The sequence below is a fragment of the Alosa alosa genome, chromosome 14, assembly GCF_017589495.1.
Source record: "Alosa alosa isolate M-15738 ecotype Scorff River chromosome 14, AALO_Geno_1.1, whole genome shotgun sequence".
Classification (NCBI taxonomy): Eukaryota; Metazoa; Chordata; class Actinopteri; order Clupeiformes; family Clupeidae; genus Alosa; species Alosa alosa.
The window spans coordinates 2,353,651-2,425,739 of NC_063202.1; the positions used below are offsets into that span (position 1 = coordinate 2,353,651).

General features: G+C 41.4%; 1 protein-coding gene across 3 annotated transcripts; it reads left to right on the top strand.

The window, feature by feature from the left end:
• Positions 1-7,552: 7,552 nt before the first annotated feature.
• LOC125307550 (carbohydrate sulfotransferase 8-like) lies at positions 7,553-58,946 on the top strand. Of its 3 annotated transcripts, none has more exons than XM_048263583.1 (5): positions 7,553-7,586; positions 8,161-8,320; positions 14,722-14,916; positions 33,643-33,680; positions 57,182-58,946. In XM_048263583.1, exons 3-5 carry the CDS (start codon positions 14,757-14,759, stop codon positions 58,250-58,252), a joined length of 1,269 nt encoding a protein of 422 aa, XP_048119540.1. In that variant the 5' UTR covers positions 7,553-7,586; positions 8,161-8,320; positions 14,722-14,756; the 3' UTR covers positions 58,253-58,946. The 3 variants fall into 3 exon arrangements, with proteins under 3 accessions (XP_048119540.1, XP_048119541.1, XP_048119542.1); XM_048263584.1 differs by lacking the exon at positions 7,553-7,586 and adding an exon at positions 7,594-8,011; XM_048263585.1 differs by lacking the exons at positions 7,553-7,586; positions 8,161-8,320; positions 14,722-14,916; positions 33,643-33,680 and adding an exon at positions 36,911-36,986.
• The last annotated feature ends 13,143 nt before the right edge of the window (positions 58,947-72,089 follow it).

Below are 72,089 nucleotides of genomic sequence, written 5' to 3' on the forward strand. Positions count from 1 at the left end.
ACTGAAATTACTTGATCAAATTCGGTTAGCATGAATCAATTTTGTAAACCTAGACATTTCATTAATGTGCAACCGATGTACATGATAAAATCAAGTAATTTCACAGTGATTCTTTTTTTTTCAGTGAGGGTAGAGGTAAAAATCTTTTCCTACAAGCTATTTCCAGCAAACTTCAGAAACATGTTTTCTGGAACTCATAGACCTATTTGAACTTGTTGAAGAATAGTAATAATATGGGCACTTTAAACTCCTCCCTCTCTCCCACCTTATCTTACCTTAGCATACTCCACTTGACGGGACTTACTGTAGTCAGTTGATCACCTGTGATCGACAGGGTGTGGAAAAAAGTGAGCAGAAAGAAAACAACTCAAAGGTAAGCCTGTATTTCCCTCTCATTTACTTATGTGGACGTGAGAATTCAAGGCAAGGCAGCTTTATTTATATTGCACTTTTTCCCGCCGGCGCACAGTTGCAAGGGTGTTTTTTCCGCTCACAGGCGCTGCAGGGGAGCGAGACGGCCACCATTCAACCCGGAAAAATCATATAACCATTTCAATGAGTCTGAAGCTGTTAAATTAAGGTAAATTAAGCTAAAAAAACTTGCACATTAAGCTAAAAAAACTGCATAGTGTGCCTTTAAAACGGTGATTTTCTCCTCTTCTGGCATATTGTGACGGAAGAACCATGCCAACTTTGGATGCGGTTCTTAGTGATACGTTTTGCAATACCCTTGATATACATATCGTTGGAAACCTTAGTTTATGGCCGTTCATGTGAGCACAATAAGTTAATTTTGTACATTTTACCACAGCGACTGGTTTCGCCTGGCAGGGTCACGTATTTCATCAGCACATTGCTTTTTGAGCATTGCACATAACCTGTAGAATTTCCATCAGAATCCAGCACCACTCCAAACACTTTCCAGACCTCTGATTTTTCCACTCCTGTAGTAGCGACGGTGAATTCACCCCCGCCCTCTCCATGATGCACGTTGCATGCAGCAGCCAGGCTCGGACTGGTAATCTGTACAACAAATATTTTAATATATAAATAGAATAAATATGAATAAATAGCAAGAAGCTGAGTTTACATGATTATATGTATTTCTTTTTTGGTCTGCTTGAAAGTGCAGGTATTCCAAAATACTTGTATTGTGGTATAGTCATCTCCTAGGTGACGGGTTTGTTTTTTCACTCTCGAGACTCCACTTGAATGAAATTGATTAAACGTTTCTGATAATCCTCTTAAGAAAATGAATACTAACTTTATCTAAATCTATTGATCGTATTGAATCATCTTACCTTTCCTTATACCTATTTTTCTACTGATTGTTGAAGACCTGTGTTGTTTGAACCTCGAACTCCGGTGAGTTAAAATACTTTGCTAGCATTCTGCTAGCGAGTGATTAGCACCGTTAGCTGATAGTGCATTCAAGTCAATAGGATGATTAGCATGCTAGAAAACTGAGCTAACTAATTAAAAACCAATCGGAGATGCTTTTACTTTATTGTTCTTTTAAGTGCTGCTATTGTAATAAAATTGTCTTTAAGTATGTTTTTGAGTAATAGAGAAGTTGTTAATGAATATATTGAATTACATGATTTTAAATATATGATCGTTGGTAGTGTAATAAATCTGCTGCGTAGGAAAAGGTCCCCCTCTAGCGACCCCCTTTGTCCCTTCCCCCAGGTAGACAACTCGGAGAATGTGTAGACCCCACACCACCACGGACGGTACAAAAGTAGCTTTATTTATTTCCACAAGCACAGCCAGGCAGCTCCGGACATTATAATTAATCAACTGACATGATTTGGGGGATCCTCACTCCCAATCCATGCAAAACAGCAATCCAAAACACAGCAATTCATAAACACCACAAAGAGGAAAACATCTCCATTCGGGTATCACAGCACACCATTCCAGTGTTCTCAATAAAAGGTTCCCCGCAACCCTGTCACTAATAAATTATGTTGCACAAAAGCTACCCGACTTTCAATTATAAAAACAGACACAGATACATATTAGTCAAATGAGAGTTATTAAAAGGGAGACTTCCCTGCTCCCTGAGACCCTCCCCTGGGGGCCTGATGGCAAGGGACAGCGAATCGAACTTTCAGGTGGCCAGCGAGGTTCCAGTATGTAAATTCCCGTGTGTAAGTTCCAGTATGTAGTTCCAGTGTGAAAGTTCTAGTCTGTAATTCCAGTATGAAAGTTCTGAGGAGTTCGTGCAGGGGCTCACGAGTCCAGTAGTCCAACTCGCCCGCCCGCCAGTCTAGCAAAGGCCTATACTAAGGTTTCCTCTCCCCCTACAGCTATCTTCACTGGCGGCGATCCTACTGACCGCGACCAGCACAATTCGTACCCGGTTTTGACCAACGCTCCCCCAGCGTGTCACCTAGACGCTCCAGATCAACCTCGGACTCTCTCTCCCGCACGTTGCTCCTCTGCATGCTCATATTGTCTCCTACCCAGGTGAGTCCAATTAGGGCAATTAGGCATCAAACGCTCCCTCATTATCTCCAGGCATTGCCCCCTCAGTTCACCACACTTCTCCCTCCCTAATGAAAAGAGACTCGTCCCCGAGTCAGTCTGATCCTAGCTGAAAATCATTAGTCCAGGCAGGTCGCCGCCTATCCCGACGTGGACGTGCTGGTGCCGTGAGGGGGATGGGCCCCATCACCCATCCCCACCTCACTGGCTCCCTCTGGGTCCTGCCCGCTGGTTTCAGAACCTGGCTCGGTAGGCCAGCCTCCATTCCCCTCCTGTGCTTGCTGCTCTGAAACAGCTACAGCTGCTGCCGCCTCCAGCAACGTTCCAGCCACGGGAGACGTACTTGATGGCACATCCCTCTCAGCATCATCCCCATCAGGCTGCATTCCTCCTGTGGCCTGACTGGCCTGGGATGCTGATGAGGGAGGTCGAGTCATTGGGTACTGTGTTGTCCCTTGGGGTTTCCGATGGCTCCCCTGAAGCAACAGACAGGCAGACAAAAAAGGTTTCAGTCGGTTAAAATGTACTATCATTTCAGGACCCCTTCAGGCAAAACCAACTTATAGAGCACATTTGAAATGGATCCCAACACTTTATATGGGCCTTTATAACGCCTCTGCAATTTTGGACAACGACCCTCTTCCTGGCTTTTTATTTTGGACCCACACCAACTCCCGATAGTGTAGTACTGATGGTTGACTTTGAAATCAAATGCAGCCTTCTGCTGCACTGAAGCCCTGTCTTGATGTCTCTTCACTCGTCAACCACTGTAGATAATGTGTCCAGTAAGCCCGCCCACATAATCAGTCACTGCAGAGAACCTTTTCTATGGCCTGTGTCCCACATCACATCCACAGGAAGGATTATCTCCCGCCCAAACAATACCTTATGCGGTGTGAACCCAGTGGAGGCGTGAACACTACTCCTGTAGGCCATGAGCACATAGGGTAACAATACATCCCAATTACACTGGTTGTCCTCTACAAACAATGCCAACATGGACAACAGGGTGCGGTTAAACCTCTCAACCATCCCATTCGATTCAGGGTGGTAGGGAGATGTTAAGTGTCTTATGTATACAGAGCAATTGACAAACCTCTTTTGAACAGTATGGACTCAATTTCTCCTTGATCAGAATGGATGCTGCGTGGAGCCCCAAACCGACACACCCACTGTTCTACCAGGACCCGTGCCACAGATTTTGCTTCCTGATTTGGCAGCGCGTAAGCTTCGGTCCATTTGGAGAAGTAGTCACCCACTACTAAAATGTATTTATTTTTATCTAGAGTTTCGGGCAAGGGACCCAATATATCCACTGCAATGCGCTCTAGCGGTCGAAATGTAGCAGAAGGGTTCAAGGGGGCCCTAGGAGAAGGCCCTTGCGACTTCGAGAGGCACAGTCGGGCATGCTCTACAAAACTGCCGAACATCCCCAAACCATCCAGGCCAATAAAAACGATCTTTAACTTTAGCCTGCAGTTTTTGAATCCCTAAGTGGGCCCCAAACACACTACTATGCAGCATTTGCAGTGCAGCCTGCACCATCGTGCGGGGAAGTACCACCTGAGTACCTGAGGAGGCTGCATCAGAATATGTAGGTGGCACCGGACCAAAGCGTTGCCCTTGTGCTCTGAAGCTGATCCCATACCGTCAGATATTTCTGCAGCTCGGGGTGATGCTGCCCCACATCCACCCTCCCTCGCGGATCCGATTTTAATTTAATAATTAAAGTGATTTCGGGTCATCCTTCTCGCGCTTGAGTCAATTCATCCCTGGACTCAGCCCTACACTCCCTGTCTGGGTCTGAGCCTCCACTCTAACTGCACAAATATTCTCCGTAGGAATTTTCTGTTTCTCTAGAGAACCACTAGGAAGACTCGTCATTGTCCAGGTCTCAGATAAAGGTAAGGGCCTGCGAGACAACGCATCCGCATTGGTGTGTAATTTGCCAGGCCGGTGTGTGATTTTTTTATAGTGAAACGCTGCCAGCTGCTCCACCCATCGAGCCAATTGTCCTTCAAGGCCCTGGAAATTATGTAGCCATCTTAGTGAGCTATGGTCAGTGCACGTAAAATAAATTCTTTGCCTAGTAGATAATGTTTAAAATGTTTAGTAAAACCACCATGCTCAACAACTCTTTTTTGTGGTGCGATTTTCTCTCCTCTTCGTTAGTGCTCTACTGGCATATGCCACTACCCTCTCCATACCCCCATCCCCTTCCTGCGACAACACTGCCCCAATACCAAAATCACTTGCGTCTGTATCCAAAATGAACGTTTTTTTGGGATCTGGATATGCTAAAACTGGGGCCGTAATCAGACTTGTTTTTAATTGCCGAAAAGCCTCTTCACATGAATGGTCCCACTTGTACTTTCTTCCCTTTTCAGTAAGTTGATGTAATGGTCTCGCTATCTGTGCAAAATCCTTAATGAAGCGGCGATAATACGACGCCAAACCAAGAAAACTTTTAATTTCTGTTTGAGTTTTTGGAACCGGCCAGCTCCTCACGGCCTCTACTTTCGAGGGGTCAGCCATAATCCCCTGAGCTGAAATAACGTGTCCCAGATAGCGTACCTCTGTCCGCAAAATAAATTGCATTTACCAGGCTTCACCTTTAAATTAGCTTGACCCAACTTTAAGAGAACCTCATCCAGTCTGTGCAGCTGTTAGGTCAAATGTCGGCCAAAACAAATAATATCGTCCAAATAGACTAAACATGTTGACTACTGCAAATCAGCCAGCACCAAGTCCATCAAGCGGCTGGAACGTGCTGGGTGAGTTGTAGAGACCAAAACTCAGCACATTAAACTCAAAAACCCTGTCTAGTAATAAAAGCGCGGTCTTTGGTTTTATCGCGAGGTCAACCTCGACCTGCCAGTAGCCACTGGCCAGGTCGGGGTGGAAAACTCGTGAGCATTTGCCAGACTGTCCAACACGCCGTCGATCCTCGGCAGAGGGTAAGCATCCTTTACTGTGACTTACGTTCAATTTACGGTAGTCCACACAGAAAGCGCGGGACTACCGTCCTTTTTTCTGACCCGGGACTACTGGGGCAGCCCAGGGACTACATGAAGGGCGTATGATGTCATTATCCAGCATCTGTTTGATATGATCTGAGACCTCCTGTTGTAAGTGTAGGGGTACCCGGCGCGGGGGCATTTTAATTGGTCTAGCATTTCCAGTATCGATCTGATGCTGCGTCCTATGAGTCCTCCCCAAATCGTTATCGTTTTGGCTAAAAACCCACTATGGCTGGAGCAGCTCACCGCGGTTTTTTGCTCTGCTGGAGAGCTGTTTTCCCACCAGCCCAAGCTTGGAAAAGAGAGTCTCCACAGACCAACCATTATTCAGCTGGTGCGGTATGGTCTTCTATAGTTACATCGGTATACATAGTGCCCACCTTCATACCCTTCTTCAAAATACAAGGCTCCTCAGTCACATTTATAACCCTCACTGGTACCCTCCCTGCTGAGCTCTACAAACCACCCGCCTCCATCAAATCTGCAATAGGAGGACCAGGGAATCAGGCCGCTCCAGCAGCCCGGCGGCCCCGACCCGGCTAAGAGTCCCTCTACCGCCCTGAAATAATTGCTTCGGCGTGGTCCCACCACAGTATCAGTCTGTACAGGCACCAATTTATTGACTAGCCTCATTCATAGATATCAGTGGTAATTTCTTCCCCATCAAGCAGCAACATTTATTAGCCAGATCGACTACAGCCCCATATTTTGTCCGGAAATCAATCCCCAGCAAGATCTCAGTCGACACATCAACCACTAAAACTCTCAATGACCAAGAGCCAATGAGTCGAATTGACAGATGGTTTGCCACCTCCCCCACTACACACATATCACTCCCATTTGCAGCTGAGGCTGTCCCTGATACCTGTTAACTCCCCATCCCTTTGTTATCTGTAACCACCTGTGCTTAGGGATGATGGAGACTTGAGCCCCAGTATCTACCAAAATATGCACTAAACACCCACCTATTTTTGCATTGAGGTAGATTCCTGGGCTATCCAGATGATTGTAGGCCAGTCTTGCAGATCTGCAGAAAGGCGGGCATGTGGCCCATTACACCCACCCCTTCTCTAGTTTCCCTGCAGGTGAGGGCAATTCTGACGCAGGTGCCTAGTGCAACCCCCACTCCCAGCACCGCGTCCCTCTCCCGTGCTGCTGTTGCGTTCAGGTATGTTAGTCTGGCCACGCCTCCCCAAGTCATCGTTGCGATTTCACGTCACTCTATTGCTCACAGGGGCCTGCAGAGATGCCACACTATGCTGAAGGGTTTTAACTTCTTGTCTTAAACCCTCTACCACTCCCAGCAAAAGCTCCATTTGTTTATCGCTAGGAGATTTTTCAACCACTGCTCGCACCCTGGTATCATGACCGATTTGAGACATTTCCAAACTCTTTATCAATTCCAACTCAGCCGCTATATTAATGGCCTCTTCCAATGTGTTAGGTTTTTGACTACCGACGTGTATTCTCAAATCGCCACTCCCCACATGTTCAACAAAGTGGTCTCGGGCGAACATATCACGAGTGACATTATCTGCCAAAGGGTAAGCTTTATAAATGAGACGGCGCAAGGCTGTACCAAAATCTCGGGCTGACTCGTTTGGTAGCGTCTACTAGACAAAAGTTAGCCCTATTCCAGTCTTAAGCTATTGGTAACGGTTCCAAGCATCTACCCAGTGCTTCTTTTTAAACTCACATAGTCATTACGGGCAGTGGAGTGTAACCCTGAATACAGCTCTCTAGCGGCCCGACAACAGGAGGACATAAACTTCATTTTTTAAAGCGTCATCCCACCCATTCACCTCAGCGGCTTCGCCCGGGTGTTTTAGTCGGACCACTCCCCGCTAGTACCCGTGAAAGTTTCAGGCATGAACACTGGGCGAGATGTTCGTGTTGCTGGATTACTGCCCGATGGTACCGATGGTTCTACGCTCTCTGAGTCAGACATGATCCCACCGCTGCCACCTGTGTAATAAATCTGCTGGGTCGGAAAAGGTCCCCCTCTAGCGACCCCCTTTGTCCCTTCCCCCAGGTAGACAACTCGGAGAATGTGTAGACCCCACACCACCACGGACGGTACAAAAGTAGCTTTATTTATTTCCACAAGCACAGCCAGGCAGCTCCGGACATTATAATTAATCAACTGACATGATTTGGGGGATCCTCACTCCCAATCCGTGCAAAACAGCAATCCAATAAAACACAGCAATTCATAAACACCACAAAGAGGAAAACATCTCCATTCGGGTATCACAGCACACCTTTCCAGTGTTCTCAATAAAAGGTTGCCCGCAACCCTGTCACTAATAAATTATGTTGCACAAAAGCTACCCGACTTTCAATTATAAAAACAGACACGGATACATATTAGTCAAATTAGAGAGTTAATAAAAGGGAGACTTCCCTGCTCCCTGAGACCCTCCCCTGGGGGCCTGATGGCAAGGGACAGCGAATCGAACTTTCAGGTGGCCAGCGAGGTTCCAGTATGTAAATTCCCGTGTGTAAGTTCCAGTATGTAGTTCCAGTGTGAAAGTTCTAGTCTGTAATTCCAGTATGAAAGTTCTGAGGAGTTCGTGCAGGGGCTCACGAGTCCAGTAGTCCAACTCGCCCGCCAGTCGCGAGTATACTAAGGTTTCCTCCCCCCCTACAGCTATCTTCACTGGCGGCGATCCTACTGACCGCGACCAGCACAATTCGTACCCGGTTTTGACCAACGCTCCCCCAGCGTTTCGCCTGGACGCTCCAGATCAACCTCGGACTCTCTCTCCCGCACGTTGCTCCTCTGCATGCTCATATTGTCTCCTACCCAGGTGAGTCCAATTAGGGCAATTAGGCATCAAACGCTCCCTCATTATCTCCAGGCATTGCCCCCTCAGTTCACCACAGTAGTAACGAACTCCTAAGAGATAGGAGACGTTAATATTAGAATGTTTAGAGGAGCGCGCACAGTAGTAGCCTGTGTGTGTGTGTGTGTGTGTGTGTGTGTGTGTGTGTGTGTGTGTGTGTGTGTGTGTGTGTGTGTGTGTGTGTGTGTGTGTGTGTGTGTGTGTGTGAGTGAGTGAGTGAGTGAGAACGGCACCGCTTCTCTCTCATTACCAGCGACGCTAACGTCGTAGTTTGTGCCTAGCTAAGTTAATAGGACTTAATTGAACTGGAATTGTAGTTCAATTGGAATTTAATGATATCTTACGACTTTGATATTGAATATATATCCTTAATTGTATTCTCAAACTGCTGTATGCAGATTGGTTTTTTATGTACACTGGAACACTGGATGGCGAGTCAGTCCCCTTGGATCGATTGAACTGTTCTACCCTTTCATACTGGATAACCAACCCCTTGAACTGCCCTTTCATACTTGATAACCAACCCCTTGAACTGCCCTTTCATACTGGATAACCAACCCCTTGGATCTGTTCCCTGGATACAGATAAGCCTTCACACATACACTGGCATTGTACACTCACACCACCTTACCTGGGTATTTCTTTTCTTTTGGACATTTGAGTTTTTAACTATTGATTTGATACTTTGCATTTTTAAGAGCTCTTTTATTATTTTATAGGGTTTTGTATTTATTTACTATTTATTTTCTATTTACTAATATTTCCTCTTCTTTTCTCATAGAGAAAAGATATTCTTGCATTTAATAAACCTGCATTATTTATTTGTAACATTTTACATACTGGTGTCCTTGTCAATTTACTCCCTCCTTAATGCCGAACCTAGAACTGGCCTAAACTTAACAGTAACTCATAGAAGCACCTTCTTTTACTTTAAAGTGCAATTTATTATTAAGTAGAGTAGAGGGGTGCTACACATCCATTTGGGTTGGGGGGTGACAGGTCAATCATTTTGGCCTCTTCATGACAGGTTCAGTCTGTGTTACGATCGCGCCCCCCTGCCCCACCCCTCAAGTGGATTTGTCCAAGCAGCCACTTGGTTTGTGGGGAAATAGCCTACGAGTCCATGCATGGTAGCCTAGGCTATATAAGTGCCCTCCGCTGGCTGGTGTTCATATCATCACAGTTTAACCGTAAACAGCAATCAGAGGTGTCTAGTTTTATTCCATAAATATATTGTTTTTATAGACGTTAGTTGCACGCACTACGAAGAGCTTCCATTTACTGCACCATGTAGGCTACTGTAGTGCGGTTTGTCTGTCAACATAAAAACAACTCCGTGTAGCCTACAATTTTAGCACAACTTGGTGGAAAAGTGTAGCACAGGTTAAAGAAAACCTATTCATGTTTGGACTCAAAAGGAACTTCAAAGTATTTCCCATATAGTAGCCTTTTAGCTCACAATGACAGTGAAAGTGAAACTTGGAAAGTGGAAGTCTCTCCACCGAGTGTTACATTAGAGGCACAATCATTTGCGAGTCGATGCACATAAAAAGTATCAACTGGTAGGTTAGTAACGAAGGTAGCCTAATTTTGCAAAATGTGATGACGGCACACAAACTTGGGCAAAACCGTTTAGTATACACTTGTGGTGATAGCTTACAGTTAATGTGAATCGCTGACTATAACCAAAATAAAGGAGAAGATTTGCACCAAATAAGTCTAAAGGCTGTGGTTGTGTTTCTACATGTTGGCACAAATCGTAATTTCTGTCAACTATGACCATCTCCATGCATGTTCAGTAGCCTATATTTTTCATTTAGTCAAGCAGTGACATGTGGTTTAATGCATGGGGTAACATGACGCGAGACAGACAGAAGATGAGCCTGTCTTTAGTAGCCTATCCCTGAATCCTGTCCCTCTCAAATCACTTTAAAATGGTGTGATTAGCAACCAGAATAATAAAAAAAAAAAGGAGACCCCGGACCCCGTGTTATTGTGATTATAATAACCTATAGGTCCAAATCTAAATGTTTGGGTTCAGTTTATGAAGTGTTGCTACAGCATGATACTGTGTGTTCGTTATTAATGGGGGGGGAATCAGGGGGAGATTTTGGTATCGGTGGGCTTGTGTGTGTGTGTGCCCAGGAAAAAATGTGTACTGTAAAATGTCACAGTAAAACAATGAAATGTACAGTTCAACATAAATTTCTTATAGTTCTACCATTGCCTTTACAGTTCGACCATGAATATCATAACTTGACTATGAACTCCCATTACTATGAACTTCATGGTCGCATGTCTGATGTGGACTTTAAAGTTGATGTTTAAAGTAAAGATGATGAGTGACTGCAATTTGTTTATAGTCAGACTGAGGTCTTCATAATTATGAGGTTTACATCATATTTAAATCACATTTCTGGGATAATACCAGACTGTATGAAATAAAACATGAATTCCCTCTTTTTATATCCTTCACATTACATTCCTGTGCTACCTCTACTTTTAAGCCTATGTCATGTTTGATGGTCATCAAATAGGCTATGTTTACTTACTCTCATAAAGTTTAACAACATGACAGAAATGTTGTTAAACTTGTTGTAGAAACACAACCACAGCCTTTAGCCCTATTTGGTGCAAATCTTCTCCTTTACTTTGGTTATAGTCAGCGATTCACATTAACTGTAGGCTATCACCACACGTGTATACTAAACGTTTTTGCCCAAGTTTGTGTGCCGTCATCACATTTTGCAAAATTAGGCTACTTTCTTTACTAACGGCTCCCACACTAGAGTGTGGCTACCCGACCAAATATTTAGAAATTGTGGTCGGGTTCGGACACATGGGGGCGATATGCATTGGAAGCTTTACATTTAAATTCCTTATTATGTTGGGTAACCAACAGGTCTGCTTTACATGATGCAAACGTTTGTTTTTTGAGAATAAAGTAAAATGTAAAAAAGACCTAATAGCTTTCTTCCTGTGTGCAAGATTTGTTTATCGTTTATCGGATTGTTTATCAGGCATGCCGTCTGAAATGCACACGCGTTGTCACGACTACATAAACAAATGGTTATGCACATTTCGCACATATGCACATAAGCACAGTCTTGGGTGACGTTAAAAAAAGTTGTTAGCCTATCAGGAGATTAAGATTATTTGCGTTGCATACTGTGGTAAAGACATACATGTAGGCTACCGGTAGGCTATAAGGTCGTCTCGTTCAACTGGATGAGGATTTCCTCGAGTTGCCCCAATTAACGTCGATGCTGCATATGGATCAGTGACAGAGGCACTGTAGTTTCAACGACTGTTGCAGTTCATTTTTAAGACTTTTCGTCAAGGGTAAGACAAGAATTCTATTTCAATAGGCTATGCTTGCTTGGGCCTCTTTTGTTAATGTGCGCTGTGTGTGACCTGCGTGCGTGCACGCTTATCTGATTTTGTAGACAATTTGTTGTGTGTTCCGTTTAATGGGCTAAAAAGACAGGCTATCCACAAACGTGAACGTTTAATCACTAGCATGGGAATAACTGAGGCATCATCTGCGTCGGGCTCGGGTCGGGTTCGGACAAAAATGAAAATGCCTGTCGGGTTCGGACGCAACTCTGTCGGACGCGGGCCAAGTTCGGACAGAAATTTGCGGCCCGATCCGCACTCTATCCCACACACAGCTGCGTTCCGTCAACGCATGCCAGTGGGTGTTCCCGACGGTAGCTATGCAAATGACTTGAAGTAAAACCGTAGTGTGATTGGTTGGTGCCGTAAGTAGATTGGCTTGATTGGCCGGTGCCGTCTGTCAGTGCAGCAACAGCTGAACTCCTCAACGCGAGCGGCGGGAGAAACGCGACGCAACGGACCCACAATTCAGTACGGCAACGGATCATGTGAGCCCATGTAGAGTGAATGGGATGCGTCTCCAGCAACGCGATGCACGCAGCTGTGTGTGGGAGCCACTTTCCGACATGTCCCGAGGGGATGGTAAAACAAAAAGGTTGGATCTAACACTTGTAAGTTGGTCACAATGTGGCATAATGCTGCAAGAAAAAAAAAAAATGGTTTACATATCATGCTGTCCTTCCAAAAGGGTAATGAAATTGGCGTTTTTATGGTTTTTGGGTGATTTTAGAGCTGAATATAGAGAATTGCTTAAGGGATATCACCGGGCACCCTCCCTAGGCAACAAGAAACAGCAAAGAACAAAACCAGGTTCACCAGTACTTTTATTTTTCTCATGATTGAATTAAAAGTCTTAAGTCTTGTTGAAGCGATTGGCATATGCAATGAGGACGGTTCAGCCTCTTGTGATACAGGGTGAGACTAAAGCATGGCTTTATACTGTACAGTGAGGAACACTGTAAAGGCAATAGATTTAGCTTTTATTTCTCATTAATCTAATGAGAAACCTTAAGTATGTTATATGTTTTCACCTCACATAATCAGATACATAATCTGTACCTACATTTTTCGTATAAATGAGTCTTCCATATTTGCAAATTACCTCAGTCAGTCCCATTTTATCTGTCACTTGCTGCTAGTCTGTCGCGTCACTCGAGTGTAACAATATGACAGGTTCGCTCAAATGGCGCCCTTCACAAAATTTCAGGTTTCTGGCGAACAGGTGCAGCAAGGTCATACTCCATTGGTAAGGAGAAAGTTGAGCCACCTGAGTAAACCATTACTAGCTATTGTTACTACTACTAGCATATTGTAAAGTATACTTTACATTAAATGATATTAAATTTACATTACATCTCCCCATTATGTTAATGTTATTGGTGTTAATAGTATATATATATATATACTCATTTGTGTGCAGCTCTGAAACCTGAAGATGCTTTGCCATTTCTCCTGATTTAAGTGAATAATTGTGCTATGCCTAATATGAAATACATTTACCCTCATGTAACACATTATGAAACACATTTACCCTTGTCACGACTCCACGAAACCCCTTGCTCACCTCATCACAGCAACCACAACAGCAATCATCAATCAGATCCAATTCCCCTGTTTTCTAATTGGTTCCATGGTCCACTTACCCTCATCTGTGTTCTAATTATCCTCCACACCTGAAGGCCACTCCCCAGCTGAACTGAATCCTCGTTAGCCAAGCTATTTAAGTTGGACCCAAACTTGCATTCTTTGTTTGGCCTCGTTGGAAGACGCCTTGTTTCTCTGTTGCTCCAGAGCGATCTTTGTTTGTGTGCGTTTTTGTTTTTGTTTGCTGAAATCTCCTTGGTTTTGTCCAAGTTTGCGGAGAGAATTAAAGACCTTCAACTTCACGATACTTACCTGCCTCCGATCTCCTCCTGTGTCTGACGTAACGACCCTCATGTAAAAGGGGGGGATAAGATTAACTAAATCTAGTAACACAAAGCTAATGTCTTTATACCTTACTAATTCATCCACATAATCTAATAGAACTTTTTTTTTTTAACTGAGATAAATAAATTTGATGTGAAGATTTATACGATTTGTCAAAAAATACATGTCTAAATTTGGCTCATCTTACCCCTATTACTCCCTACACGTAGAGATTTCTTGAAAAGCCAAAGTCTGGAGGTTATTTTTGCTTCCAGAGTACATTTATCTGTCTTGTATTTTTGTCATTTTATTATTTACAGACATTGAACGAAAAGCCTGTTCCCTCCCATAAAATAAATATTTAGGCTTATGTATGTATTTGTAAGAGATATTTTTCAAATCTGAATTTCCTAGTCTGCCCCTAATATGATGACTGGGAAATGTTTTTGCTGTTGGATGATATTACCATCATATATCTATCAGTATATTATATGTACTGTATTTTGTATTCTACAAAAAAGTTTTTATTTCACAGAGGATGCCTAGCATTGGGGGAAGTGCTGTAGCTTTTGGAATAAGAATTTACCATAAAGTACACAATGGAACACACCGTACCATGTCATTGTATAAAACAGTTTGGAAATGTTATTACATCTGGCAAGGGCTAAACTGTCTGCCTCTCACTCCCCATTTTAAGGAGTGCTTTCCTTGTAGACCTGAGCTTTCTGTGTTCATTTGCGGTGTGACGAGGAAAGGCACCATGAAGAGCCTGTCAGGTCTCATCTCAGAGCCATGTCGGGAGATGAGAGGCCCCTCAGTTTGATCCGCATAGAGAGATGTCTGATGTAGTGATGCCTCAGATACAGCTTACGTTAGAGATAGATCACTGTGTGTGTGTGTGTGTGTATAGATGTGTGTGTATAGAGGCTATATAGATGTATGAATAGGTAGAATGTACACTTGTATATGCACACTCATCTGTAAAATCTATCATATGAGGTTGACTAGCAGTGTGTGATCATGCTCATCCACTAAGAGCCTTCCCTCTCTCCCCTATGCAGGCGAGCAGGTGAAGTGTGGCTAGGAGATCAACAACATGTGTTGGACGGAGATGTTCCTACGGGCCCGGCGGAGGATGCGCTCGCTGATCTCTGGTCTGCCCTGCTGCTTCTGGTTTCTACTGCTGTTCGGCGCGGGGGGCCTGGTGCTTTTCATCCACCTGGAGGACCTCTCCGAGATGGTCCAGCTGGGACCAGGTGAGTGGGAGGGGAGTGTGTGCTGTCGTCACGCTTGGAGGTAGTTGTAGCTCGTGTAGCAGTTGTAGCCCATGTGACCTGGGTTGAGAATAACACAGACTCAAAATATGTATCTTTGGACATGGGAAGCAGGCATGTGAACTAAGGGGGTTAAAACCAGCCCCGGCCGAGCTCCCCTTGGCACGTCACTGACTCGCCCATCTCAGAGGAGAGAAATGAAAACATTGCTGTCAACAAGCAGCTGAAGAGGAGTGCTTCAGTTGTACCAAACCTAAATAAATGCAGCCGATAATTTGTAGTTAAGATCAAAATTGTTTCCCCCTCATAGATTTTACTGATGCGTTGAATAGAGAGTAACAAGGCAAAAAGTCTCATTTAGTTCCCTGACATTATATCCTCAATGGTAGTACTGTGTGGAATCAGCATGTAGGCTACTGATTGGTGCATGATGGACTAAGTGTAGTTGAATTGTGTTTTCTAATATTCAAACAATATGATATTTTTCTATCTGAAACTGCATGAAAACAGTATTTTAGCCAGTATTTTCAAAATGTTTTCGCCCCTTGAATCTCTTCTTTCTTACCTCCAAACATTAAACTGTGTACTGTAGCCCCTACATGTACTGTAGGGGCTCCTCAGGTCTCTCAAGGGCCCATCATATGGTTTCCCCATTACATGGCTTAATCGGTGTAAACCAGACAAAATTATCATCAATAAAATAACACTCAAGCAAGATTGGCAATGTGTCCTGAATCATCTGCTTGGACAAATGCTAACTATTGTATTACGAACTGAGGGACAAGGACCTAGAAAGTCCTTGAATTTGACATTGAGGAAAGATTGGGAACCCTGTCTAATTGAGTTTTCCACCTCTGATAATTACCCCCAAAAAAAAAAAAAAAAAAAAAAAAAAAATGGGTGGGTCTCATTACATCATTGTCCAAATCTATGGTGGGTCTCATTACATAATTGTCAAAACTAAATTGATGATCCTTTAAAGGTGCCCTGCCACACAAAACCGTTTTTACTTGTATTTTTTTTAATATGTTAGGTCCATATGTGTTTGTGTTATGTCGTGAATGTGAAAATGAACTGCTACCTCCTCTTTCAACCCTAGCCACTGAAAAGAAAATGGCGGAGAAATCAGACCAATTACAAAAGCTCCTCAGTCTGACGTGGAATTTAATGAGCTCATTATTATTCATGAGCTCATCCAGTTGAGACCACGCCCACAGAATTCATCTAGCTCAGTGACAGGTTTTGTATGCAAGGATAGTTTAACGTCAATGGGCTTGTGCGCTATGCACAAATAGAACTTCAACAATGTATGTTGCCCAAGAACCCAGAGTTGAGGATCAAATGGCTTCAATTTATTTTTTTGAACAATGCTAGCACTCCCTAGCCAAGCTAAGTTCATGCCATGAAGCTAAAATTAGTTGATAACAGCTACCATTGCGGCAGTCTATGACCAATGCCCAGTCCATAAGTAAAACGCTATTGTCAACTCAAGGAAGTGAAATGTTATACAGGTTTAATGCACTCATTAGCCTAGCAGGTTTTATGCCCATTTGGACAATGCTAGCACTCACTAGCCAAGCTAAGTTCATGCCATGAAGCTAAAATTAGTTGATAACAGCTGTCATGTTATGGCCAAAACCGACTAGCTGTTAGCCAATCAGAGTCAAGCAGCTTAGCTTGTTGAATATGAATGAGAACTGGCACAAATCGAGCTGAGTCTTCCAGCAGGCTTTCTATACCACGCTAGAATGGCTTGAAAGGTAGGTAACCAACCTTTGTTCACACATTCCAAAAAAAACATTAACATGTGAAAGGTCAAAGAAAGTGACTGCACAAATGCAGAGAAAGAAGTTTTTTGTTTACCTTCAGTTCATCGTGAACATTTTCAAAGGCACACAAGCAGTCTGAGAAAGTAGTTTCCAGGAAAATTCCATGGAGGCTGGACTAGGGCTACTGTTTGAATTGAATAGATTTCTTTCAGTTCATTTGGCATTAACCAATGAGTTCCCTACCTGAGCCTTGCCAGCGTAACCCTGTCTTGGTCAAAACCGACCAAGAAGCAAAAGTACATACAAAGCAGCAGGCTCATTCAACTTCATGCAGTGCTGCACAGCGTAATGCATGTTTGCATTGTTGTTGCTTCTGTTTGTAAAGTGTTACAGTCTCAATAACTGATTTGTTCGTCATTTATCTGTAGTAAATCTGTCAATGCTGTTCTTTTACATTAGTGTAGATATTTTAAAACACAGTTCAGTATGCTAGCAAAAGTCTTCACCTGATGTCTTTATAGTCTTGGAAATGAAACAAGATGGCAAAAGTTTGCTGCATCAAATCATTGTGCACTAGGTTTTTGTTGTTGTTGTTGTTGTTGTTGTTGTTGTTGTTGTTGTTGTTGTTGTTTGCTTGGTTGGTTGTTTGTTTTGTGTCTTGCTTGCTGAAGCATTCCATTCTCTCTCAGTGATTTCTTATTTTCCTCCTATCTGTCCCATAAAGCTATAGTGTGGAGTTAAGTGGATGTCTGTTTCTATTTCCTTCACTCCAGTGTTCATCCGATTTGTTTGGCCTCAGGAAAGTGCCCGGTTCCCCCTGTGCTGAGATAAGTCCTCGCAGTAGTAGTGTATGAAGCCGCATTTTCTTTTCACAGCCCACAATTTTTTCATGATCTCTCCTCAAAAGACTTGTTTTGTGGAGTGGTGTGACGGTAGGAATATCCCAGAGGCGGCAGATTCCGATGAATGGAGTTGCAGCAGCTGCAGTAAATTGAGGGCACAAACTTTGACCTGTTGTTGTGCCTCTGCTGGTTGTATACAGACAGAAACTTATGGACTGCAGTGACCGCCAGTGATGGAGGAAGTACTGAAACTCAGTACTTAAGTAAAAGTACAAATACACAGAGAAATATTTACTTTAGTAAAAGTAAAAGTACCATAATGACAACCCTACTTAAGTAAAAGTAAAAAGTACCTGCTTTTAAATGTACTTTAAGTATTAAAAGTAAAAGTATTTGCATAATGATTTATTCTCTTAATATCTATATTCTAAAAGGAAGAATCAGTATGGGCTGTGGCATTTTAATTAAGCTAGTTTTAGATTATACTCGACTAGATAGTTTTAAGCTAATGCAATTGTGCTTACCATCTGTGGTCCAGTTTACATTCTGACCTACAATTCTAGAGACTGTAATTCTGGTTATTTACTAGGGTGACTAGGGTGAGCCTGAAGTTTAACGGGGTGGACAAGGGAAGGATTGTAATGCCAATTATGCTGATTGAACAGAAAAGTTGCTGAGAAAGGTGTCTTTATGATTAGGTTCAGTTTCACTTGCGTAGACGCATAGACATTGAATGAGCGCTCACATTACTACCCCCCAATTGTAGGCTATGCATCTTTATTTGATCACACACAATTAAGGAATATTTCCTAATCTGGAAAATGTTACGTTTTTTCCGGCCACCGGTTCATTAATAGTCTGCCATTCATTTGTGCCGCAAATGATCAGACGCGTCGGAGAGGAGGCCCTAACGCTGCAGATAACAGACAGAGAAAGGCACAGAACACAGTTGCATGTACAGTGTAGCCATGGGTCTGGTGAATATAGCCTACCGAATGCAGATGGCTACAAGCTCACGCTTTGCCTGGTCTAGACTATAATGCTTATGTTTCTAAGAATGCACGTAGCGCTCCAGAATCTTTGGTAGCAACCCCGCCCCCTGGTAAAACAAACATGTTTGTCAGAGAGAAAAAAAAAACTGATAAAATGTATCGTAAAAAGGAACGATGGTGTTATAGAAATGCAGCGGAGTAAAAATACAGATAATTGCTGTAAAATATAACAAAGTAAAAGTCAAAAGTATGCACTATAAATTTTACTTAAGTAAAGTACAAATACGTGGAAAGTTTACTTAAGTACATTCCACCACTGGTGACCGCCAGGGGGGCCATGTTGAGTCCGCGTCCCAAATCTTTGGGTGCTTTGGTCTGTGTGACCCAAGTCTTCAGAGCATGCTCTCTACACTACTGTCTGTATTGCTGTTCGTATGCTTACTTGGATGACGATCATGTCATTTAGAGGGGAGGGTTAGAATAAAGTTGTCCTGTCCTGTCCTATTATATATGAGTGTGTGTGTGTACATTTGTGTGTGATAGAGAGATGGAGAGCGTGTGTGTGTGTGTGTGTGTGTGTGTGTGTGTGTGTGTGTGTGTGTGTGTGTGTATCTGTGTATGTGTGTGTATTTGTATGTGTCAACCAAGAGGTAGATGCAGAACCAGTGACCCAGTGGCAAATTCAGACTAGACCCTGGCCGTACATTGTTCCTGCGTTACCGTCCATAATTGCAAAGAACTAATCCATCTCTTCATCCCCTTTCCCTCCTGCTAATGATGGTGTGTGTGTGAGGCAGCACAGACTTAGCTACAGCATGTGATCCACCCAGATACTGCTTTTGCTTCCGCGCACTGTGTGTATGGGTGTGTGCTTGTTTGTGTTTGTGTGTGTGTGTTTGACTTCAAATACAAAAACTGTCCTTGACGCTTAATGATGTGTAGAATGACGTGTCATACGCGCCAGCGTAATCAAAACCGCTTGCCTGATCCTGCCGAAAAACGGCATCCTGATGCCGGGGACTCGGTGACCATCTTGGCCCACTGTGGAGAGTTTCACCTCAAAGTTCCTGTCATGCTACTCATGAGTCAAGATAACAAGGAATCGCTGAGCAGTGGTCAGATGCATGGAATAGCAGCAGCAACGTAAGGTTAAACTTAAAGTTAAATTTCTATTTAGCAGACACTTGTATCCAAAGCGATAAAGACTTGCAGCGGTGGGTTCACGGAATCGAACTCGGGTCAGTCGGTGACGTTACTACTGCTCCTCCGAGCCCATACACAGTGTCAATCTATTCGATTAAACACACCACAAGTGTGGAAAACCAGCCGGTTGAAGAGGAGTTTAAGTGCATGGAGCTTATTGTAAAAGAACATGTCACCCCTGTCGGGATCTTTGTAGATGTCCCCTGTAGCAAGCTCCCCTGTCTCATCAGCTCTCAACAGGAAAGTAGTCCCCAACCCCACCCACCCCACCCCCCAGAAAATGACATATTGTTTCCAGCTAGAAGGTAGAAATTTGATCTTTCGCATACAAGAGGTCCAGTAATCCTTTAAGCCAGCTCTGTTTGCAGAGTCTAATTTGGCTTCCACATAATGTAATTAAATTGGGCTGATGACCCAGAGTGTGGGGGCCCTGCACCCCAGAGTGTTTCGCCCAGGCAGGGCTGTGGAAATGTGTGTGTGTGTGTGTGTGAACCTGTGGCTACGGGAGGCCTCATTCCTGGTTACAGGATAGATAGATAAATAGATAGATGACATGAACCCTACATGAAACATTACTGTCTAGCGCGAGAGAGCTCTCTGAAATGCACAAGTTCTGTGCACTTTCAGTCAGAGATTAGTGGTAGCGCTATGCCTGAAGCACAGTGCAGTGGCGATTCTAGACATTTTTAACAAGGGTGGCACTAGTGAGGCACTGATTAATTCAAGGGTGGCATGAGGCAAAACATCCAGATAAACAGAAACAGGCTCAAGATGTGAAATTAGCACAAATACATTAGGGAAACTCTCACATAAAATGTCTTTGTATTTGAATAAAATGTAATACAAACATATCAAAGTTAATTATCTAAGTTGTCTGTCACTGGGCTATGCTGTTCTAAAACAAATTCCATAATGGGGACATTGAAATAATCAATTTTATTATTATACTGTAAATGAAGATATACAAAATATACACATCCAAGACATTTCCCCCACAATAACTTATATCTATGGCCATCTATTTTTGTAGCTGTTACAATAATTTGACCTGCTTTTTTGTCTATTTGTTTATTTTCTCAAGAAACTTGAGGTTGGGATGAAGGAGTGTATTGTGTATGTGAGCAATTTCATCTTCCTGAATCTCAATATTATGATCACAACAAGTCTGGTCAAATTATTAATTAATTGTTCACATGGTGCAACTTATTGCAGGGCAACCACATAACCGGTTCCATGTGTTTGAATTGGATGACTTCCATGTGTTTGAATTGGATGACTTCCATGTGTTTGAATTGGATGACTAAAGTTCTCAAGAAACTTAACTCCCTGAATCTCAATATTCTGATCACAACAACTCTGGACAAATACATGGATTTCTATGGAACGTCACGAAAACATGCGTGCGCAACCAAGAGGCAGAAAGCACCATAGAACAGCATTGAGCAATGCAAAAGAGCAAAAGAATAAAATGAGTTTTTGTGCTGAAAACTGCACTAATTCGAAATCACGATGGTTAGAGAATGTTAAACATGTTCAATATCCCTAACGGAATGCATGTCTTTGCCAAAAATGACAAAATACGATGTTATATTAATAATCCAAATGAACGTCAAACTTTGAAATATAGTCTGAAATGAGATGTTATTATCATTGAGACAACAGGGGTATACAAAAAAATCCGATTGTAGCTTACAGCAGCCGACTATTTAGGTTACGTTTATAACGTTGTGGACGGCCACCAAGCGTCTTCTGCCTCACGGCTGTGCGCGCATCTAGTTTTGTTGGTAAACGGGAAACTCGTGTATTACAAGTCAGCACCAGTGCTGCATTCATTGTTTTGCACTTTTATAATCACATCACCAAAAGTAGGTTATTGGTTTTACCAAAAGAATTTGGCAGTATTTTTAAACTACAAACCTATAAAGTATTTTGATACAAAATATGATGCCATTTTTTTCCAACTAAATAAAATAAAAATGACAACATACTATTTTGTATTTTACATACATGTATCAGACATACTGCCTATCCCTGGCTGTTGGCTGCAGCAACTCAAGCTAGGTAGTACCAGAGACTTTCTAATGAGGAGACACAGCACTCAAAAAATCCTCCATAGAAATTCATGGGGTTAGCCGTTGTCTACACATATCACACCCCTTCCTCTGCAAAACGTCGACATGTGAATACATTGAGCCAATCATGTGGTGTGATGTGAATACATTGAGCCAATGATATGGTGTGTTGTGAAGACATCGTGCCAATCATGTGTTGTGAACTCGCCGCTGGAGCAAGATTGGTGTCGTGAAGCCTTGCGCACGCGCATTTGTGCCGAATAGGATGCCGGATGAGTGCCCAAAAAGCGTTGCAATATGGCCGCCGAATGGAGGGACTTGCCTAAAAGGACTTTGGTAGTACTGATTGTTTTGTGTTTATGTTAGTTTTGATCCAATTTGACAGCTTTGCTATGTTGCCCACCCAAAATTTCTACCAGCCCACCCAAATATAGTAGCCTAGCCTAGGTTAGAACCAGCCCTGCCCTGCATGGAGACATATTTTACGATAATAATGTTAGGTTTTTGTTAACAGAATCTCCTATCATTCATCTATTTGCGCAACAGCCCACATTCTGCCTTCAATCCAGCGAGACAAGTCAAATAAATGTTGTTTTTTTAAAGCTGTCATCGTCATAGGCACGATATTTAGGCTACCTCTGTTAAGCCTACACAAAGTTAGCGTGACAAGGAGTATTTCCTGATCGGGAAACCTGTCGTTCGAGTTCAATTGTGCCGCAGGCCAAAAAAAGGCAAGCGTGTTTTGCCACTTACATTTCTGACGTCTGACACTTCACACTGCTGCAAGTGCATCAAGAAAGATCCCGCCTTACACCATGTTAATGGTCAATCGTAGACTATAATAATAATAATAATAATAATAATAATAAGCTTTATTTGTATAGCACCTTTCATACACAGAATGCAGCTCAAAGTGCTTTACATTTGAAGCATGTAACACAATAATAGTCAGTCAGTCATTATCAATCACTTTTCTTCATTGCTGGGGCTGTTTATGATCCACTCAGCAACATATCAAAATATAGAAAATGACGCCATAAGACTGGCAGCCTTAACCCTCTTACCCCCACAAGCACGCCCATATGGCAACTGTGGCAAGGAAAAACTCCCATATTCCAGGAAGAAACCTTGAGCAGAACCTGACTTAATAGGGGAGCCCATCTGCTTCTGGCTGGCTGCGCCCTCCAATAGTAGCAGATGTAGAATAATCTGAAAAAGTAGTCTACAGGATAAGATGAGTTAACTAAAAGCTTTCCTGTACAGGTATGTTTTCAGATCTTTTTTAAAAATATTTACTGAACTCGCCTGCTTGATGTACAGAGGCAGGGTGTTCCATGGGGGCATAATGGATAAAAGCAGCTTCTCCACTTTGTTTGTGGAGCACTTTGGGTACGATTAAAAGATTAGAATTGGATGATCTAAGTTTCCTTTGTGGTTGATAAGATATTAAAAGCTCAGAGATATATGAAGGTGCTATGCCATTCAGAGCTTTGTAAGTATTTACCATAACCTTAAAATCAATTCTATAGGAAATAGGGAGCTAGTGCAGTTCAGCCAACACAGGGGTGATGTGTTCTTTCTTCTTAGTCTTAGTTAAAAGTCTAGCCGCAGAGTTCTGTATGAGTGCCAATTTCTTTAGATGTTTTTTGGGAAGACCAGTGAAAAGTGCATTGCAGTAGTCTAACCTGCTAGTGATAAAGGCGTGAATGAGTTTTTCTGCATCTTGTTGAGTTAAAAAGGGCCGCACTTTGGCAATGTTTCTCAAGTGGAAATAGGCTGTCTGAGTAACTTTACTGATATGGGGCTTAAAACTTAACTCTGCATCTAAGATGACACCAAGGCTTGTTACTTTTGGTTTGACCTGGTGCGCCAAGTTCCCTAGATTACTAAGAATAATATCTCGCTTCAGTTTTGGTCCAACCAGAAGTACCTCTGTTTTGTCATCATTTAGTTTCAAAAATGTTTTGCTCATCCACTGATTTATGGAGATTAGGCATGCAGTGAGGGAGCAAAGGCCATCTGGGTTAGTTGGCTCCACAGAAATATACAATTGGGTATCATCTGCGTAGCTGTGGAAGTTTACATTATGCTGACTTATGACGTTTCCCAATGGAAGCATATATAGAGAAAATAGCAGGGGACCAAGGCAGCTCCCCTGGGCCACACCAAAAGGCAAGTCAAGTAGGATGCTATGATCAGTGGTGTCAAATGCCGCACTCAAATCCAGAAGAATAAGGATTGATACTTTGTTTGAGTCAGTAGCCAGTCTGAGATCATTGACTATTTTTACTAGAGCCATTTCTGTGCTGTGATTTGATTTAAAACCTGATTGGAATTTTTTCAAGGATACTGTTTTCGTTGAGGAAGGTATTTAACTGATTACAAACAACTTTTTCAAGTACTTTGCTCAAAAAGGTAGATTTGATATAGGCCTGTAGTTGCTCAGATTGGTATGGTCAAGATTTTTACTTTTTTAAGTAAAGGTTTCACAACAGCGGTTTTAAAAGCAGTTGGAAATATACCTGTTTCTAATGAGGTATTTATTGCCTTGAGAATAAAGGAGCTAAGCTATCATATGCTTTTTTTGAGGAATCTAGTAGGGATTGGATCTAAAACACATGTTGAGGAGCCGGTTTGAGTTATAATTATACCAAGCTCAGATTGAGTAATAGTGCTAAAGGACCTTAATTTTGGGGGGCTGTTTTTGGGTGTACTATCAAACATATTACTTGTGTTACCAATAGCCTCCCTTATAGAAATGACTTTGTTTTTGAAGAAGTTTTCAGCAATTACCTTAGAGAAGTGGTTCCTCCTCTCATTCCGAATAGCTCTATTATAATTTGCTATTTTTTCTTTTAGAATGGCACGGTGAACCTGTAACTTAGTTTTTCTCCATGTTCTCTCAGCTTTTCTACATGATCTTTTTAGATCATGGATATTTTCGTTCATCCAAGGTGTCACTTTTTTTAGTCTTTAAGGGTGCCACTCTGTCAAGCAGAGTGCCTAACTCACGATTGAGAGCCTCTACCATTTGATCAATGGGATGATGTAAAATATCTAAATTTATGGAGTCTATAAGAGCTATGAACTGCTGTTCTGCTCTAATGTCCAAGAGTCGCGATTTGATTGCAATTTCGGGATGAATTTTTGGAGTATGTAGTACTATATTAAAAGATACACAATGATGATCACATATTTTTATCATTTACTAATAAGTCTGTGACTTCTATCCCTCTAGAAATGACTAGATCGAGGGTGTTGCCAAGGTTGTGGGTGGGTCCTGTAACATGCTGCTTTAGCTCTAAACTGTCCAACACATTAAGGAACTTACTGGCTTTAGCATCAGTTGTCTTATTGACATGAATATTGAAGTCGCCATTTACAATTATCCGATCATAGCTAGTGATGATGAGCGACATAAGTTCAGAAAACTGGTCGAGAAAGCCAGTCCATAGGATTTGGGGTGGCACCTGGGGTGGCCAATCGAATCTTAAGGGTGGCCTGTGCCACCCGGAGCCACCCCTCTGGCTCCACCCCTGGCACAGTGCATACCTAAACCATCAAATTATGGCCGGGATTCTATTTATAGCCAGGCCTCAGATTCGGACAAATAAAGGCCAGTAATAATTTTGTTTCAATTTAACTCATAAAAGAGCTCTTCTTAATATTTTAGATTGTTGGTTGGTTTAATATTGTTGCCAATGAAAAGTCATTGTCTTACACCACGAGTCTCCAACACGTTGCTCTCAAGCTACCAGTTGCATGCCGCCCCCTTCTGAGCTTGCCAGAGGCTGAAGCAATAACCTACATTTAAACACAATTGTTGCTGCCAGGCATCAGCCTACGAATTTTATAAAAAAGTAAATCATGCAGAATTAAAAAAATAACTAAATTTAGGCTACCGTAAACCTCTTTGGCTATACGGAATAAGGTTTCCATTTCAACACAACACATGTCCCATGAATAAATGAAAGCTGATGCCTTATCTCGCAATAAGCGGATGGAAATCCCGACACTTCATACATGAACCATCAAATACCCCACAGATTTCAGTGGTCATCAGTCCCAATATTTAGCAATATCAAACATTATTATACGGCTCTTCACAATGCAAGTAGAATGCTCCATTGACTTGAATGGGATTTCCGAAAGTTCTAGCAGTCATTATTTCTTGGGAAAGGACCTCTGAAAACAAGAATGACCGCTGTCAATGGCAACGGAGTTTGTGCTTGAAACTTCATTCAAAAGTGAAAGCAGACGGTTGATCAGCTGTGTTCTAAAGAATGTTTGATTCAAGTTCAGCGTGTGTTTAAACTATTTGTTTCTCAGCAAAAAAGCCAAGACGAAAACGGTAACAAATAAGTGTAAAGAGACATATCATGGAGTTTATTTTTTCGTTTTGGCAAGTAGCCAGATAATAAGCGGGATAATGTATAGAACGCCCGGTCATCATGGGAAAATAAGTCCCTTCAGGGCGAAACAAGACAAGTCCGGTTCGCCCTGTCGGACTTATTTTCCCCATAATGACCGGCGTTGCCTAATGACATTGCCCAAAATGCTTGATTGCATTGCATTCTCCACATTTTTAGCTAAATTTTGGTGTACCACAAGGCATTTTCTTTCAGACATTTTTTACAATTAGACCGTCCGGCCCTCCTCTTGGCTGCCTTCACTCCTTCGTCTTCATTAACATTAATCTTTTTGGCCTCAATAGTCCAGTTACATAGTCTCTGTTTTTGGTTTTGGATTTTGTGAAATACATTTCTAAATAAATGCGACTTATAGTCCAGTGCGACTTGTGTGTGCGTGCGTGCGTGTGTGCGTGCGTGTATGTGTGTGTGCATATGTGTGTGTGTGTGTGCATGTGTATGTATGTGTGTGTGTTTGTGAAGAGGTACCTTTCCTTGGATGTGACCCAATTCCATTCTGCAGATGAGAGACATGTTCTTCAAAGTCAAAGTCAGCTTTATTGTCAATTTCTTCACATGTTCCAGACATACAAAGAGATCTAAATTACGTTTCTCACTATCCCACGGTGAAGACAAGACATATTTTACCAATTTAAGTCCACAGACAAACATAACATTCAAGTAAACAAAAAAGTAAGTAAATAAGAGGGCACATATAATAATGAAAAAATAAGAGCAGCAAAATTTGGTTGAAATTGTGCATAGACAGTCAATAAAATACTAGTGCAAAGTCAGGCCAATAAAAGGCTTGGGTAGTTCTGTTTGACCTAAGTAATAAAGAAAGTGGCATAGTGGTGCAAGTTATGTAAGAGCAGCAGAAGTGTTGTGTTTTCAGGACAACAACACCAAGTTGTAAAGTGTGCAAGTGGGCAAGTGGAGATTGCAGGCGGCCATTGTGGGTCCAATGTCCAGGATGTTATGTAGCTGAGGGTGGAGGGGGGAGAGGAGGGGAGAGAGTTCAGCATCCTTACAGCTTGGTGTATGAAGCTGTTGGTGAGTCTGGTAGTGCGCGGAGCGCAGGCTTCTGTACCTCTTCCCAGAGGGCAGTAGATCAAACAGATTGTGAGCGGGTGACTTGCATCACTCACAATTTTGGTCAGCCTTGTGGGTGAGGTGGGTGGTGTAAATGTCCTTCAGGGAGGGGGAGAAGCACCAATGATCCTTCCAGCTGTGTTCACTATGCGCTGCAGGGCTTTCCTGTTGTATTCAGTGCAGCTTCCACCCACACAGCGATACAGCTGGAGAGGATGCTCTCAATGGTGCCTCGGTAGAATGTGGTCATGATGGCTGGTGGAGCACTTGCTCGCCTGAGTTTCCGCAGGGAAGTACAGGCGGCGCTGAGCTCTCTTCGCCAGTGATGCAGTGTTGGTGGTCCAGGAGAGGTCTTCACTGATGTGCACCCCCAGGAATTTGGTGCTGCTCGCTCTCTCAACCACAGCACCGTCGATGGTCAGTGGCAGGTGTTGGGTGTGACCTCTCCGAAGTCAACAACAATCTCTTTGGTCTTGCTGACGTTCAGCAGGAGGTTGTTGTCCCTGCACCACGTGGTCAGATGGTCGACCTCCAACCTGTATTGAGTCTCGTTGTTCTTGGTGATGAGACCCACCAGAGTTGTGTCGCCAGCAAATTTCACTATGTGATTGTTGCTGTAGGTTGCAGTGCAGTCATCGTCAGCAGGGTGAAGAGCAGCGGACTGAGCACGCCAGCCTTGGGGGGCCCCTGTGCTCAGTGTGATGCTGCTTGAGGTATTGTTGCCAACACGCACTACTTGGGGCCTCTGACAGAGGAAGTCCAGTAGCCAGTTGCAGAGGTAGGTACTGAGTCCCAGTTTGTCAAGTTTGCAGATGAGTTGTTGTGGTATTATGGTGTTGAATGCAGAACTGAAGTCTATAAACAGCAATCTCACATATGAGTCTCTTTTTTTCCAGGTGGGTGAGGGCTGGGTGGAGGGCAGAGCAGATTGCATCCTCTGTAGACCGCTTGGCTCGGTATGCAAACTGGAAGGGGTCCAGGGTGGGGGAGAATGGCTTTGATATGTGACATGACAAGCCGCTCAAAGCACTTCACGATGATGGGTGTCAGTGCCACAGGGCGGTAGTCATTGAAGCAGGATGGAGCAGTTTTCTTGGCACAGGTATGATGGTGGCAGCTTTGAAACATGATGGGACGATGGCTTGCTTCAGGGAAGTGTTACAGATGTCTGTGAAGACATCCTTAAGCTCCCCTGGCGCAGTCCTTCAGCCCGAATCGACCTGGGATGTTGTCTGGACCTGTTGCCTTACGGTGTTGATAGCAGCAAGTGTCCTCTTCACGCTGTCGGCAGAGAGGGCACAGGGGCTGCTCATGTAGAGGGGATGGGTCTTCTGTGGGCAGGTGCTGTTTTGTGCTTCAAAGCGAGCAAAGAAGCGGTTCAGGTTGTTGAGCAGAGGGATGTTGCTCTCACAGCTCTGTGGCTGGGCTTGTAGTCCGTGAGGGCCTGAATGCCCTGCCATAGGCTTTGTGCGTTCCTGCTGTCTTTGAAGTGGGTGGTTATCTTGTGAGTGTATTCCTTTTTTTGCTTCCTTGATGCCATCGGGACAGGTTGGCTCTCGCTGTTTTCATGCCAGCTTCATCCCCAGCTCTGTAGGCTTTGTCTCTGGCCCTCAGCAGCCTGAGGACATCCCCCGTCAGCCATGGCTTCCAGTTAGCCCGGAGTGATGATGTCTTTTGTGTGGGTCACATCATCGATGCACTTGGTGATGTAAGAGGTTACAGTGTCTGTATACTCCTCTATGTCTGTCCGGTTGTTGTAAGTGGCTGCCTGCTTAAACATTTCCCCCCAGTCTGTTGTGTCAAAGCAGTCTTGAAGAGCATCGGAGGCTACCTCAGGCCACACTTTTGCCTGCTTACGAAACCGGTTTGTTCGCTTTTACCCTTTGTCTGTATGCGGGCATTAGCATAACAGTGATATGGTCTGAAAGTCCAATGTGGGGGGAGGGGGTGGCTTTGTATGCTCCTTTGTGTGTAGTGTAGACCAGGTCCAGGATGTTATCTCCTCTTGTTGGAAAATCAACATGCTGGTGTAGCTTTGGAAGTACAGTTTTGAGATCGGCATGGTTAAAATCTCCAGTGAAGATGGTGAAACCGTCTGGGTGTGCCGCCTGTTGTTCACTGACAGCCTGGTACAGTTCACTAAGAGCCGCGTTCTTATCGCTGTTGTTGTTGGTAGGCGGGATGTATACTGCGACTAGCAGAATCGCAGTAATTTCCCTTGGCAGGTAAAAAAGGACGGCACTTTATGATCATAAACTCTGCCAGTGGTGAGCAGTGTTTGCATACTACTACAGTGTCCCGCACCATTCGTCCACGGATGTAAACACAGATTCCTCCTCCTCGTGATTTACCTCCCTTTACAATGGCCCTGTCTGCTCGATAGCATGCTAGCTGCTCCAGTTGTACAGCAGAGTCCGAATGTTGTCATTTAACCAAGTCTCAGTGAAGACGAGCACACAGCAGTTACTTACTGTCCGGTTCGTTGATCTCAGCAGTCGTGATGTGATCCATTTTGTTGTCCAGTGATCATACATTTGCCAGGAGAATGGATGGTATGGCTGGGCGAAGGGCTGGCCGCTAGCCTGGCCCAGACGCCTCAGCCAGCTTGCCCCTCTTCTGCTTCCTCGCACACCGCCCGACACTTTCTTTCGGGGTGGAGTAGCAGGCGAACCCGTGTTGTTGCAGGCCGGAGTAGTTCGAGTTCCTTTAGCGCCTCTGTTGCAAAGTCCAGAACGCTGCAAAACTTGCTTTTGCAGATGTCAATTAAAACTGCCTGCTGTACTTGTAGCACGGCGTAGTAAGACGAGACGAATTCGCGAAAACTTTCGGACAAAACTTTTTAAACGTAACAAAACACCGGACAAAGAGAGGTCGCCATAATCTTGATCCAAATGAAACACATTATTACAGCATTGTGCTGTCAAAAACTTCAGAAAAACATCCAACCTCCACCTTTTTCAATGTGAGTGTTAATTTTGTCAAACGAGACGAGGAAAAATATGTTAGTCAACAACCTTTTATTTTATGACTAAGACGAGGCGATGACGAGGCGGCAGTAATGTCCTGAAACACTGACTAAGACTATCTTAAGATGCATTATTGTTGACCTAAAAAAGACGAGACTAAAATGTTTTGCATGAAATAAAAAACTAGGATAAAATCTCTTCATTTTCGGTCTACAAAATGAGAAGACAGAATATCTAGCTGTTAACGCTTTTCAAAATATTCCTCGAATGAGTTCATAATGCAACAGCTTTCCTGTAGGCTAGTCTATCGCATGTTGCTGCAACCCTGTGGCTGCAACATCGAACTACATGGAATAATAACACTGGAGATTTCTGCCAGAGTTAGCAAGCTAACTACCTAAGGTTTATGCCACAATGCTACATACCCAGAAGTTGAAGCTTCTCTCATACAAATTAACATCCCCAGAATGTCCATACGAAAATGTTCATCATGTAATGTCAACTATTTAACTAGTTAGACTGATGATGCAAAGTTTGCTAGCAAGTAAGCTAATATGGAAAGTTCGCTAGCAAGTTAGCTATGGCTAAGATGGAGAGTCTGTTTGGGGAATGTGTTGTGTTTGGCGATATCGCCATCTAGCTTGTAAGAGTAAAACATTAATACTTTGGTCTACGACAGTGTTTCTCAAACTTTTTTCAGTTTCAGGACAACTTAACTAACCCTAGCTAAAAAAAAAAAAAAAAAAAAGATTATACCTACTTCAACAGTAGCCTATAATTAGTCTACACTATAGGCCTACCACTGAACCACCTTGCTTATTGTCTTTGCACTTTGCTTATTGTGTGGATTCATACTGTATGATTTAAACTGGCATATCTTACATAGACAGTGTTGCAGAACTGTTTTTACATACAAGTTGGTTCAATATTGCAAACAACTCATCTATATTATATTTTACCACGCCTGCTCAAGGACCACTTGGGATAGCTTAGGACCACCAGTGATTCCCGGACCACACTTTGAGAAACACTGGTCTACGATATGACAGTGGTCCAATCAAATCTTTTACTGTCTATGGTCAAATCCCAGCCGAGCTATAACTGTAGCTCGACTTACCTGTGCATGTAAACATACTGACTGACAAAAAATCAGAATGAGTAATTATAACAGACGAGTAGCCCTGTGGACACACAATATTGTTGGAAAATTGAGATGTGTGAAACACTATTTGACTCAAATGGTAATCAGAAATAATTTGTTATAAAAAAAAAGACTAAAATGTGTTGACTAAAACTGACTAAGACTAAGATACCTTTAGTTTTCTTTTGACTAAAACTAGACTAAAATGACGAGACTTTTAGTCGACTAAAACTTGACTAACAAAAATGATATTTGAATAACTAAATATGACAAAGACTAAAAAGGACATTTCGTCACAAGACTAAGACTAGGACTAAATTAAAAATAGGTGACAAAATTAACACTATTTTCACGGATACTCAGAAGAGCTTTAATGAGAGGAACTGTAATGACATCTCTTGATGTTCCAATTAAACTTTGTCCATCAATGCATGCACCGCCTCTCTTTTAGCCCTGCTGGTAACACAGATGCACTTTGCACTGCTATGCACGCCCCAATCTCCAGCACTAGAGGCTGGCTTCTACTCAGTGGCAGCCTTGGCTCTTGGTGTATACTGTAAAGGAGTGCTGTGGGCTGGAATGTGCATTTGCTCAGGCACCGTAGGCACTCTCCATTAGCTGTGAGGCCTCAGTGGCTAATGCTTGAGCGGCTGTGAAGGAGTTTACGTGGGAACACCGGGCATGGTGCGGTCGGTGCGGTACGGTGCGCTGCGTCAAGCTGAATATTCCCAGACTTCATTTTCCCAAACGCGAAGCGACACACGAGGCCAGGAGTTTCCGACTCTGTGCTCGGCTTCGGAGAGGAGCTGGGATCAATGAGCCCTTAAGCACCTGGACAAGATTACAACATGTCAGAATGTGGGTCACAGGCCTCTGGCTCTCTCTTTCTCTCTGTCTTACTCTCTCTCTCTTTCTCTCTGTCTTACTCTCTCTCTCTTTCTCTCTGTCTTACTCTCTCTCTCTTTCTCTCTGTCTCACTCTCTCTCTCTTTCTCTCTGTCTTACTCTCTCTCTTTGTCATTCTTTCATTCCTTTGTCTGTGTGTGCTGCTCTCACTCCCATTAGCTATTTCTTGCTTGTTCTCTCTGGCTCTGTAAATCAAGCAAATTTTCTGTCTTATTGTTTCTTAGTCGCTCTCAACCTCTGCCATTTTCCCACTGCTTGCTGTTTATCTGTTTATCTCTCTCTCTGTCTCTCGCTCCTTCCCTCTGTTCTCACTCTCTCTGTTGTTTTTGAGAATGCAGACAGTCAGAGACACAAGCAAAGAGTCTGTGCGCGCCGGCTGTCATCTCAGATGCATACTAATACAAACGCCGCGTTCCGTGCTGTCCGCCCCTCTTCAAACTCAATATGGCGACCGTATTAGATGGGGCCTCGGATCTCATCGTTTAAGGAGCTGAGGATGGAAGATAGAATTGGGGTGGTGATGGAAGGGGGCAGGTGGGGTGTTGGGAGGGGGAGGACTGATGTGTGCGGGTGGAAGAGGGGGGGGTACACCTGCGCCCCCTCCCCAATCCCCTCCTCTTCCCTTTTATCTCAGTGGGTCCCCATCACTTCCTGCTTGAGATTGGAAGTGACAGGCCACTCAGGCGGAGTTGTCTGGCCGTGGCCATCACAGGAGAGGAGAGGCCGGGTGAGCTGTCCGCCTGATTACCCCTCAGCCAGGCGGCATGGCTCGGCCCGGTCTCACGGGGGTGGACACGTCCGTTCGTCCACACGCACACACACACACACACACAAGAATAACAGACACAAACTCATAAGAGACTTGCACTCACATGTCCATCCACTTACATACTGTACATGCACAAATTGTACATTAATAAATAAAACACACGCACACACACTCATAACAACATGCAGACCTACCTTGGCCTACCCTGTTTAGGGCACGCACATTAACTCAATGCTGCTGTCTCTCTGGGCCAATCCCATCACCAAAACACAACCAGCAGTTGAGCCTAAGACTCCATTTCCCAGAACTCTCTACCAGGCTGTGACTTCATTGTCTGACATTCTCATCCTCCGCGTAATGAAATAACACCTGGCGCGAGGGTCCTTCAACAGACCATTTCTCCTTAATGTTCTTTGACTCTGCCAAAGATGTTGATGTTGTAGCTCTGTTTGTAAATTTATACTCATCAGTAATACATTCCTTTTTCTCTTTTTTACCTTCCCTCCCTCCCTTCATCCCTCCCTCTCCACCTATTTCTGTCTCTCCAGAAGGGAAGTTGAGTGACACCACGCGGGAGGTGAGAGGGGTGAGTTGTCTTTGCACACTGCTGAGCCTGTTCCCCATTAGTGAGACCACAGGCTGATGTATCATCTGAGGATTGACAAACTCCACATGCACTTTTGAGAAAAACACAGTTGAAAATCCAGAATCAAGTGACCACTATTCCATTAAATGTATTTTATGTGACATTAGTTTAATAAACAATATGACACCATTATCTCACACATACAGTACCATACAATTATCTCACACATATCTCAACCATACAGTATTATTTTATACTACTTGGGGCAAAAGGCTCAAATTTGTGGAGTCATCTGTATGCAAGCAGACACACTCTTATAACTGTGTCCATGTGGGAATATGAATGTACATGCTTACGTAGAGGGTAAGGTGTGTGTGTGTGTGTGTGTGTGTGTGTGTGTGTGTGTGTGCGTGTGTACTATTAATAGTAGTCAGACTGCTTGTTATGTTCTGCATGCCTGGGCTAGTTTATTTAGGTGTGACCTCACAGTGCTCCTGCCTCTTCTATGATCATCAATAGTGTGTGTGTGTGTGTGTGTGTGCATGCATAGATCTGTGACTGTTGATGTGTTGATGTGTGAGTGTGTGGCCTTTTTATCGCATGCATATGTCTCAGTCTGTGAAGTCTGTGCATGTGTGATTGTGCATGTAAGGGTGTGTGTCACTGTACCTGCAACTGTGGGTCCAGATGGGCATGCATAGGCAATATTAGTATGTACTGTATCTGAGTTTGTGTGTGTGTTTCTATATTTGTGTGTGTGTGTGTGTGAGAGAGAGAGAGAGAGAGAGAAAGAGAGAAGCAGCCGTTCAGAGAATCATTGCCTCCACCGAAGCCTCCTCCCAACGTGGCCTGGGAGACATTCCACATCTGCGTCGTCCAATTACAAGTCAAATGAGCCCTGTCCCATAACAGGCCTAATCATTTTATTAATAGTGAAATTACGATTATATTCAATCCAGTGGCTTTAGCACTCCATGATGATTCCTAATGACATCGAGTAGGGTTGCCCACACTTTGCCACTAGGCAACTTCTTGTGACAATCAGGACGTATTAAGAAGTCTGATTTGGGAAATGGTGTAGTATGTTTTCGGGAGATGTATAATGCATCATAGTGCAGTTAAATCGGAAGCCCGGTGCAGTTTCGCTGCACAGTAAGAGAGCATACAGCAGGAAGGAAGTTGCTGTTAATGTACACTGACTAGTAGAACAGCGCCATCAAGTGACCAGTTTAAGAACACTGTCAGTAAACACATAGAGACACCAGAAAGCAACTTTTCTGGTCTGTGAAAATTATTGATGCTCTGGACCAGGTATCTGATTTCATTGTATTGATCCTTCAACTAAGTGGAATCAATAAGGAATATTTCAAACATAGTTCCTTAACTGATATGTCTACAAGTTGCTCATCTAAAAAAATGAGCCTTAAACCAAGGATATGAGAGGCCACCCTCTGTCTCTGGCTTTTAGAAATATTGTTTTAAAATGCTGTTCTAAAGGTCTTCAGGCATCATGGATCTGTTCAAACTGGCAAACTGGCCCAATGTGAAAGAAACCTTCATTGCGTTGCCTAGGCATTCTGCACAGTAATTACAGATAAACATGAGACAACATAGGCCTGCATATGGTTACCAAATAGTACAGTAAAGGGCAAAGGAGATACCGTAATCCTATGGCACACTTAGTGGCACATGTTGCTGTGGACGAGGATGCAAAATATCACTACACTTTTGTGATACGGTGGAGGGTCCCTGCAGACAACTAGAAGGATTTGAACTTTGTAAGTGTACAGAAGAAACGAATAAAAAGACGGCCAGTGCCTACATTCTTCCTCCGCTCGCCGCCATTGTGACCACGATTGATTAATGTTGTTTTGGTCCCTAATGAAAGTTTACTCTCATTATTATCCAAAAAAGACTCTTGTTTGTTCTTAGACTGGAGTCCTTTAATGCCATTAAGGCAGGGACAGACATTTCCTGTCTAATGAATGGGTGCTCTTTTTATGCACACAGCTTTCTCTTCCTGATAATAATAAGCTACCCCAATTCATATGCCACAAAAGACAAGATAGATTTCATTTTCAACAAATTGTTGAAAATACACAGTATGAATACAGTGTAATGTATGTATTATGTACATCATAGTTGTACCGTAGCTTGCATTGATACTTATGCATTGGACCATTTTTTGCAACATAATCCTGGGTTGGAAACTTTGTTACTCACAGATATTTTGCTGATCAGTGCGAAATACTGTATGTAGGCTATTACATTACATTCATTTAGCGACACTTATTGCAATCTCGGTAAATTTACATTAATACTAAATCTCTAATTAAATTTTCGGATATTTTTTAGATACGGTCACAGTACCATGAATCCATAAACTGTCTCTGCAGCTAAAAATTCTCCCTGCAGAACTCATGTCTAATTTTGACCAGTCAACCAGTTTCAGTTATATATACTGTAGGAAAGTCCTCATGCTATTGGTTTGGGACTTGGACATGGTGGCCGATCGACAGCCAATAAGCCACTTTCAGACATGACATCCAGACAATATAATGATGAGACAACCACCTCTTTTACGTAAGTCGGTTCAATCAGACAGTCGTTGGTTGGCCTACTGAGTTAATAGATTCGGTCACTGCATGGTTTGCGTGCCCGCGGAGGGATTTATGATGTGTAGGCTGTTTGTATGTGATATAATAGCCTACTTTCCCCAGTAATGTAGCCTATGAATTTCCATGTACACAATCATGTAAGATGCATTAGAAATAAAGGCTTCTGCGATCGGTTGATATCTCAAACTTGCTGAGAAACTAGACACCCGTTTGATTACATTAGACTCATGCAGTAGCCACGGTTATGGTCTCACTCAGAAGCCTATTGCCGGTCTCCTCGTAATCAGCCTACAGGCAAAATTCACTTCTAAACATAACTTAACATAGCCTAAAGATAAGTGTGTGATGTACTTTCCCATTGATAATGTGTGAATTGCCATGAACACAAGCATCTAAGATGCACTAGAAACAAGGCTTGGTTAATAACTCAAACTTGCCGAGAACCAAGACACTGCTTGATTACATTAGACTTGAGCGGTAGCCATGGTTACATTCGGTCTCGTTCAGTAGGCCATAGTGCTGGTCTCCTCATGGCAGCCTACCATGGAGCCTAAAGTCAACATTCACTTTTAAACATTTATTTACTGTAACATAACTGCCAAGATAACATATGTGTATTTGTATTAGGCCCGGATCTCACGTGGACTCCAGTGTTCAAACATGACCCTCACGCATGAACATGGCCTGGGTGGGTCTTGTTCGTACCGGAGTAATGATAGTATCCCTGCTGAAAAAAACAGCCTGACCAGCTAAAGGTGGTTTGCTGGTTGACCAGCTTGTTTGACCACCCTATGATGGTTGACTAGCTTGACCAGCAAATCTCTTGCGAAAACATACCTTCAGCTGCTTTGCCCAGTTTACAATGGTGATTTAACTGGTTTTAGTTGTCGTACCACCTCAAGCTGGTCATTTTAGTTGGTGTTGGTGGTCTATGTTGCTGGTTTAACTGGCCCTGCCAGCTTATGTTAGTCATTCTAGCAAACCAGCATGACCATCTTACACCAACAATGTCAAGCTTGGCAGGCTGGTCACCAGCATGACCATCTTACACCAGCTGTATCCCACAAGACAGGCTGGTCACACCAGCATGACCAGCTTCCTCAGTTTGTCACGCCAGCATGTCCAGCTGGTGGCCCAACCAGCTACACCAGCAAAGACCAGCAAGAGCTGGAAGAAAACCAGCAAAGACCAGCTAATACCAGCTAAAACTAGCTACCAGCATAACGGTGTGTTTCCACACACTGAAATTTCGCGTCGCTCTCATTGAGGTTGAATGGAGACGAAATTAAGCCTGGTTGGGCTTAAATGAAAGCGAATCGCCCGGGGCAGGCTTAAAACAAAGTTGGCCAAAGTTTAACTTTATTTAAATGAGGACCATTCGAGAACCAATCAGGTCCGCGTCTTTGTGTTTGGAGGCGGGAGTTACAAAAAAGTCTGACCAAGATGGCGGAGACTACCTGAGCTGTAACCGCGAAAATTTGTATGTGATTAAAATGTTTCTACCACGAACATTGGCACTTGTATCAACACGAATTGTGGTTTATATGCCACACAAACTTAGTCAGAGCACATACACCACTAAATAGACCACTATATATGTTAGTTTAAGCACTTTCGGTCTTTTTAGCTAGCTGACAGGCTTTTAAATGCTAGTATTTTAGGACATTGGATTGCATTGTAAACCTAGCTAGACAGCTAGGCTACATGCTGCAACACAGGTATGAAATATATTATGTCTTATTGACCTTGTTGTTTCTATGAACATGAATTGTTGTTTGTAGGCAACATCAACTTAGTTGAGGCCTAAAGACCCCTGGATATCTTCATTAAGTACTTAAATGTTTGAATTAGCTGATTAGCTCCCTTGTCACCACTGGCTAGACACTGCAGTCAAAAGGTTAAGCGGTTTTCATTGTCCACGCCCCGGCGAAATATCGCTGGCCGAAAATCGCGAGGTGTTTCGCTGTGTGGAAACCAGGGCTCCGAACCGGTTCAAGGAACGAAAACGAAAACCGAAAACGAACGGAATTTTACGGAATTTTACGAGGAGCAGAAACGAAACGAAAACAAAATGGTCTTCAACTGTTCGAACAGAAAAGTTATTCTGAAATCCACAAAACCGGTTAATAACGTTTTTTTAAGTTCTCTATATATTTTATAAAATTTCACAAAAGCATATCCTATGTCAGGGAGACTATTTCCGGTTGTGCGAAAAACAAGCCCGCATCTACACTGTTAATGTGAGCTAACAAGCCGCTATGTAGCCAACTACTGTAGTACTGTACTGATTTCTGCAGTTTGGAAAAAAAAAGGAATAAATGGACCTTTGGTCCAAATGTGTATATTTTGTCTTGCTGTTGTAATGTAACCTATCCGTCTGCCACTTCGGATCTTAGGCCAGCTCGTAGCGTAGGCTACTGAAACCAGGGCTTGAAAACGAAATTATTTTTCAAACGTTCCGTTCCGAACGGTTCAGGTAGGCCTATGTTTAATGTTTTCGTTCTTGCATGCGTTCCGCCACCAACATATCGGTCCTGAACGGTTCGAACATAAAATATCGTTCGTTCTTAAAGTTCTGGCAGTGTTTGGCGGGCCTATCAAGTCTATTTTTGTGGACTTTACCTTAGAATAGACGTACTCATTATTTCCCCTTGATTTTGCCTATACCGTAGCTATGCCCAAAAATAATAAATCACTGGCGGCATCCAAAAACATTCAGATGGGCTATCCATCCCATAGCCTACAGACTTACTGTAGGCCTAACCTATGCCCAGGGTAGGAATTTCACGGCGGTCACGACGGCCATGGCCGTCGTAGCCCCTTGTGTTGGCCGTGATGCCCCTTTAAAAATCAGAGGTTTACAGGCCACGGTGGCCTTGGTGCCCCCTTCTTTCAATATTCTGCTTTGCGTCCTACTAATAGCGATTTTTATTTAGCCTGTGGCCTGTCAAAATAATCTTAGCATTCACAGCAAATTAATTTAGTATTTTACGCCAGTGGAGAAAGTGACAGTGCAAGAAAGAAAGTCGTCCAAATTCACCCATTCTTCTCAGTTTAACTACTCGCGAAGTAGCCTACTCATCATCACACAGACATCACAAGTATCACATGAAAGAGCTTTTTCTCAGCTTTTAAACGATGTTAGCCGATAATTGCGGTGTTGAACGGTTCGCGATAAAAGTAAATAATATAATTCAATTTGATCATACATTCTACTGAAGGTTTTGCGTCCATGATCTCCCTACCCATTCGTATCGGTGGAATACTTCACAAACCCTTCTTTTAACACATGACAAACCATATATAAGAATAAACAGCAGACCTTACCGAACACAAAGGTGTAAAACAGTCCCCTGCACAGTTAGCTGTTCCAGAGTAATCCAGTTTCGAATTTGCAGTAAATTTCGACATGCATGGATGTCTCCAAATTTGGGCTTTAAGTTTTACAATGTGTTTAAATTGTTCCACATGATTTCATAATGGGCCAAATACAAAATAAATGTTACAAATATCGCCTAGATATTGGTAAATCAGAGGACATCTGACTAACAGTTTGTGAAAGTAGCCTTAATGATCACAAAATGCTAAGCATGCATCTAGGCTATTTGAGTTTCTTAAAGCTGAGCTGTGCTTAAATTGTTCAATACATGATTTCATAGCAGGCCAAATATAAAATGACTGTTATATGTAGCCTAGATATCTGTAATTATTAGATGATCAGAAGATTTACAGTTCTATGTAATATGTCATTTTTCATGTTTTTGTCATGTTTCATACAGTGATGCAGGGCTACTGCAGTGAATAGGCTAAATACAACTTTGATCATTTTTATATGCTATAGTTAACTTTGGCCTTGGTGCCCTGACATGTGGCCTTTGTGCCCCCCACCAAATATGCCCAACTGAAGGCCAAGTGGCCTTGCCCCCAGAATGGTGAAATTCCAAGCCTGCCTATGCCTATAAATAATTTCTAGTTTTATCCATATGGAGATTTTCAAAGGCTTGCGCTATAATTCCAATCCTGTTTATAAACAAACCTGTCTGTTGCTGACAAGGCCTATCTCAAATTTCCCGTTTAACTCTTCTACAAAGAATAGGCTATAATTGCGCAAACATTTCAAATCCCGACTTTAAAACGACAAGTCGTGGACAGGCAAAATAGGCTATTACGCATATAGGCTACAAACAATTTCCAAATCAGTTTCAGTCAGGGCTTGAAAACGAAATTATTTTTCAAACGTTCCGTTCCGAACGGTTCAGGTAGGCCTATGTTTAACGTTTTCGTTCTTGCATGCGTTCCGCCACCAACATATCGTCCTGAACGGTTCAGAACGCAAAAATATCGTTAAGTTCTTAAAGTTCCGGCAGTGTTTGGCGGGCCTATCAAGTCTATTTTTGTGAACTTTACCTTAGAATAGACGTACTCATTATTTCCCCTTGATTTAGCCTATACCGTAGCTATGCCCAAAAATAATAAATCACAGGCGGCATCCAAAAACATTCAGATGGGCTATCCATCCCATAGCCTACAGACTTAGTGTAAGCCTAACCTATGCCTATAAATAATTTCTTGTACAATCCTTCACTGGGCTAGTGCCTGCTGTGTTAATATGACTGTGCTGATGCTAAGCTGCAGCTCCCTCAAATCTATATAGGTTCTCATGCATATTAGGCTAGCTTTTGCCAATGAAAATGAATGCAACAAAAAAAAAAAAAGTAGGCCTACTGCTGCTAACTGAAGAAACGTTTACGTTACTGTAAGGAAATTATTATTATTGTATAACCATTTGTGTAAGCAGAAATATTGTTGTGCTGAGTTCTAAGAACAGAGAGTTCAAGTTAAATGTTGTTGTGCTGAGTTCTAAGAACAGAGAGTACAAGTTAAGTGTGCAGACAGACAGGAACTGCACCCATCTCATGTCTGGCTTTCCAAAAGCGGAGATTTTTTTTTTTTTGGGGGGGGTCAGTGTTTATACCGGAGCTGTGTTTGCATATTTAATACGTTTCATACACGTGTTTCAACACTGAATTTCGGTCGTTGCTTGTACTTTACCATTACCTTACGCATGCCACTTATGTATCCACCAGCTGCCTGCCTGCAGCCTACTTCCAAAACTCCAAAGCTGCTTGCTGTTAGATTTGGTTCCGAGGGAACAAGTTCAGTGTATCAACAACACTCAATAACAGTTTATGTGATGTGTTAATCAATTAAATTCAACAGCTAGTTCTGGAGGCCATTCATCTAGCCCGCTTCCCTTCTGACGAGACTCAGGCTGCACCCACTTCCTTATTTGGGTTGCCAGGTTTTAGCCTATGACAAAACGGTTGAAATTGAAACTAAGTGATCGTGTATGTGTAGGGTGTATTTCATACACAATCTGGCAACCTGAATGCATCAATGATTTTAAAATGAAGTTTGATGGCCATGCAAATTACTGGAGTTTTCGGGAGAAATAACAAAGCGGGAGGGTGCTGGGAGATGACCTTGAAATACGGGAGAAACACGGGAAAAACGGGAGTGTTGACAGGTATGCTGTGTGTGTGGGTGGGTGAGGTAAGAGTATGTCACAATGAAGTCGCTATGCCTTGCTTTCTATTTTCTGTGTGCATCTGTACAATAAAAGACACAGCTTTTGGGCTGCAGAGTCAGAGACTGATGGTGTGAGGAATTCTTCCTTACATTAGCAGGCTCTTGGTACCAGAGTTTGTGGGCAAAGCCATACTACGTGTTGTGGTTCTTGTATGTTGGGGTTAAATTCCCTGACAGTTACCAACAATGTTAACAACAAACTCAGCTTCACTGCTGCAAACAAAGTTGGCTATATGCTTCGCCATATACTTGAACCAGCTAGCCTTGTGATAACAAAATCTTTACCTTTTGTTTAGTCCACTGAAAGTTATCCACATATCAAGCGATTAAATACACAGTTATGGAGGAATTGTTTTGGGAAGCAGTTGCACTATCCCACTTTTGCTGCCTTTAAGCCACTTAAATCCATAGCCTAGATGAGCGTTACAACTTGACGTGATGGTGAAGCTAAATGCCCAAGAAACGTCCACGTCAAGTTGCCTACTAAACGCAAAAAACTTAATGACAGCTTGTTCGGTGGTGGTGTGCTGCCTAATTGAAATGGGATAGGCAAGTATCTTATATTCGGCTATTACGTGTGGCACATTTATTGGGCTTATAGCCTCTTTTAATTTAGGCCTATTTGATGTTGAACTGATATGACTGAGCAGCAGAAAAGTCATAGTCGATACATCGTTTATTATTATAATTAGGCTCTTGTGATAGCCTACTATTACTTTACTACTATTACTGTTATTATTATTATTATTATTCGGATGAGGCAAAGGAATGTAAATCTGAGTCTGAAATGTTGGCTACAAACAGTCTATACTGCTGTAACTGCACTGCTGCTATTATTAATTGTTAACTTCCGGGAACTATTTGAGGCTTCCATTAGCTGCCATTGTTGGAAAAAAATGGAACATTGGCGTCAATGGAGTTGTTGCAACTCTACCTTTATATGGCTCTGGGTAGGCCTAGTTGGCTACATAGCGGCTTGTTAGCTCACATTAACAGTGTAGATCTTGGGGCTTGTTTTTAGCACAACCGAAATAGTCTCCCTGACATAGGATATGCTTTTGTGAAATTTTATAAAATATATAGAGAACGAAAAAAAAACGTTATTAACCGGTTTTGTGGATTTCAGAATAACGTTTCTGTTCCGGAACAGTTGAAGACCATTTTGTTTTCGTTTCCGTTTCTGCTCCTCGTAAAATTCCGTTCGTTTTCGGTTTTCGTTTTCGTTCCTTAAACCGGTTCGGAGCCCTGCTTAATAAAGAAATATTTGGTTAACGGCGAGTGAATCCCGTTTGCAGCCGTAGAAGAAACGCAGGACAAATTAAACATTCTGGTTTTCTCCGAGTACAACGATGATAGACAGACATCATTTGAACAAAATATAGAGCATATTAACCTCCGTTGCTCAGCCAAATGCCTTTCTGTTACGTCCTGTTATCACGGAGTTATCACAGGCGATAAACTATTTTTGATGGTCACAAGTTTACTTCATTAGCGTTTATTTGTTTGATTATTAAAAAGTGTTTTTCATTTAAAGGCTTGACAAACATTGCATGTTTGTTTGTAATGGATGCAACCGCGAGATACGCTTGTCATAGGCACCGATACCGTGGGTGCTCCGTCTCTCGGGCACCCACTGAAAACATCGAGCACCCACGTGTGCCAGCTTACAGTCCCGGCTTAATTTACATTCATTTAAAATCAAACATCGCAGTTTATGTTAAATTCAGCATCTCTCATAATGTGATTGGATATGTTGCTGTCAATTCCCTACTTCATATACTAACCACCAATGAGAGCGTCTCTCGTATGAAAATTCCTGACACTTCCCACCTGAAGAATTAACGCAAGGCTTTGTCGGGTCTTCAGCCCCGAATATTTAAAATGTATATAGCCCTGAATATCATTTTAAAAGTAGTCTGACAAAGCTTATTGTTTTGTGACACAGCTAAACACTGGTACCTCATAGAACGTCTATAACATAGCCTAGGTGGTCGCAACTCACAAAAGTAAAGCAGATAGAAAGAACTCACGCAAATCTAGCCTACAACACGCAGACAGCTTTATGCGCAGGGGAGAGAGAGCGCGCACGCGCGCACACACTGTGCTTTATGATGAAAAAAATTGGATTTTCTGTTTCTTGTTGAAACCTGGCTGACTTCAGACAGCGAAGCTGTTCTTGTTGAAACTTGTCCCCCAAATTATAATTTCTTCCACTCAATTAGACAAGGCAAACGAGGTGGTGGAATTGCCTCCATTCTCTCAAACAAATATAGTTGCACTAGAGTCAACTTTGGCAGGTTAAGCTTCCTTTGAGTATATTGCCCTCACTCTGAAGGCTGACCCAGCTGTACTTCTATTAACCTTATACCCTCCCTCCTAAACTATGGACTGGCTTTCTCGACCAGTTTTCTGAACTTATGTCGCTCATCATCACTAGCTATGATCGGATAATTGTAAATGGCGACTTTAATATTCATGTCAATAAGACAACTGATGCTAAAGCCAGTAAGTTCTTTAATGTGTTGGACAGTTTAGAGCTAAAGCAGCATGTTACAGGACCCACCCACAACCTTGGCAACACCCTCGATCTAGTAATTTCTAGAGGGATAGAAGTCACAGACTAATCAGTAAATGATATAAATATGTCTGATCATTATTGTGTATCTTTTAATATAGTACTACATACTCCAAAAATTCATCCCGAAATTGCAATCAAATCGCGACTCTTGGACATTAGAACAGAACAGCAGTTCATAGCTCTTATAGACTCCATAAATTTAGATATTTTACATCATCCCATTGATCAAATGGTAGAGGCTCTCAATTGTGAATTAGGCGCTCTGCTTGACAGTCACACCCTTAAAGACTAAAAAAAGGCCCTGTAGCAAACTGACACCTTGGATGAACGAAAATATCCATGATCTAAAAAGATCATGTAGAAAAGCTGAGAGAACATGGAGAAAAACTAAGTTACAGGTTCACCGTGCCATTCTAAAAGAAAAAATAGCAAATTATAATAGAGCTATTCGGAATGAGAGAAGGAACCACTTCTCTAAGGTAATTGCTGAAAACAGTGGAAACTCTAGGGTGTTGTTCTCTACCATTGATAGGCTATTGCATCAAACACCTTTTGATACACTCAGTCAGGCACCCTCTCGAAGATGCGAAGAATTTGCAGACTTCTTCAAAAACAAAGTCATTTCTATAAGGGAGGCTATTGGTAACACAAGTAATATGTTTGATAGTACACCCAAAAACAGCCCCCCAAAATTAAGGTCCTTTAGCACTATTACTCAATCTGAGCTTGGTAAAATTATAACTCAAACCGGCTCCTCAACATGTGTTTTAGATCCAATCCCTACTAGATTCCTCAAAAAGTATATGATAAGCAGCTCCCTTTATTCTCAAGGTAATAAATTCCTCATTAGAAACAGGTATATTTCCAACTGCTTTTAAAACCGCTGTTGTGAAACCTTTACTTAAAAAAAAGTCAAATCTTGACCATACCAATCTGAGCAACTACAGGCCTATATCAAATCTACCGCTCCTGAGCAAAGTACTTGAAAAAGTTGTTTGTAATCAGTTAAATACCTTCCTCAACCAAAACAGTATCCTTGAAAAATTCCAATCAGGTTTTAGATCAAATCACAGCACAGAAACGCTCTAGTAAAATAGTCAATGATCTCAGACTGGCTACTGACTCAAACAAAGTCTCAATCCTTATTCTTCTGGATTTGAGTGCGGCATTTGACACCATTGATCATAGCATCCTAATTCACACCTTGCTATGGCGGGTGGGTCTCTCTGATAATGCTCTAAACTGGTTTCAAACCTACATTACTGGCAGAGATTTTTATATCAGTCTAGGAGATCATGTATCTGAAAAACATGACTTGCCTTTTGGTGTGGCCCAGGGGAGCTGCCTTGGTCCCCTGCTATTTTCCCTATATACGCACCAGGTCAAACCAAAAGTAACAAGCCTCGGTGTCATATTAGATGCAGAGTTAAGTTTTAAGCCCCATATCAGTAAAGTTACTCAGACAGCCTATTTCCACTTGAGAAACATTGCCAAAGTGCGGCCCTTTTTAACTCAACAAGATGCAGTTTTTTATCACTAGCAGGTTAGACTACTGCAATGCACTTTTCACTGGTCTTCCCAAAAAACATCTAAAGAAATTGGCACTCATACAGAACTCTGCGGCTAGACTTTTAACTAAGACTAAGAAGAGAGAACACATCACCCCTGTGTTGGCTGAACTGCACTGGCTCCCTATTTCCTATAGAATTGATTTTAAGGTTATGTTAATTACTTACAAAGCTCTGAATGGCATAGCACCTTCATATATCTCTGGGCTTTTATATTATCAACCACAAAGGAAACTTAGCTCATCCAATTCTAATCTTTTAATCGTACCCAAAGTGCTCCACAAACAAAGTGGAAAAGCTGCTTTTATCCATTATGCCCCAAACTATGGAAACACCCTGCCTCTGTACATCAAGCAGGCGAGTTCAGTAAATATTTTTAAAAAGATCTGAAACATACCTGTACAGGAAAGCTTTTAGTTAACTCATCTTATCCTGTAGACTACTTTTTTCAGATTATTCTACATCTGCTGCTATTGGGGCGCGAGCCAGCCAGAAGCAGATGGGCTCCCCTATTAAGTCAGGGTTCTGCTCAAGGTTTCTTCCTGGAATATGTGAGTTTTTCCTTGCCACAGTTGCCATATGGCGGCTTGTGGGGGTAAGAGGGTTAAGGCTGCCAGTCTTATGACATGTCATTTTCTATATTTTTGATATGTTGCTGAGTGGATCATAAACGGCCCCTAGCAATGAAGAAAAGTGATTGATAATGACTGACTGACTGACTATTATTGTGTTACATGCTTCAAATGTAAAGCACTTTGAGCTGCATTCTGTGTATGAAAGGTGCTATACAAATAAAGCTTATTATTATTACAGTGCATGAAAATGCACTGTACTGTTCTTCCTAGGCTTCTTCTTCTTATTACAGTGCATGAAAATGCACTGTACTGTTCTTCCTAGGCTTCTTATTCTTATGATTCTTATTCTTCTTCTAACGCACTTAATGTAGCTTCAACCGTTTAACGTAGAAACTTCATTCAAACTATGTTACGTAGGTCTTACTTTTTATTTTTCAGCTTTGTAACTTTTATACTTTTTAAACTATTAATTAAAAACTAATCAAAATTTCCCCATTGACTTAACATTATGATTATGACATCACAATACGGCCGTTAAGCAATTAGAATCCTATGGCAGGTGTTTGGGCCACCTGGATCAACTGCCAGTCTCAGGCTTTAAGCATACAAACTGGCCCTATTAAGACTACACATCCTGTTCAACTGCTTCCTCTGCCAAAAACTGTTTCAAAACAAAAGTTCTCACTACAATATTTCACTGTTAAACAATTTAACCCTTTAAACTACTGAACCTTTTAACTGTTCAGCCATTGTAACTGTTACTTATCATCAACTATGCCTCCTACCCACTGTAGCTGGTTAGCATAGTTAACATGTTAGCATTGCTAACATTGTTAGCATTGTTAACATTTTTAACAAAACTGCTAAAAATGATTAGCTAAGTTAGCTAAGTAACATGGTTAGCATAGTTACCATGCTAGCATCTTAGCATGCGAGTTAGCATTGTTAGCAAAACTGTTGAAAATGATTAGCTAAGTTAGCTAAGTAACATGGTTAGCATAGTTAGCACGCTAGTTAGCATAGTTAGCATAACTGCTAAAAATGATTAGCTAAGTTAGTTAAGTAACATGGTTAGCATAGTTAGCATGCTAACATGCTAGTTAACATAGTTAACATAACTGCTAAAAATGATTAGCTAAGTAACATGGTTAGCATAGTTAGCATGCTAACATGTTAGCATGTCAGTTAGCATTTTTAGAAAAACTGCTAAAATCATTAGCTAAGTTAGCTAAGTAACATGGTTAGCATAGCTAGAATGTTAACATGCTAGTTAGCATAACTTTTAAAAATGATTAGCTAGGTTAGCTAAGTAACATGGTTAACATAGTTAGCATGCTAATTAGAATAGTTAGCATACCTACTAAAAATGATTAGCTAAGTTAGCTAAGTCACATGGTAAGCATACTTAACATGTTAGCATGTTAGTTAGCATAGTTAGCATACCTACTAAAAATGATTAGCTAGGTTAGCTAAGTCACATGGGTAACATAGTGTTAGTTAGCATAACTACTAAAAATGAAAACATTAGCTAGGTTACCTAAGTTAAGGAACTTGGTTAACATTATTATCTTTGTTAACATAGTTAGCATAACTGCTAGCAAACATTAGAGCCATTCCAACTGTCAGTTATCGTCAACTATCTACCTAAATAATTTAACCATTTAAACTATCCACCTATTTAACTGTTCAGTCATTCCAACTATATTAAACCTCATCTACTTAGCAACCAATATAGTTTGTTTTTACTCTGTATGATATTTTACATCATATTTTTGCATTTTCATGCACTGTATTTCCTTCAGGAAATGCTTTTCTAGTTATTATTATTATTATTATTATCATTATTATTATTAGAGTGCATGAAAATGCAATCTACTGTTATCCGATTTCTTCTTATTACAGTGCATGAAAATGAACTGTACTGTTCTTCCTAGGCTTCTTATTCTTCTTCCTCCAAACGCATTTAATGCAGCTTCAACCGTTTAACGTAGAAACTTCATTCAAACTATGTTACGTAGGTCTTACTTAGGACAAGAGTGCTATGTATTTTCCAGCTTTGTAACTTTTATACTTTTTAAACTATGAATTAAAAACTGTTCAAAATTTCCCCATAGACTTAACATGGGCTGATGACATCACAATAGAGCCGTTAAGCAATTAGAATCCTATGGCAGGTGTTCAGGCCACCTGTCCCAACTGCCATTCTCAGGCTTTAAGCATACAAACTGGCCCTATTAAGACTACACATCCTGTTCAACTGCTTCCTCTGCCAAAAACTGTTTCAAAATAAAAGTCCTCACTACAATATTTCACTGTTAAACAATTTAACCCTTTAAACTACTGAACTTTTTAACTGTTCAGCCATTGTAACTGTTACTTATCATCAACTATGACTCCTACCCACTGTAGCTAGTTAGCATGGTTAGATAGTTAAAGATGTTAACATTGCTAACATTGTTAGCATTTTTAGCAAAACTGCTAAAAATGATTAGCTAAGTTAGCTAAGTAACATGGTTAGCATAGTTAGCATGTTAGCATTTTTAGCAAAACTGCTAAAAATGATTAGCTTCAACCGATTCAACTGATTGCACCTGTATCAACTGCTTTCTACTGAACTAGACCAACTCTCTCTGTGTTTCTCCATTCTACAAGGATATAAGACACATTTCATCCAACTTTCTATCCATTCATCCTCTTCAAACCATTCACTCATCCACCCATTAAACTATCCATCAACATCCATTAAACAATCTGCCTATCAACATCCATTCAACTTTCTGTCTATCAACATCCATTACACTATCTACATTTAACTTTTAAACTATATAGTCTGTCTCAGGCTTTAAGCAAACAATATGGCTCTATTAAGACTGCTGTTAAGCAATTAGAATCCTAGGCCAGGTGGCCAGGCCACCTGCACCCTATCAGTTTCTCAGGCTAACCTTTTAAACTATCCACCTATTTGACTGTTCAGTCAGTCCAACTATATTAAACCTCATCTACCTAGTTCAGTCATTCCAACTATATTAAACCTCATCTACCTAGCAAATAATTTAACCATTTAAACTATCCACCTATTTAACTGTCCAGTCATTCCAACTATATTAAACTTTGTCTACCTAGCAAATCATTTAACCTTTTAAACTATCCACCTATTTAACTGTTCAGTCATTCCAACTATATTAAACCTCATCTACCTAGTTCATTCATTCCAACTATATTAAACCTCATCTACCTAGTTCAGTCATTTGAACTATATTAAACCTCATCATGTTGGTTGCCAATTAGCACATCATCTGTTTTTAACAATATATTTCACACCATATGTTTTGCATTTTCATGCATTGGTAATTCCTGGAATTATGCTTCTAGTTACAGTGCATGAAAATGCACTGTACTGTTCTTCCTAGGCTTCTTCTTATTCTTCTTCTTCTTCTAACGTTTAATGCAGCTTCAACCGCTTAACGTAGAAACTTCATTCAAACTATGTTACGTAGGTCTTACTTAGGACATGGGTGCTATGTATTTTTCAGCTTTGTAACTTTTATACTTTTTAAACTATTAATTAAAAACTGTTCAAAATTTCCCCATAGACTTAACATGGGCTGATGACATCACAATAGAGCCAAGTTAAGCAATTAGAATCCTATGGCAGGTGTTCGGGCCACCTGTCCCAACTGCCATTCTCAGGCTTTTAAGCATACAAACTGGCCCTATTAAGACTACACACCCTATTCAACTGCTTCCTCTGCCAAAAACTGTTTCAGAATAAAAGTCCTCACTACAATATTTCACTGTTAGACAATTTATAGCTGTAAATTACTGTACCTTTTAACTGTTCAGCCATTGTAACTGTTACTTGTCATCAACCATGACTCCTACCCACTGAAGCTAGTTAGCTAAGTTAGCTAAGTCACATGGTTAAGATAGTTAAGATGCTTTAGCATTACCATTTTTAGCAAAACTGCTAAAAATGATTAGCTAAGTTAGCTAAGTCACATGGTTAAGATAGTTAGCATGCTAGCATGCTAGTTACCATTTTTTAGCAAAACTGCTTAAAATGATTAGCTAAGTTACATGGTTAGCATAGTTAGCATGCTAACATGTTAAGATGCTAGTTAAGATTTTAGCAAAACTGCTTAAAATGATTAGTTAAGTCAGCTAAGTAACATGGTTAGCATAGTTAAGATGTTAGATGCTAGTTAGCATAACTGCTAAAAATAATTAGCTAAGTTAGCTAAGTCACATGGTTAGCATACTTAGCATTTTAACATTGTTAGCATGCTAGTTAGCATAGTAACTTGGTTAACATTATTATCTTTGTTAATATAGTTAGCATAACTGCTAGCAAACATTAGAGCCATTCCAAGTGTCAGTTATCGTCAACTATCTACCTAAATAATTTAACCATTTAAACTATCCACTTATTTAACCGTTCAATCATTCCAACTATATTAAACCTTATCTACCAAGTAAATTATTTACCTATATAAACTATCCACCTATTTAACTGTTGAGTCATTCCAACTATATTAAACCTCATCTACCTAGCAACCAATATAGTTTGTTTTTACTCTGTATCATATTTGACATCATATTTTTTGCATTTTCATGCACTGTATTTCCTTCAGGAAATGCTTTTCTAGTTATTATTCTTCTTCTAACGCTTTTTCTGCATTTAATGCGGCTTCAACCGTTTAATGTAGAAACTTCATTCAAACTGCGTTACGTAGGTCTTACTTAGGACAGGTGTGGAATGTATTTTTCATATTTGTAACTTTTATACTTTTTGAACTATTAATTAAAAACTATTAAAGGTCCAGTATGTAGGAAATAATGGAAAATAAACTGTAACCATTCCAAAAATGATCACCATATGTTGTCAGAGAGTAAGGAAACACGATGAATTGAAGTAATGGCTTATTTGACAACATTACTCTAACCTGTAAAACCCTGTAAAACCCATGAAAAAAAATGAGTTACGGGGCGGAATGTCTTAGAATTTTCGTTTATGTTTTGAACGATTAATTCTAGAATAGCGATTAATAATGGGCTAGCTGCCCTCCCTATTTGGGTTGCCAAATTAGCAAAGGCCAACTGTCAACAGCTGTCAGTTGTAGTCATGAACGCCACGAGGCAGGCAAATTTCCAAAATTAAAACAATAAACAAATTAAGTGGACATCAGAGGAGCTTCCTGAGATGGTGACGCCTTCGCCAAACGAAGAATATCAAGTGTGACGAGAGAGCTGGCCATATTTCTCCACAACAGGTAGCCTAGGCTAAACTTCAGCTAAATATGTTACGTTGGTTAGAGAGGTATTTTTTGTTTTCACTGTTTCCGTAATGTGTAGCTGGGTCATGGTTGGAGAAACGTTAAAGCAGCTGCAGGTCAACTAACGTTAGCTAAGTCTTCATTACATCTGGCAACCCAGAAGAGGCTCGCGTCTGGTAGTCTTGAGAACGTTCACCAGTGTTTTGATTTTGGCCTGCAGAACGTTCAGTAACAATCCTACAAATCGCACCTTTAAAATTTTCCCCATAGACTTAACATTGGCGATTATGGCATCACAATAGAGCACTTAGAATCCTATGCCAAGTGTTCCGGCCAGAGCCATATGGTTCCGGCCACCTCCAGCAACTGTCTGTCTCAGGCTTTAAGCACACAATCTGGCTCTCTTAAGACTACAGATCCTGTTCAACTGTTTCCTCTGCTTCAAAAAACTGTTTCAAAATAAAAGTCTCCACTACAATAATTCCCTATTAAATAATTTAACCATTTAAACTATCCAACTATTTAACTGTTCAACTATTTAAACTGTCAGTTATCATTAACTATGCCTCTAGCCTACTATATTAAACCACCACCTACCTAGCAACCATTGAAATTAAGCATCTATGTCAGTTTCCATAGCAACCAAGATGATTATACTAGCAAACCACTGTAGTAACTCTTTTATTTCTGATAGTAGCCACCATGGACACCCTAGCAACAACCTAGAAATGACTTCAAGTACCCTAGCAACAGCCTAGCAACCACATTCACAGTTAAAACCTAGCAACCAGCATAGCAACCACCATAACTACTCTAGCAACAGTCAGTTGTCATCAACTTTGACTCCCGTCAACTGTTTCCTCTCCCCACAACTGTTTCAAAATAAAAGTCTTCACTGCTATAATCCCCTATTAAATTATTTAACCATTTAAACTATCCAACGTTTTAACTGTTCAACTATTCAAACTGTCAGTTGTCATCAACTATGACTCCTGTCAACTGTTTCCTCTGCCCAAAGCTGTTTTAAAATAAAAGTCCTCACTACAATAATTCCCTATGAAATATTTGAACCAATCCAACTGTCAGTTGTCATCAGCTATGACTCCCGCCAATTGTGTCCTCTGTCCACAACTGTTTGGCAGCCTGGGCTTTTCAGTCAACTAGTGTGATCAACTCCCAATCTATATTCAACTTTTAAACTGTCTACTTTTAAACTATCAACTTTTATTAAGCTGTGCAACCACCATGTCTGTCCTAGCGTCATTTTCATGCACTCGTAATTCCCTGGAATTACATTCTCTAGTTATGATTGTTGCCTTCTGATGGTATCTTGCTAATTCACTGAACTGCATTAGGTGACACAAATGGTATTGCCTTTATCTTATAACTCCTTGTCTGAGCGACTACCAGGCCTGTGGTTTTTTAAAGTCAGATGTTCCCTGACAAAGACATTCGAAAATTAAGAATGTTTATTGACTTGAAAAATACACTAATTTTTGCAAACTCCCTTCATTCAACCCTTGAAGACATCGCGGTCTGGTGCGCTATGTAGATCATTTCTCGTACCATTTAATTTCTCAGAATTTAGGTCTACTAGTCCTACAATAACGTCATCACCAAATACATCTTTTATTTTTAGTTGATCAACCACAAAGAGTAGCATAGGCCTACTGTGCACAGTGCACTGACGACTGTAGCAGCCCAAGGTAACCAGTTGTTGTAGATGAGAGGCAACCCCTTGTTTCAGATAGCCTGTACAACATGTTACCTGGGTGTTGCCTACGTTATTAATTAATGGTAGCCTACAATAGTTAATTGATTCGCGTAACATATTAGTTGGCTCAAAGAGTAGGGAATCAGGATGGAGAGTCACGCTGTGTTGCTTTTGGCGGGATCGAATCCAGTTTAATGCTAGTTTTCAAAACATAGATTTTTACATGTCTTTTGTCCGAGTGGCTGTAATGTAGCCGAAATCATGGCGTATGAAAAGACTTCAAACCGCCTAAAACAACTTGTTTGTGAATGTCTGACAACTGCTGCAGCGCATGCACGCATAAGGAAACCAGTAGGTGGAGAAACCAGAAGGCACACAACACCGAACGATTTTAAGGCTATTTCAGCATAGGCTACTCAATGGTGCTATTTCACACGCATTATAGCGACCCCCACTCACCAGGGTTAGGTGGAAGGTGTTAATAGACGACATGAAAGCCTACAGTGGACTAGGGCTGTCAAAATTGCTCAAAAATTACGTTCGAATATCCCCTCTAAAATAAACACATGTATTCAATATATTGGAATATCTAGGCTATATTATTTGGCGCATTATGTCAGTGACGTGCATCATGTCATCTGTTTTAACTTTTGTATGGTTATTGCTTGACAGGGGGATCCCAAGCAGCTTTCAGCCATAAGGCATTTCCTAATTCACCCGACACTGATATTCAAAATGTTGAAACTATTTCGGCATAGCCTATAAGCAGTTTAATTAAATGTAATGTTAGTTGTAAACAAACGGGCTACTTGGTGAGGCTTGGCCTCACAGATGCTGCCGATGCCTTAAATGGCAATACAAATCTTCACGATAGGCCTATTAACTGACCGCCTGATTCACGCTGGCGGGGGCAGGGGGGCCATCAGACATTTGTTCCCAAGGGTCTATGAATTGTTAATCCGCCCCTGCCCCAACGAATGCAACTTTCCACCTCTGAGACAGCTGAAAAGAAGTCTAGAGGGACTCCTAACTCACCTCCTAAGACCTACTTACTGTAGGCTGCCTAAACCACAGGACTTTTTGGGCAAGCCTGCATTCGAGGCAGGCCTTCTGTTGAAGAATTTTATATAAATCCTGGGCTTAACAGTAATCCTCCTACCCCCGCTACCACAGCTGTGGATAGTGTGGCATGCTCACGCTTTATGTCTCCTTCTTGCAAACTAGGCCTATAGCCCAAATCCATTTACGCCTTCAAAAAATAACAACTTGCCAGATATGCCTTCATATCTTTGGGCTTCATTCAGCATTTTGTTCTTCCACTGGAAATTACTCTTCTACATTTGCTGCCTGCTGCATCCTTTCTGTTTGTATTGTTTAGAAAATGTTTGACGTCTTGAGTTAATGCATTAAACATTGTTTGCTGGTAACCAGCCACAAATAGCCTATAGATTATTGCGTGTGTACATTCTCTATTCTCTCCAAAATGTGCCCGTTCTATAGGCCAAACCCATGAACAAAGACGCATTGATATCTGCAATAGTTTTTGGCGAAACAAGCTCACAGCCGAACGAGTCATAGCACTGAAGGGAGAGGCAACTGGCATGTGATCTCCCCACGGGCCAATGGATGTACAAGTTTTCTCCTGTGCCTACGATATTTAATCCAGTGTTTTGTCAAGTTGCAAAATCCTATTCGTTTTAACGAATTTTTATGATAGTATGAAGTACTTTTTGTATAGGGTACAATCTTAATTGCTTTATACTCAATACTTGACTTGGGTATTGCATCTGTCTATTGAAAGTGAGAATGTGGCATGTGATCTACTGTGTAGGCTTCATAAAATAAAATAAACAGATTGCTAATGGCCTACAAGCTGATCTGGGGTGCGTTTCCCGTACAACTACGGAGGTTAGCTTTTTACTAACAGGATGCATCGTTCAACTAACCAACATGTAAGTTACGACTGTTTCCCAAAACTGTCGTGCCCACATAGTACTGTAAGTTTGGACCATGATAGTTTCCAAACTTCAGTAGTCTGGACTAAGGTGGTTAATGATGTTTAGTAGCAGGCAGGCCGGCAGATGACAGCCGCTGTTGCACAGCAGTTACCAGTCCCCTGTCCAAGAGTTCGAATCTGGGTTAAGATTTTGACAACAATATTGACATTGTTGTTTACCTAAGTTTATCTTTTGTGCAGATCATATTATCAAAATCAGAATCAGCCTTCTTGGCTTGGTTTGCGTAAACTAACAAGGACCCCCTCCATGAAAATCAAAGGCTACATATTCTTAGCTGACTAGTCAAAAAATGCGCACCACCTTATTATTATCTGCAGGTGTGTGACTTTTACTTACGTGCACATGGCTGCAAATTTACTTTTATTTTATGTATTTTCTGCCTTGGGCATTTTAAAATATGGATGTATGGTGGTTAGAAGTGTAAATATCAATTAGAAACCTAAATATATTTATAATTATTAATTTGCAAACAAATAACTGACGTCAGTGACGTCTTTGACATGAAGATCCCTGGAACTATGCTTCTACTAGCATTCTACCACAGGTCGAGAGGTGTAGTTGTAACTACACAACTTTATAATAGTGGTTGCGAACGTTCGTTGCTACTATGGTTTTGGGAAACACTAACGTAGTGTAACAATGCATTGGACTATGTAAGTTCCAAATATGAATGTAATTCTGCGGCATAAAGCAGATGTATTTGTTTATTGTACAGAAAAATAAAAATGACATGTCAAGCAGTCAATTGACTGCAGTCAAGAAGTAGGGCAAATTAATTCTGAGAAACCAAAGCGTGGGTCATAGTTGTCTAAGCCTCTATAGCGTAGCCTGTTAAAAACGTCGCAGAAGCCTACCCAAGGCTACAGATTAATTCTGAACAGTTATTTCTCTACTGGCTCAATTATCACACCACTGTTTTGATTTGCGTAGTTGCGTTAACCCAACACTGACAATAATGTAGACAGCAAATTTCGATTTCCGTTACCACCGTGTAGTCAAGCCTTAAGCCATACCCAAGTAGCCTAAATCGAGGTAAATCGAGCTTTTTCAGAAGGGGCGGCAGGCAGAGCGATGGACAGTGGCAGAGTGACGCACAGTGGCTGAAAGTGGTACTAAAGCTTCACGTAGCTTCACGCCTCGTAATGAGCGACTGAAGTGGCCATTTGAAAGCGATGCCCACTGTAGGCTCCTCTCGGGGTATGGTGCACAATGTAGGTTCAATAATGATGATTAATAATGGGTCTGAAAACATGTATTTTACTTTCCCTTAAAAGTGCAACGTGTTTTCACGTTTATCGTCCTCATCCTCACATTTTAAATTATATATAAGATCACAAATAGCTTTTTTTAGTATTATTTTAGAGAAGCTTTGTGTGATATATCGTATAAACATATCAAAATGGGTTTGACACAAATGTGTCCCTCGTAGCCAGTGCTAAATGGATTTTTTTTAAGGTGTCAAATATATCCAACGTCCAATATAGAACCAACTTTATTGCGGTTATTGCAGTTAATGTGTTTCAGTTCATCCTGGTGTTTACACTGGAAATTGTTGTCATGTCTTTCAGAGCAATGAGGGCCTTAAGAGTCCCATCCCGCCGATGCAGTTCCCTGCGTTTGAGCCTGTCTCCCCGGGGCCGCCCAGCCACGACGCAGACTCTTCTCAGGTGACCAAACGCCACAGAAAGCTCTTGAAGACCAACCCTGTGATGCGATCCCAGGGCAAAGCTTCCTTCCTTCCTCCTTCATCCTCCTCCGACTCCTCTTCCTCCTCCTCCGCTGATCCTTCCTCCAGCCAGAGCAGCTTGGAGACCTCCCGTGTCCTGGAGGCGCGGCGCCGCTGGGTCAGAGAGGTGTGCACCAAGTACAAGACCAAGATCCCGCAGAACATCACGTCAAAGCGACTCTCCCGCATATTTGTGGAAGACAAGCATAAGATCCTGTACTGTGAGGTGCCCAAGGCGGGCTGCTCCAACTGGAAACGGGTCCTGATGGTCCTAGCAGGCATCGCTAACAATGTCACAGGGATCAAGCACAACGCCGTCCACCACGGCAACCACATCCGGCAACTGGACAGCTACAAACGGGAAGGGATTGCTTACCGCCTACGGAACTACACCAAAGTGCTGTTCGTGAGGGAGCCCCTGGAGAGACTGGTCTCGGCCTACCGGGACAAGTTTGAGAGCCCCAACAACTACTACTACCCGGTGTTTGGACGGCCAATCATCAACCGTTACCGTGTCAACGCCTCCAAGGAGGCTCTGCACACCGGCAGTGGCGTGACGTTCCCCGAATTCATGCAGTACCTGCTGGATGTGCACAAGCCCGTGGGTATGGACATCCACTGGACGTCTGCCAACCACTTGTGCCACCCCTGCCTGGTGGACTATGACTTTATCGGGAAGTTCGAGACCATGGGGGAGGAGGTCAACTTCGTGCTCCACCGGATAGGGGCACCAGCAAACCTCACCTTCCCCACCTTCAAGGACAGGAACCCCTCAGCGGAGAGAACTTCCTTAAAAATAATGCAGCGGTACTTTGCACAGCTCAATGCCGCTGACTTGCAACGAGTCTATGACTTCTACTATATGGACTACCAAATGTTTAATTACTCTAAGCCCTTCCATGAGTTGTACTAAAAATATTGTCCATTACTTAATCCTTTCCCTGTCAGATCTGCATACCCTCTCCTAACTATTTCTCTGACATTATGTCATTTTAAGCTGCAAGGAGCAGTGTTACGGAACACTGTCAATTCAAACTATGCAAACTACCAGAGTAAGACTAACTAACAATAACTAACCAATTGCTGTCTTCACACTCTGATGGAGAGATGTCGAGACTGCTGCTTAAATCTCACCAGGTCTAAAACATGATCTCTCTTCCCATCTCTTGTCTTCTCTTCAGTTCCCACTTAAGGTAGAACCTCTTACCATTTAGACACATGCAGCCAGAATGACACAATTCAGTTGATACCCTGCTACTCCAAAGAAACTGAAAGGGGACCGTAAGGACCCCCGAGAGGCAGCTCACAGAGCTGGCCTGGATCCGATGAATACCGGAGTCGGTTGGCCTGTGGGGAATTTTAGGAGTAAACATATCCCCAATCCATCACCCCCCACACCACCACCACACATAGTGTAGGTAATCCACCATTGTACCCTTTAGCAAATACACACCTGGGAAAAAAAACACTGTCACAAAGCCTTTACTGACAACTATTTTGGTGAAAAAGGGCATTCAGAAAACTATATATATTATATTCTATTTTTATATGTATTTCTATGATGGGTTAATGGGGATGATGGTTTTGAGCTTAATCAAATCTTTTTATGAGTGTATGTATGTTTGTGAGGTTGTGTGTGTATTTCTTGTTTTCCTCACTAAACATTTCATTAATTTGAAGTTTCACTTTAAATGTACTCTGACCTGACCGTTCGCTCATTCAGTTGTTGACCTATTCTCTTTCCCTTGATTCAATGTCCCTGTAAAGCGATGGTAGGACATGCTGGTTTCGGACAGTACGCCTCCCAGTCAGACCACAGTGGGCCACCACTTACATCACCTCGGAAAGATAGAGGTAGATAGAGAGGATAGACAAAGACATACACAAATAGACAAGGAGACCTCAGCGTACCATGGCTGCAGCTTTATCAATTCATTAGAGGACGTGAGTGCATGAGTGAAAGAGTGTGAGGAAGACAGTGGTGGCAGGAAACAGTGAGAAAATGAGAAGAGGATGATGGAGAGAGAGAAAAAAAGAGAATCCCTCACAGCAGGTTTTATTCTAATCTTACCTATCCAAGTCGTCTACATGGCTGTGGTGATCTGCTTTCATCCCTCTCTGCTTCTTAAATCACCCGAGAGAGAGAGAGATAGGACGACAGGCAGACAGAGAGAGTATGAGAAAGAGAGAGAGATAGGACGACAGGCAGACAGAGAGAGTATGAGAAAGAGAGAGAGAGACACTGCATGAAAAGTGTGATTTCCGTCAGTATGCGGCACTGTAGATTATCGTGGAAGTTCAGTTTAATGGCTGTTCGCGGCAGTTTGCAGGCAATGCCGAAAACTGCCATGACTTGTCAGAAATTGACGTGGGCCTTGCTTGGCAGTCGTCCGCCCATGATCCCCCTCCTCCTAATTCTAGGGGAGGAGCTTTAACATGTAAATGAAAATGCTGTGAGCTATACAAATCAGGGTAGCAAGGGGAGTGAACTGTGCATGCTGGCATGACTGTGGCCTTTGGTCTTGCTTAAACAACTCCCAGTAATACGCTCAACAGGCAGAAATGATGCTGGGTATGACATGTCTGTTCCCTGCAAGCTCCAATAATGTAACCTGACTTAAAACAGTTGATAGAGTTTAGATTCAGATTTTCCCTTCACACCAACACAATGAGAATTTCAGAGGCAAATATATAAATGATTGTCTTTATCACTATCTTCATTCAACAAAAATATATGCAAAACTGCATATATTTTTGTTGAATAAAAAATATATACCTATATAAGTGACCCTGCTGTGGCGGATAGACTGAGAATGTTTTGGACTGTGTAAGTAGTCTACTACCAGGGAAATAGTAGTAGACTATTTACACAGTCCAAAACATTCCCAGTCTATACGCCACAGCAGGGTCACTTCAATAAACCACTAAGTCCAACCGTTACGCCCCCACGCCAGCAGGGGAGACACTTCCTCTAGTGAGCAGTGGTTGCACTGTGGTCGCGCTTCCACCAGAACAGCTGATAGGATAAACAATAGTCAGTGTGCGGCGGCAAATTCAGAGAGGAGCATCTCCAAGCCTCGCCTTCCCACAGGTTGCAGCGAGCTGTACTTGGATTCAGCAGAACAGAAAGGCTAGCCTACAGTTTCATTAGGCTACTACTTCACGTTATTTGGATGTGAATCATAAACAACGCGCCCACGATCGTCTGCGCTCATTCCTTCTAGAAGAGGGGACCTTTAAACGAGCACTTCCCTTTTTGCTTGGAAGAATGGAGAGCATTGGATCTAGTGCCAGATGAGTGGTTACTTGTCTCGCCAGGAGAATGGACATCTGCTTTTGGAAAATCAGAGCCAGCCGTAGCCTACCAGGTTTCACTCGGAGACACATAGGCGCTACCGGAGCAATGGTAAGATTTAAAGAATATATGCTTTCATTCTGCTGTAGGCTATAAGGAAATCGATAGGCTACGTTGATAGACACAGACCTTAACTGTACATTTTGTTTTCACAGACTAACTTTGCCTATTAATGGGGTCGGGACCTCCTCTTTGCTCGGAGCTGTCTGCAAGTCATTCAAGCAATTAGGTAAACTCTAGGTTGCTGTCCATAGAGGACCGGTTGGCTGCTCTGGAGTCGAAAAACTGTGCGGGAGAGACAAACTTTAAGAAGAGACTGGTGCACAATCCCAAGCTTGCAGTAAGAATATGTTCGATGACTGCTAGCTAAGCTAAAAGTACCCTAGCCTAAAACCAAAGCTAAGAGTAGCCTAGTAGCCTTGCAAAAGAACAAGTGAGCAGAACCAGCTTTATTAAAGTGTATTTTTTTGTGTCGTCATTTACAGGAAGCAGTACGCCGTCTTCACAACTCGGAGACAAATTGCAGGCGCTACGAACCGGAGCAAGGGTAAGATTTAAAGAATATGCTTTCATTCTGCGGTAGGCTATAAGGAAATGGATACGTATAGAGACCATAGGATTGATACCGATCATAACTGTACATTTTGTTTTCACAGACTAATCTCGCCTCATAATGAGGCGGTGACCTCTTATTTGCTCGGAGCAATATCTGGAAGTCCAGATTTACACAATGTTGATAAAGACGACATTGTGTGTAAGTGACTTGTTTAACAAAAATAATGGATGTCCGACACACTCGACATGTTTAGGATTTTCACTGCTGAATACGTCATTTTAGTGCGGTGTGCGGGTGATAGTGAGAAGTTTTAGAAAAGTCCTGGGCAGCCACAAATTCCAATGTTCCGCGACAGCACTCCGAGTCCACTGCGCCCACCCTAAGCCCACAGAAACGCACTTGACATCGTTAGCCTATTTCAGTATAGCTAAGGAAAATTACTTTCTGATCGTCAAAACCACACCAGAGATGTTAGGCTTTAAATATGGGCTAATAATCAGGCTGCAATGATCTCGCAAATAGTTTGCTAGCAGTTATGCTAACTATGTTAACAAAGATAATAATGCTAACCAAGTTACTATGCTAACTAGCATGCTAACAATATTAAAATGCTAACTATGCTAACCATGTGACTTAGCTAATCATTTTTAGCAGTTATGCTAACTATACCAACTAGCATGCTAACAATGTTAACATGCTAACCATGTTAGTTAGTTAACCTAGCTAATCATTTTTAGCAGTTATGCTAACTATGCTAACTAGCATACTAACATGTTACCTATGCTAACCATGCTAACTTAGCTAATCATTTTTAGCAGTTTTACTAAAAATGCTAACAATGTTAGCAATGCTAACTATGCTAACCATGTTACTTAGCTAATCATTTTTAGCAGTTTTGTAAAAAAATGCTAACAATGTTAGCAATGCTAACTATGCTAACCATGCTAACTAGCTACAGTGAGTTGGAGTCATAGTTGATGACAAGTAACAGTTACAATGGCTGAACAGTTAAAAAGTTCAGTCCTGAGACCCTGCGTCCTCGTATGAGGACATAACATTTAGGCTTTTCAGGACTTTCTACTTTCACTAATTTCAGGACTTTCTACTTAATATTCTGAATACATTTCTGTTGCCCTCATATCCTAACAGTTATTTGTACCAGTTAGTGGTAATAAAAGCATGTAACACTGTATTGGGAAAAAACAAGATGGCGTCGATATCAACCTACATGTTTTATCAACGGGCACATGACAACTGTCATTATGGTAGAGTACCGTTGTAATTTATGGGGTTGAAACGTGTTTATTTATGCTTACTTACAGTTCTAGTATGATATGGCATACATTTTTCACATTTTTTTTTTTGTAACACATCAGGAAGCTTTTATCTTTTATGTCCTCATTTGAGGACATCGGGACTTAAAATTGTGCTTCAAGATTACTTTCACGTAATGGACCTATGGTGCTGGTTCTAAAATTTAGCAGTTTTCAATACATACATGCACACACTCACATATTTTGCATTGTTATTTGCATTTTGCACTGTTTTCACACAGTTTTGTTAACTAAACTGTTAAAATGGATTTTTTTAATTATATGTTCCAATGAATATGCACTCGTTTTACTAAATCATGCGCTCATTTTACTGAGTTGTGCACTCATTCTAATATATAGTGTGCTCATTTTACTAAAATGTGAGATCATTTGACAAAAATAGCTAACTTTACTAAATCATGGTCTTATTTTACTAGATTGTGCACTGAATTTAGCAAACGATGTGCTTAGTTTCGTAAATAGTGTTCTCATTTGACTAAATTGTGGGCTTTTTTAGCTAAATTGTACTTGCATTTAGCTAAATTACACACAATTTAGTAAAATGAGAGCACATTATCTAGATATACACACAAAATATCTTGCAATGACACCTCCGGGGTGCCATACTATCACACACATACACACAGATTTTGCATTATTTTTGCACAACTTTGAATTTAGTGTTTAATTTCATTGTTTATGTTACTTTAAAAAAAAAATCAATTGACATACATGGGTGCACCCTCTCTCACATGTAGCCTACGTGTGTACGCTCACGCACACAAACACAAACACACACCCAAACACACACTTTGTACTTTTACTCTGAACTCTGTTCTATTCTGATGAAACAAACAGAATTACACTTTGTTACACAATGGCGATTTAGTTGTGTTTTATGGTAAAAAAAAACCCAATGTCCTGAAATGAGGACATCACTTTTCTCAAAAACTACTTGATGTACAGAGGTGAAATTTATTTTTATACTCATGAAGCCTTAATGAACCAAAATAACTGAAAGAAATAAGAAATGCATTCAAATTTATACCCAGGGTCTCAGGAGGTTAAAGGGTTAAATTGTTTAACAGTGAAATATTGTAGTGAGGACTTTTATTTTGAAACAGTTTTTGGCAGAGGAAGCAGTTGAAAAGGATGTGTAGTCTTAATAGGGCAGTTAATTGCTGTGATGTCATAAAGAGCAATGTTAAGTCAATGGGGAAATTTGGATAGTTTTTAATTAATAGTTTAAAAAGTATAAAAGTTACAAAGCTGAAAAATACATAGCACTCTTGTCCTAAGTAAGACCTACGTGACAATGTTTGAATGAAGTTTCTACGTTAAATGGTTGAAGCTGCATTAAACGCGTTAGAAGAAGAAGAATAAGAAGAAGAAGCCTTGGAAGAACAGTATAGTGCATTTTCATGCACTATAATAAGAAGAAGCCTAGGAAGAACAGTACAGTGCATTTTCATGCACTGTAATAAGAAGCCAGGAGATAGTGGATTCCATCCACTATAATAATAAGAAGAAGCCAGGAGATTTCAAGATAGTGGATTCCATCCACTATAATAATAACCCAAAATGATTGTCTTGATACTGTCATGCATATCTAGCATAAGATCTAGCATATCTATCATGCATAAGACTTTTTTTCCTATCCTGGACTCGGTCTTGACTCGGACTCGAACCTTTTTGGACTCGGTCTTGTCTTGGAATCGAACCTCTTTGGACTCGGTCTTGACTTGGTCTCGACTAGTCCTGGTCTTGGACTCGACAAAGGTGGTCTTGACTACAGCCCTGGCAAATAGTTAATAAATGGAATAAAGCACGGAGATCTGATTTGAATGACAGCTAGCTGAGCAATAAGACAACATAATTGCCATTAGAATTAACTTAGCTTGGCTGTTAGCCTGGTCAGGACCAGGCTAGGTGCAAAGAATAAATCCCCATGGTAACTTATGTGCCATCTCTTTTGTGAAACCGAGTCAAGGCTAGATTCATCCAGGATAACCAAAAAATCTAGATTTATCTAGATTTTGTGAAATACCCCTCAGGTTTACTCCAGACACCATTTACAATAGCACACACAAGGGTAGTCAATCATACACACACACAACACAAACAGGGTAGCAACACTCACGCTAACACAAGGGTTACACAAAAGGCAGATCTACTGTAAAGAAGGCTACACGCAGAACACTGTAACACACACATAGACCTAAAATAAGGGGCAAAACACAAACAATGAACCCACACTGCTCCCCGAACCCTGCCCGCACAGCATCATGGATAGTGATAGCATTTAGTCCACTAGACACTGATGCTACAATGTTGTAAGATATCATTCAACTACATGGAAACATACTTTGCTCCTATGAATGAACAATGTTACTATGTGTCATTAATTTTCCTTTTAATACCATCATATGAGTAAGCATCATGTCTTATAGCATGATGGATCATCTCTTACAGATTAGTGGTTTTATTATGTTACATACATTACACAACCAGTCAGTGTGTACTATAAACATGAACTGGGATGCAGGATAGGCAAGATGATGCAGCCTTTATATTTCACCCCTCTCTATGGTTCAGTCTTGCTCATAATAGCCTTGCGCGTCTAAAGTGCACTAGAATTGAATTCCGTTTGTGTAGAACAGGTGGTGAATGTCAGTGAGAGCCAATAAGATGTCCTCATGGAAGAACTTGGGATAGGCCTATCAAAAACGAAAAACAAGGCAACAGAAAACTAAGTGGGAGAACAGCGACATTTAACCAGTTTTCCCACAAAGGTAGGCTATATTTAGGCTATTGACAAACTTTACCCCTCAAATAATTTATCTTGCGTTTGGTGTGACTTAAACCTTCAGTTTTAGACATAGTGCTAGAGTATGAAAAACGTTTTTAAAAGGATCTAGGAATAGGTGTGGAGCACATCTAGGTAATACCGTTTATTATGACCGCCGCACAGCGAAGCGGCGGTCATATAGGTTTAGTCAGATTTTGTTTTTTTTTTTTTTTTTTTTTTTCGCATGCCCAAATTTCCGTCAATGATTCCCGGGACACTGAAAGACCGGGGTACACGAAACTTGGTGGACATGTAACCCCACATGGATAGCATGGAACCATCGTTTTTCGTTTTGATCTGTAGCCCCTCCGCTGAATTGGACCCCCCGAAAGGAGGGTAGGGCAGACACAGTTTTCTGTGAATATCTCGAAAACCGTAGGGTTTAGGAGGACCATTTTTTTTTTGTATGTTGATCTCAAGGGGCCATGTCAACCCATTCCATAACCACTCATTTCATGTATAGCGCCACCTAGTTAAACACAAAAAAGTAAAAATGAGGTGGTGTAATTGAAGGTATCTGTGACCTAACATAGTCAAAACTGCACAAAATTGGAAGTGTAGGATCATTATGACACCCTATGTATGCACGCCAAGTTTTGTGGAATTCCGTTCATGGGGGGGGCCACACAATAAATTAATTTATGTTACTATACACCAACTGGCCTGTAGGTGGCCGGAGACAGTTTTCTGTGAATATCTCGAGAACCGTAGGGGCCTAGGAGGTCCACCTTTTTTGTATGTTGGTCTTAAGGGGCATGTCAACCCATCCCATTACCACTTATTTCATGTATAGCGCCACCTAGTTAAAAATTAAAAAGCAAAAAAATGAGGTGTTTTCATCTCAATATCTCTGGCTGACAAGGTCAAAACTGCACGAAATTAAAAGAGTAGGATCATTATGACACCCTCTGAATGCATGCCAAGTTTTGTGTACTTTCGTTCATGGGGGCCTTACAATAAAATAATTTATGTGTACATTTAGTGACGTACACCAACAAGGATTCCTGGACACTGAAAGACCGGGTACACAAAACTTGGTGAGCATGTACCCCCACATGGATAGCATGGAACCGTCATTTTTCGTTTTCATCTGCAGCCCCCGCTGGACTGGACCCCCGAAAGGAGGGTAGGGCAGACACAGTTCTCTGTGAATCTTTTATGGTATGTTGGTCTCAAGGGCCCACATCAACCTGGCTCATAATCACTCATTTGTGATTTGCCCCGGTAAAAATGAAAATCAGTAGGATTAAAAAGAAAGCCAAAATAAATATTCATCATCATCATCATGGCTGCATTTTCAGTATTGGCTTAGAAGTAGTCGCTTGTCCACTAGATGGCGCATCGTTGCAGTGAGACGTAATTTTGTTGGAAGTTAAAAGTGGGTTGGAAAAACAATGGACGCTTCATACAAGGACTGTAATTTACCGCAGCTTAACATCTAATAAGGATAGGACGATGTTCACATGAAGTGTAATTCCCATTTCTTCTTGAAGCCTAAATAAATCTAAGGATGTTTCTCAGACATGCTTGGTTTTACTGCAGGTACGTTAATCTTGTAATATCAATAAGGACCTAGGTAATGTTACCGTTAAGCGTTGGTTGAGTGATGGAGGCATTTGATTGATTGCATTTGTAGAAAACTATAAATGCGGTTATACCAAGCAAATTGATAGCAGCACTGTTTGTATCTTTCGACTGTCATTTATTGCACGTGCTACAAAATCATTCTGTGCAATGGAAGATTTACCAACGCTACACCGGTCTGATACAGTTTTGCCTATACATCGCGGAGACTGAGACGCCTGTTTATTTTGTTTTAAGTGCGTGCAGGGTGTGAGAGGGGAATCGATGTGCTTTGATTACAGCTTGGTAGTTGTAGTCTGTGAAATTAAAAAGCGTGTGTGTGAAGTATCCAAACAATGACACCTTCATTTCATTATGGCTGCTTTAGCAAAACACCTTAAGCTACTGTGTAGTGGGTCCCATTTAGAAGTGGCTACTTCATTCGCTTTCCTTGACTCATGGAGCTGCGTGAATGTTATTACAACTTTTCGCCACGATATGACAGTTTAAGTCCGCTTTGATACTGTAAGGCATGAAGCCATTGGTTTCCAAAGGAGATTTTATTTGTGTAAGCCAGCATAGCCTATTGACAATTTATGTTGTCAATAGGCCTACCTTATAATCCTACCTGTAGCTTAGGGAAGCTAACAACTTTCTATTAGGATCTAGTTTGTTAGTTACCGTTTTGTCATAACTCCCTGATGCATTTTTGCATTTAGAATAGCCAGAGCGTGTATATCTCAATCGAAAAATTAAACAATATCGGTGCCTATGGACTAGGCTGGGTGAACCCAGCCTGATCTGCCCAGCTATTTATTTTTGATTTCTTAAAAGATTGAGCTTGGTCTGATGAAAGCCAGACTAGCCATGGACCTCAGTTAAACAATGCAAGGGAACATGAATCAGCCTATATTTGCACTAACAATAACGGACAAAAGCTTTTTCAACTTTGGCCCGTTAAAATGTGTATGAACAGTCTAGCGGCGATTTCATCAAGGCCCATTTGGACATGTCAGTTATTTGCACCACTGGTTAGATGTAAAACAGCATTTCGTTTCAGACTAGGCTACTGTTACTTAATTTGTGCATTAACAATAACGTTTCAGACTACTGTTACTTAATTTGTGCATTGACAATAAAGTATTACATGAACTAAAGATGACTAAAATCTTATGTAGAAGAAGAAACATTCACAAAAAATCCATCCATCCAAAATGACCTTTGTTTTTGATAGCTGTTGAAAACGGCATGGAACTGACAGAGATGTTTTGTTTATAAATACATAAAAAATAAATAAATAAATAACATTATGCTGATACCTTTTGCTTTTCCCAAATACAATGTAGCCTACAGGTGTAAGTGACCTTTCATCAATCCAGTTGCAATGGATGAACTGTGATGAACTGCCCTACTTGTGATTGTTTAGAGATTTTAAAGGTTTTATAACAATTCTACATCTTCTTTGGCTATTCTACAATCTATTCACCTTTTCAGCACCAGTAGGGTACTTTCTGTGCAGCTGCACACACACACTCAGGCATGCCAAACAAGCATACACAAAAGTTTCAAGAGTGGGGGATGGAGTAAAATATGGAGACAAATTGAAGTGTGATTTATTTTCGCGGAACGGATGTACAGGACTGAGCGGCGGTCATATTTTGTACCGCTATGCGGTACATCTAGTTTCTGTCTAGCCTATACATGTTCATAAAACATTGGCTAAACACAACTGTAAGTGCATGGGCCTCAATACAGGTCCTAAACTGCTTAAAGTAAATAAATGTTGCACATTACCTATGAACTTTCTTTACCAGAGCTGTAGCCTTTCTGGATTCTGCTATCAAGCATTATCAGACACACACTTAGATAGGCTTACATACAGTCTCACATTAAATAAAATACACACTTAAAAAAACAAGAATATAACATGTAAACAGATAATTTACATGTTTTAAGGGGTTATTTGCAGTGAGCTACCCCTGTCTTGCCTACAAAGGTTAAACATAGGCCTGACAGTGTTGCTTTGTTTAGGCTAAGATAAGGTTTATAAGATTTAATTTGTTCTACCCTCAGTAAATGTTATGTTAAGATAGGTCATAGGTCCTTCATAGGTTATGTTCGGCCTGTGAAGGGTCGGTGTTTTCCTTTCTGGGCCATACGTGGTCTACTTCCCTTTAGAAAGAGAAGTGTGGTGAATATGTCGAGCAGAAACTGAAGTTGGCGACAATGAGCCCAGCACAGGTGTCTAGTGAAGCTTCCATGGCACCTGCCAATCAACAACACAAAACAGTATGTACAATATACAATATGTGAAATTTCTCTACACTATTTAATGCCAGTCATAATTGTGGTGCTTGGAGAGCCAATTGTTTTCTGAGGTGGTACTCATTGTGAAAAGTTTGAGAACCACTGATTTAAGGGGTTATTTTTCAAAAGTTTCCTCACAGGGGAATATGCCCTGAACCCCCCTAGCCTTTGGGAGGCCCAAAAGTATTTTTATGTCATTGGGACCAAATTCTTCAGAAGCACCCAATCAATAATTAGCATTTTTGTAAAATGTGACCACCTATTTTTGAACGTGATACCTTGACTGGCAAAGTAGGCTTACGTGAGACAGCAAGGGTGTGTGTGCTCGTGTAGCCTACTGTGTATGGTAGTCGGTCTATTTGGAAGAAAGTCCAGGGCCTTCTTTTGCCCCAGTCCGTCCCTGGATTCTACTAATTGACGCTCAACAAACTTCTTTCAGTGAAAGCTAGACTCCGCCAGCATCCACGTATGCACACACAAACACAAGACAAACAAAAAAGTAAATCACACACAACAAAATATATGTTATGGTCTATCTAAGCATTTCATAATCATTTTCTATTAATTTAATTTCAAAATGAATGAATTACAATCATATTACACAATGATTTTTCCACCTCATTTATTGTATATACAGGTACATAATTTGGGATTTGAGTATTGACACAGTTGATATAAATGGAATCATGTCACTGTGCCATATTAGCAGAATAATATGTATGGACTATGAACAGAAATATAAACATAAAACAGTTAAAAGTGTGCATGAACATAAGATGCTACAGTCACAACTGCTCTGAGACATTCAGTGTCTCAGTTAACCCCCCGCTCTAGGCTGCCCTCGAAGGCTGCGGTAAGTGAACGCATAGAGGAGTGGATTCACATAGCTGTTGATGAAAACAAGGCTCTTTACAACAGGTCTACTCTGAATGGCCATCAATTTATAATATGAAACTGTATTTTGTGATTGAATAGAGATGGCAGAAACTTCCAGAATGTTAACAAGATTATATGGTGTCCGCAAAATGAGGAAAGTAACCACAATGCTTGTGATCAGCTTCGTCAGTCTCTGGTCAGAGAAAAAGGCAGTTTGGTTCACCTTCTTGTGGAGGAAAAAATAAGATGCTGTGATGATGAAAAGTGGAATGATAAAAGTCATCACAATTTCTAACAGAAGTACAGCAATCCTATACTGATCTGACATAGGGATTCTCCGACACAACTTCCTGGATCCTTCTGGTGTTATATCATGTGTAGTATACACCAGAATACAGTACATACATGCTGTTACCCACAAGATGAGAAGTAAAGCCCTCTCTCCTTTTGGCCCAACTTGGCCCACTTGTTGGGGTGCAGAACAAACACATACCGATAAACACTTATCAATGTGACTGTCAGTAAGCTGACATACACACTGACATAGATAAGAAAGAAGAGAGTTTTGCAAAGCGCACGTCCAATGTACCAACCAAAGAGCAGGTTGTAGATTCCCAGTGGAGCAGTGAGCAGGCAGAGGATGTCAGAGACTGCCAGGTTAAGCATCAGATGCAGGATGAAGTTTTCTCTCTTGAAGTGTCGCAGAATGACCACCACAACCAGTATGTTTCCAGGTATTCCAAGCAAAAAGCAGAAACCCAGCACTGCACTGCTAATCTGGTATTTCAGAGACGATTCAGTATTGTTCCATGATGAACAGTTCAGTGATGAGATGTTGTGTTGTTCCATGTCTGTGTATCACTAGGAAGCGGTAAAGAGTTTAAAAGATAGCATGGCCCTCCCCCTGTTGCTGTTGAGTGTGGGGTTTTTTAGGCGTTTTCTTTTTCACCAGTCATGAATGACTTTTAATTAAACCTGATATGTGGATGCTGTCTTTGAATTGTAAGGCATTACACTACGCTTACATTACTTTCACCAAAATAACAGGAAATATGGATTTGGTGTTCTCAATAGATCTTCATGTGTTCAATGCAGCTCATTACACGGCAGGAGGTGATGTGGTATGGCATAATGACTGAGTTAGGCTTAAGGCTAACAAAAAAACAATATAATGGTTGCAGTTATGGCTCATGGGACAATGTAGGCCCCAAAGGCCAAAGGTCACTCACAACTTAATATAGTAAAATATAGCCATAGTGAAATTGTATGTTGACTTTAACTGGTTCTCATCATTGCTGGTTGCCTTTCCTTTCACTTAATGCAAATAGTTTGAGAATAATGGCTACGATCTTTGTCTGTAAAAGCAACATTTTAGTTATTCTCACTGCTTGAAATGAGAAGTATAGCCTAACCATGTTAGATCTGTTGCATGAATGGCAGAGATAACTCAAATTACCTTTCTACAGTCATTTAAACAAGGCAATCAAATTCCAGGACCAGCATAGATGACTTATTTTTATCTTCTCTGGTGCCAATTGAGCATTTCTCTATTTTGGATTAAAAAGCAAAGTAACTTCAGTTACTGAGAATTGTACCGAGTAAAATATTACTGAAATTGTATTGGTAATGCCTTACATTACTGCATTACAGCAAAAAGCAATGCATTACTGTAATTACATTACTTTTTTAATGCATTACTCCCAACACTGTTTAACAACGTTATTTAAGTACAGCATTTATGTTGGGCATTTATGAAACTTGCAACCATGTTGGAATGGATTTATGGTGTTGTTTTGTTTGTTTAATACCTAGAGAATGTCAAGTATATCATTGAGAAGGTGTGGTTTCTGTTTTTTCAAGTCTACACTATTTAGGAAGTGGTCAAATAGTTCACAATCTGTCATGTGGGAGTTGTGTGCTTGCACTAACGTC

Coding starts and splice junctions, on each gene's coding strand:
- LOC125307550 (XM_048263583.1), top strand. CDS start 14,757: ATGTGTTGGACGGAGATGTTCCTACGGGCCCGGCGGAGGATGCGCTCG. Junction 14,917..33,642: donor GATGGTCCAGCTGGGACCAG/GTGAGTGGGAGG, acceptor CTGTCTCTCCAG/AAGGGAAGTTGAGTGACACC. Junction 33,681..57,181: donor CCACGCGGGAGGTGAGAGGG/GTGAGTTGTCTT, acceptor CATGTCTTTCAG/AGCAATGAGGGCCTTAAGAG.